Source organism: Sceloporus undulatus, chromosome 2, assembly GCF_019175285.1.
Source record: "Sceloporus undulatus isolate JIND9_A2432 ecotype Alabama chromosome 2, SceUnd_v1.1, whole genome shotgun sequence".
Lineage (NCBI taxonomy): Eukaryota > Metazoa > Chordata > Lepidosauria > Squamata > Phrynosomatidae > Sceloporus > Sceloporus undulatus.
Window position 1 is genome coordinate 186,817,497 of NC_056523.1, and position 71,406 is coordinate 186,888,902.

General features: G+C 42.3%; 3 protein-coding genes across 7 annotated transcripts; 2 read left to right on the forward strand and 1 right to left on the reverse strand.

Moving 5' to 3' along the window:
- Nucleotides 1-28,269: 28,269 nt before the first annotated feature.
- LOC121920703 (sperm acrosome membrane-associated protein 3-like) lies at nucleotides 28,270-51,373 on the reverse strand. 5 transcript variants are annotated; one of them, XM_042447853.1, is made up of 6 exons: nucleotides 51,267-51,283; nucleotides 44,376-44,497; nucleotides 40,880-41,102; nucleotides 37,226-37,384; nucleotides 34,554-34,632; nucleotides 28,270-28,943 (listed from the first exon to the last, which is right to left on the reverse strand). In XM_042447853.1, exons 3-6 carry the CDS (start codon nucleotides 41,016-41,018, stop codon nucleotides 28,877-28,879), a joined length of 444 nt encoding a protein of 147 aa, XP_042303787.1. In that variant the 5' UTR covers nucleotides 41,019-41,102; nucleotides 44,376-44,497; nucleotides 51,267-51,283; the 3' UTR covers nucleotides 28,270-28,876. The 5 variants fall into 5 exon arrangements, with proteins under 5 accessions (XP_042303787.1, XP_042303786.1, XP_042303788.1 ...); XM_042447852.1 differs by lacking the exon at nucleotides 51,267-51,283 and adding an exon at nucleotides 46,948-47,054; XM_042447854.1 differs by lacking the exon at nucleotides 44,376-44,497 and having other exon boundaries at nucleotides 51,267-51,373.
- A 212-nt stretch (nucleotides 51,374-51,585) lies between these two features.
- Nucleotides 51,586-55,880, forward strand: LOC121920702 (lysozyme C, milk isozyme-like). The gene is made up of 4 exons (XM_042447851.1): nucleotides 51,586-51,771; nucleotides 53,560-53,718; nucleotides 54,329-54,410; nucleotides 55,714-55,880. Exons 1-4 carry the CDS (start codon nucleotides 51,630-51,632, stop codon nucleotides 55,778-55,780), a joined length of 450 nt encoding a protein of 149 aa, XP_042303785.1. The 5' UTR covers nucleotides 51,586-51,629; the 3' UTR covers nucleotides 55,781-55,880.
- Nucleotides 55,881-62,616: 6,736 nt separating this feature from the next.
- On the forward strand, nucleotides 62,617-70,837 carry LOC121920701 (immunoglobulin kappa light chain-like). The gene is made up of 3 exons (XM_042447849.1): nucleotides 62,617-62,747; nucleotides 66,143-66,505; nucleotides 70,432-70,837. The coding sequence occupies exons 1-3, from the start codon at nucleotides 62,666-62,668 to the stop codon at nucleotides 70,749-70,751; spliced, it is 765 nt and encodes a 254-aa protein (XP_042303783.1). The 5' UTR covers nucleotides 62,617-62,665; the 3' UTR covers nucleotides 70,752-70,837.
- Nucleotides 70,838-71,406: the final 569 nt, after the last annotated feature.

The following is a 71,406-nucleotide window of genomic DNA, read 5'->3' on the forward strand; positions in this document are numbered from 1 at the left end:
AAGATATTGCCCATCCTTATGGGTGTATGGGGGGAAATGTGGTCCAAAGATATAAAATTTACTTTGTGCAGTAATTCAGAAGTCACTTAAAGCCTATATTAAGATGCTATATAGACATATCTAAACTCAAATAAGTTGCTGAAAATGACCCAGAATGTTTCAGATCAATGTTGGGGATGTCAAGATAAGGAAAGCTTCTTTTTTCATGTGTGGTGAACTTGTAAGAAGGCAAAAAGTTACTGGTTTAGGATGTATATGTTAATTTAAAAAATTAAAGCTAAATTTTGTAATATTACCAATTTTTATTGGGCATTATGAATAAAGAATTGGATTGTAAATATGACTCATTTCCTCAGTAAATGACAGTGACAGTAAGAATGTTGTTTGCTTAAACCTGGAAACTGAAGCATCAGTGATGGAAGCATAGATTGTTAAAACTGCTGAGTTAAGCCTGCTAAAGTCTTTTTTGAAAGACTGGAAAGTGTTAATGGACTTTTTGAGCTATAAAAGAGTTAAATATGTAAAAATACCACACTGTGTATTAGTTGTATGTTTTTTTCTCCTTTTTCTTTTCTTCTTTCCCATCCCCTCTAGCTTCTTTAGCATTGATTGTATATTATTTTGATTGTAAATCAGATTCTTGTTAAAAAATTAATATTTAAAAATAATCTTGATTAAGAAAAAATAGGTACTGCCCAACTGTAAGTCTCTCTCTCTCCCTACAGCATGGCTACTTTCTTCTTATTATTAAAACTGCAGTGGTGCATACTTCTGAATAAATACAATGAAGATTGAACTATCCCAAAATAAGGCACTGTCCTTATTTATTCCTTTTGCAGATGGTTATTTGGAATTGTTATCTACTGGGTGACAAGAAACTTGTTGTTTCCCCAGGTTCAGCATGTGAGTTTAGTTGATTGAGTTTACACTACGGCTTTCATAAGAGTTACTAAAGAGTAAACAAGCCAAAACTCCAGCTGTAAATCATTTGCCACCCAGCCCTTTGCTTGTGCCACCCTCCCCCTACAAGCTACCCCTTCCCTATCTGACTAGTGGGGTGATTTCACTTTTCCTACAAGGAGGTGCTTTGTAGGAATCTGCACCCCTTAAAGTGCAGGGTGGGGAGCAAAGAGGTATGCTTATGGGCAGCCATTGGAGCCAAGAGGTGGCTCAGCTTTTGGGTACAGAGCCCCATCTCATCCTTCCTTATTACTCCCCCCCAACAGCCCCTTTGTCTCTGTTTGCTTCCCTCCTTCCCATCCTTCCTCAATTTGCAAATGAATTTCAGCCTTGAAGGCCAAATTCCTGCATATCAGATGGGAGAGGCTGAGGGATGTGAGAAAGAAAATATCTCCTTGCATGCAGACAACATCCTATTCTCACCCACTCCCTGCTGTACTCACCAGTCAGTTTCTGGGGGGATGGAATATGAGAAAGGGGTGAAGGTATCTAGGTTGAAAGCTGCAGTCCCACTCTCATCAACCTGGGAGTGAGCCACAAGGGTCTTCCTAGGATAAATCTAGGAGTAGGCTTTTTAAAAAGTACTGTGGGAACCAGCATAGTGTAGTGGTTTGAATGCTAAGGTAGGACTCTGGAGACCTATGGTTCAGCCACGGAAACCCATTGGGTGATCTTGAGCAAGTCATACTGTACATTTACAGTGCTTTAGAAATAAACAATAATAATAATAATAATACTCTCTCAGCCTCAGAAGATGGCAATGGCAACTCCCCCTCTAAAGAAATTTGCCAAGAAAACCGCACAATAGGGTTGCCTTAGGGTTGCCATATGTCAGAAGTGACATGAAGGCACCCTACAGCAATGACAATTTCACTTCTATTCCTGCTCTACTCCCCCGTAAACTGAGAAAGTACAGTAGTCGCATCTGAGCAAGTAGACTGAAGTCTTCAAAAGCTTATGCTACCAACTTCTCAAAGGTGCTACAAGATCCCTTTGCATACTGAGAAAGTAGTTTTACTGGATATTTACAAAAACCAGCATGATGTGATAGTTTGAATTTTGGGCTAAGACTGGTACCAAAGTTCCAATCTCTGCTCAGCCCTGGAAACCCACTGGGAGACCTTCAAATCATGCTGTGTCTGCCACAAAAGAAGGCAAACTCTTTTTAAACATAGTTTTTGTGGGTTTTTCGGGCTATGTGGCCAAGTTCTTTTTGAACAAATCATGCCAAGAAAAACTCATGACAGGTTTGCTTTAAAGTTGCCACAAGTCGGAAATGATTTGAAGGAACACAAGACCACAGGTCCCACACCTCTGAAGCAGAGTATCTGCTGGCCTTTCAGTTTTAATCTTTAGTGTATGAAAATGGAATCTTGTGGCACCTTTGAGACTAACTGACAGAGAAGTTGGCAGCATGAACTTTCACAGGCTTGAGTCTACATCCTTAGATGCATGAGTATTTGGCCAAAAGTGATTACAATGTGGTAGACACACTCATTAAAACAGAATAAAATGAAATGTAGTCTCCTCTTGAATCACTTTAGAATATTGTCCATAGGATGGGTTACATTAATGGTCCTTTAAAATGAACAATTAAGACCATTTTGAATCACTAACAAAACAATGTCCTGATAACTACAGCAATTGGTGCTTCCTTTTAAATGATACAATGTGGGTTTTCTCATCATTCACACCCCTATTGTTTTGTGGAATTTCCTTGGAGTACCTCTCCTTGAGCCTCCATACAAGGAAGAGGAAACTAAGGAAAGTACAATATCAGGCCAAAGATCTTTTTATTGTCAAGGCCTATCCTTTGCTTAATGGTTGTATCCATTCTGTGAAACCTGCTGAAATATCTCCCTTCAAGGTATGCATCATCTCCTGAAACACAGAATTCCATGAAAGGCTCTCCAAATCTGGGGAAGGGTCAAGGTCTGAGTGCAAGGTGCCCTAGATTCATTTCCCCCCTTAATTCTTAGCATACCAAATTGTAAAACTGGTTTCATTTGCAATTACTCCGTCTTCACTGGCTTCCTGGTCAAAGATCCGGTGCCTCAGGACACATCATCAAATATGCACATATCTTTGTGGATTTGGGGTTTTATTAGATCTTTCCATGGATAAATGATAGCTCCTCAGCTTGTTTCTGTAGTGCTCCAGCTAAGAGATAGTTTAGTGTTTGGGTCAGTCGCAGTCAAGAAAGGTTAGCTTTTACTTTGCGCTGTAAAATGGCTATGCTCTTTGCTTTCATGAATCCTTCTGCGTAATCTAAACGCTACCAGTGGCGTCCAAGTGTCCCTAGTAGGTGCTGGTACAGCCCGGGCCAAAACACACTGCAGAAATAATCCAGTTTGAGACCGCTTTAATTGCCTGGCTCAATGCTAGGGCATTATGGAAACTGTACTTTTGTGAGGCATTGAGCCTTCTCTGTCAGAGCTCTGCAGCCACAATATAAACTACAATTCCCAGGATTCTTTAGCACTCAGCCAGGACAGTTAAAGTGGTTTCAAGATGGATTATTTCTGCAGTGTGTTTTGGACCCCTGTGTCCATGGAACAGTAATTCTGCTGTGGGTTCTAATCTGAATTTAAAGGTGCAGAATCTGTTCTAGGGGTAGGTATCAACACCTTGGTTCATTCATTTAAAGTTCATACTAAAACCCAAATGGGAACCACTGCTCCCACTGGTCCCCAAATCCACTCGGCATGTCTACCCTGTTCCCAAAAGGCTTCTTGTTCTACACATTGAAGTGAGAGGTAACTGTTGTTGCTTGTGGTGGTGTGCCTTCAAGTCATTTCTGATTTATGGAAACCCTAAGGCGAACCTGTCATGGGGTTTTCTTGGAAATATTTGTTCAGTTTTGCTTGAATTATATATTTCTTCTATAGTTTTTTGTGCCCGAAAAAACCCACAAAAAACTATGGATGCCAGCCATGAAAGCCTTCGACTTCACAATATTTCTTCTGATTACTTCAGTCCAGGAAATGCATAGATTATTACTGACTAATTTGTTTTAGTGCCCTCAAGACTGCTGTCACACTGCAGGTTTAGTGCAGTATGACATCACTTTAACTATCAACGCTCAATCCTCTGGAATCCTGGAATTTGTAGTTTGTTGTGGTACCAAGGCACTCCGACAGAGAAGGCTAAATATCTCACAAAACTACAGATCTCAGAATTCTTTAATATTGAGCCATGGCAGTTAAAGCAGTGTCATACTGCATTAATTCTGCAGTGTAGATGCAGTCCAAGTCAACTTTGACTTATGGTAACCATGTCTTAGGGTTTTCTTGGCAAAATGTCTCCAGGGAGGTTTGCCATTCATTCATTCATTCATTCATTTATTGATTCTGAGTTTCTGTACCCTGCCCTTCTGCTAGAGCAGCTTACAAATTATTAATTAGACAGTTCCCTGTCCTCAGGTTTACAATTTTAGAAAAACAGGACACAAAAGGAGAACAAAATGGCAGTGGGGAAAGGGATCAAGTCCAGTGGTTCTTCTCTTCCTCTGAGGCTTAGGCCATGGCAGGAGAACTGGAAGGAGAACCTTTCTTCTTTCTCTGGCTAGAATTGAGGGAACATAGCCAGAGCCAGCCTCCATTGGAACCAGCCTCCATTATCTTTCTCTGAGGCTGGGACAGTGGTGCTTTCCCAAAGTCACCTAATGGGTTTCCATAGCTGAGCAGGGATTTGAACCCTGGCCTCTCTGAGTCCTGGTGCAGGAGTCAAACATTTACACCATGCTAAGCTTCACTTTATTTTATTTCACACTTTTGGGGTGCTTTCTATTCCTGGAGAGAATGTCATTTACAACTATTGTGTCATTCACAAATATCGAAAAAGCAATTAGAAAATGGCTGCTAACAGATGAAAAGCTGCAATACAAAAATACCACCATACAAAGAGATCCATGTACATCTTGAAGCCAGAAGCTGAGATCCCCAAAGCCTTCTCCAGATTGATTCAGTAGTTACATTGAAATCAGATGTCATAAAAGTTGCAATCCCAAACACAGCTAGCAGTAGGAAAGCTGGACTGAAGACAGAAGTGATGAAGGCTAACCAGAGATTCCACAACCAACAAAGGGCTGGAAGTGAGATTCTCCCATCCAAGTTCACAGTTGTGTCCAGCCTGCCCTGGTTCTCAACAGTAGCTATTTTTTAATTGTTGTGTATTTTCAAGTAATTTCTCATTTATGGCAATCCTAAAATGAACCTATCACAGAGTTTTCTTGGTAAAAAAAAATAAATCAGAAGTAGTTTGCCCTTGCCTTCATCTGAGGCTGAGAGAACATGACTTGCCCAAGGTCACCAAGTAGGTTTCCTTCCTGGCTGAGTGGGGAGTCAAACCCTGGTCTTCACAGTCATAGCCCAACACTCAAAGCATTATACCACACAGACTCTCTTAATAATAACATCGTTGTGATGGTTGTGTTGGTGTGGCTTCAAGTTGTTTCTGACTTATGGTGACCCTAAGACAAATCTAACACAAGACTTTCTGGATTTTCCTGAGTGTGTGACTCGCCTAAGGTCACCCATGGCTGAGTGGGGAAGAAAACCCTGGTCTCCGGAGTCATAGTCCAATGCTGAAACCACTACACCATGCTTTATCCAGATGCAATTGGGATCCTATGAGACTTTCTTTATAACTGACACACTCATAAAAAGATATACAGGAATCCTGTAGAACCTGTGAGACTAATTGAGAAAGATAGTTTTCTAGTATAAGCTTCGATGGGTTCCATTCCACTTCCTGATGGCATTTCCATAAGTAACCCTTCATAAACACCAAGAGGAGATCTGAGAATCCTGAGGCTTATCAGCATGGTGTAATGCTGATCTGGGGAAACCTATCAGCCTCCAGATCATTTTGGATTCTACGTCCTATCAGCTCTTTGCCAGTAAGATCCATGGTCAGGGATAATGGGAATAGTAGTAGAATTCTCCAAGTCCTGGTGTAGTAGTTACAGTATAAGATTAGGAACCAGTCTCATATTATTCCCTTTTAGCCCTAATTCCCACCTTGACCATGTACTGGCTTAACTTAACTCACAGTGTTGCTGTAAGGACAAAGCAGGAAAGGAGACAGATAACCATATATAGTGTACTGAGTTCCTTGGAAGAAAAGTAGAATAAAAATGCCACAAATTAACATAGATGTTGGCTTAAGGGAGATGGCAGAGCTTTTAGTATCATGAATAACTTGTATGGAAGGCTGACAACCATTTTCAGTGTGTGGAGGGACTTGGTACAGTCTCCTCAAGATGGAGCTCACACTTCTAGTAACTGCTAACAACTCAGCAGGTCATCTCCTTTTTCACTGTAGTAGTAGTAGTAGTAGTTGTTGCTGTGTGTCTTGCAGAGGACTCCAAGATATGGCAATCTATCCTAGGATGCTGGGTGGGAATGAGCCCACCTCAGGCAACAAAATCAGAAGAGGGAGAGGGAGGGGTACAAAAAGAGAGAGATAGGGAATCATTAATTACTTTTTTATTAGAGTAGTATTAGTGGCCCATAGGCCAAGTGAAGTGTGACATAGAGCACCTGATTTCCAGCACTGCAAAATGAGCCACATCCCTGCTCCTAGCATTGACCGCTGGTGGCAATGCTCAATAGATAGCAGCTCTGAGTCACCATAATGATATAAGCCAGTGATGGTGAACCTTTTCGAGACCGAGTGCCCAAACTGCAACCCAAAACCCACTTATTTATTGCAAAGTGCCATGTCCCTATAGCTTTCTAGTAACAAACTCTGGCAAACTCTGTCCTGGGACGATGGCACATGTGCCCACAGGGAGGGCCCTGAGTGCCACCTCTGGCACGCATGCCATAGGTTTGCCATCACTGATATAAGCTCCTCCTTTTTTGTAGGAGAGCTAGTTGTGGTGTAGTGGTTTGAGTGTGAGACTAGGTCACTGGGAGACCGGGGGCTGAATTCCCACTTGCCATGGATTTCCACTGGGTGACCTTGGGCAACTCACACTCTCTCAGCCTTAGAGGAAAGCAAGAGTGAGAACCCCCCCCCCCAACAAATTCTGCTAAGAAAGCCTTGTGATAGGTTTGCCTTAGTGTTGTTATAACTCAGAAATGATTTGAAGGTACACAACAACAAGCTGTTTTGTAGACTGGAGGCCACACAAAAATCAGTCCCCCAAACCCATCCCAACCTGGAAGCTTTCTCCAAGCACATTCCCCAAGGTTACCGCACACACAATGCACCATGGTAAGACAAGTGTGGCTGGGGTCATGTGCTTCTCCTGGAGTTTTCTGAAGTCACTTCACAAGCTGAGGGGGGGGGAACCAAAAGCCCCTCTGAAGATAATTTGATTGTGTGAGTCACCACCACCTTTGCCTGGGACTGTGATAGCATTTACACAAAGGATGGCTGATAAAAGATTGAGTCACTCCCTGGAGCTTCTCAGGTACCACCTTGGGCCAACAGTTTAAGTCATGTCCTATCTATCCAAAGACTGAGGAAATTCCATCTCTCAGGGAATCAGCCCATCCCACTCAGGCACTCAGAACAAAGAACTCTTCCCAAAGTTGAGGGATGAGGGAAGGCATCTAGGATAAATCTTTTTAAGCATTGAGTAAATAAATGGCAAAGCATTGACTATAGCCAGCCCTCCATATCCATGAATTTTTTTATCCACGGAGTCAAGTATCCACTGATGGAAAATATTCCCCCAAAATCTAAAAATTCCCAAAAAGCGAACCTTGATTTTGTTATTTTATAGAAGAGAACCAGTTTACTATGCCATTGTATTTAATGGGATGTCAGCATCCATGGATTTGGATATCCACAGGGATTCCTGGAACCAAACCTCAGCGGATACGAAAAGCTCACTGTACTGTGGTTTGATTGGTGCAAAGTACATGGCTACCAACTTTCTGAGAACCAGCATGGTGTGGTGGATTGAGCATTGGACTGTGTCTCTGGAGATCAGAGTCTAAACCTCTGCTCAGCCATGAAAACCCACTGTGTGACCCTAGACAAATCACACTCTCTCAGCCACAGAGGAAGGCAAAGGTAAACCCACTCTGAAGAAAACCTTGTAAATAAGCATGCTATAAATAAAAAATGACTTGGAGGCACATGATAATAACTACTACAAAATAATTGGCAGTTGAAAATACAGAATATCCCCAGGCCCTTTCAAATGATTCTCAAAGAGCATAATTCAAAATCCCCAAACCACTGATACCTTTATCAGACCAGCCAAAATGCACATTATACATGTTTGTAGTGGATGATACTGTACTCTGCTATATGACCAACATGGCTATCCCTGGATATGTCTCAGAGAGTATTTTCCAACATTTTAAAACTATTTGTTTCCTTCATATGCTGCCCTCTAGCAGCCAACTGTCGTCCATGTGGGAGGCAGGGGGAAACCACTCATTCCACCACATCAGGGTGAAGGGCACCTCTGCTCTTCCATTATGGACCACTGGTGATCTTCCCTTTCCCCTGTGTGGGATCATGTGCATCTCCCAGACGGCCAGGTTGTTGAGTTATGTTGTTGTTGCTAAATGGTTGTTGCTAAATGGAGCCCATGGCCTAAGCCCTGCCTTCTACAACAGGCCCTTGGTATCTCCTGGGTTTTGGTTCCAGGACCCCCATGGATACCGAAATCTATATGGATGTTCAAATCGCATTGATATAATGGCACAGTAAAATGATGTCCCTTGTATAAAACGGCAAAATCAAGGTTAGCTTTTTGAAAGTCATATATTTTAAAGATTTTCAAGCCATGGATGCTTGAATAAAAAAATCCATGTATTTTATATGCCCGAACTGTCCTGGTTTTGTACAGGTAGTGCCAATTAATCCTCTGACATCCCATTTTTTCCACTGCCTTTAAAATATTTCAGTTTCTCACCACTTTCTCATCCCACTTTCCTCCCTTTGTCCTCAGCTTCCTTCAATTGCAAACTGTATTCAAAGTGCAAAAGTAATTTGCATTCTCAGCTGGGGAGGGAGGAAAGGAGAAGGTGGAATCTTGACCTTCCCAGGAGGCTCAGTCAAAAAGAAACTGCTGCAGCCTCTCCTACCTTCTCTGTTCTTCCTCATTAATAATTTTTTTGCCATCTTAACCACACCCTAATGTTTGTTTGGCCACACATATCCTGGTTTTCATCTGTGAAATGCTGAGGGGTATGCTAAACTCTACCTTGTGCCATCAGCTTTATCTTCTGGGGTGATGGCAAACAAGTCAGACTACATTTAAAAGAAGTTTGACAGATTCATGCAGGCGGAGGCTATGAATACCTACTAGTCCTCATTGTATTAGTGTTGTTGTTACTGGTGTTTTTAAAAGAGCCATATTGGTGTGTTTTACAATAAAGAGATGTAAAGGAATCCAGTGGCATCTTTGAGACTTCAGTCAGCCCTCCTTATCCACGGACTTTTTAATCCATGGATTCAAGCATCCACTACTTGAACATATTACAAAACAAGTATAAATACCAAATATAAAACCTTGATTTTTCCATCTTATTATGCCATTGCATTGAATGGGACTTGAACATCCACACATTTTGTTATCCACTGGGGTCTTGGAACCAAACCCAGCAGATAACAAGGGCCCACTGTTTCTGGGGGAAAGAAACCCAGTGAGTCTCAAAGGTGCCACTGGATTCCTTTATGTCCTTCTATATCTTCAGGATAACAACATACAGCATGGTGTAGTGCTTTGAGTTTTGGACTATGACTCTGGAGACCAGGATTCAAATCTTGGCTTGACCATGTAAACCCATTCAAGTGACCTTGGACAAGTCACACACTCTCAGCCTAAGAGCATGGCAATAACAAATCACCTCTGAAGAAACTTGCCAAGAAAATGCCATGATAGGTTTGCCATAAGGTCTACATAAATCAGAAATGACTTGAAGGCACACAACAACAACAACAACAACAACAACAACAACAACAACCTCCAGAATGTAGTAAAAGTTGCTGGGGAACATGAGTGGGAGGATGTGATTTTGCTCATGTCCTGTGGCTTGCTCTCCAACTCAGGCAACTGGTCAACCACTGAGGAAGAAAGCACTCAGCTGGACCAGTCAGACTTTGGTCTCACCCAGCATGGCAATAGTTATGTTTTTATTACTGTAACACCATCTCAGCCTTTTACACTGGCTGGATCTGTTTGGTTTGTCCTAACTGGAGTAGACCCATTGAACCCCACATTGAATTATGAGTCAAAGCACAGGTACATCCTGTTTATTCAGTGGCTCTACGCTAGTCAGGATAACCAATAGAATTTAGGCCACTATCAGTGTCCTACTCCTCCAGAAAAGAAAGAATGAAGAGCAAGAATAAAGAAGATTTTTGTGTCTGTGTGTCCCCTTTTCTCTGTTCTCCTCACCTTTCTTATGCAGGGGATCTCTGAGAGAATGCCAGCAAGTTGCAATTCTCCTCCTCCTCCACCACCACTGTTACACAGACACATATGCATACACACCCCACACATAAGATATTTCATTGAAGATCATGAAAGAAATAGCTGTTTTAGACTACAACTCCCAGAATACCCTACCCACCCTGACCTTTGGCTGCTGGCAGATTCTAGGAGCAGTTATTGAAAAAATAAGCTTTTTTTCCAAGTTTGATTGTCAATCCACAGTTCCAAAATATACCTACTGGCTTTGAAAGATGGTGGCATAACTTTGATGGATCAGGGCTTCCCTTCCGCTACTGATATTATCTCTCTCTCTCTCTCTCTCTCTCCCTGTCTCCCTCCTTCCCATCCATACACCGAAAAGCATATCTGATGTTTTATCTTTTGTGTTGTGCATTTTGTTGTGCATTGCTTCAAAAGCCCTGGTCGCTATAGATAAACAAATAGCTTTAAATCAGGGGTGGCAGGTTTAAAGGCTACTTTTGTGCCCCTCTGGAACCACTTTTATTCCTTGGGGGTCTCCATGTGGCCCCAGAGGTGCACTGTCCTAACTCTTCTTTAAATGATGTTGTTGATGATGATGACAATAGCAGTGATGATAAATCCTGTTTCTATACTTCCTCCACAAATCCCAGTGGGTAACCGCAGGGCTATCCAATACTCATCAGACAATCAGCCATCAGACACCCAGATCTAGCCTTTCCTGAAAGCAGTGAAGGCCACATGCAAGGTTCTCACCACACAACCCATTTTATCTTTCCAAAATCCTTTGGGATAGGTTTGATGGAGAAATTGTGATTGCCCAAGATCACCCTGCGACCTACATGCTTGAGCAGCAATTTAAATGAGGTCTACCAAGCCCTAGTCTACCCACATCATCTCACTTGAAATTTATTCTGTAGTATCACAGATGTGAGAGGAGGGAGGTGATGTTGTCTGAGTAGTGAGACATTCCTTGAAAGGGGGAGTACTGGTTTCATCCCCTGGTTGACTCAAGGTACTGTATATCCACACTGCAGAATTAAAGCAGTTTGAGAACACTATAATTGCTATTACTCTATCCTCTGGAATCCTGAGATTTGGATTTAGTGAGATGGTTAGCTTGGTCTGGCAGAGAGTTTGGGTGGCTCCATAGAATTCTAGAATTCTATAGGTTAAAAGTTTAAAGTGGTGCCAAACTGCTTTGATTTTTCAGTGTGAATGCACTATTAGTTGGTAAATTTCTCCATTTGAGTAGCATTGCTTCTCCAAGAATGCCCAATTCAAGAGGGAAGCCCTCATCGGTATTTGGTTCATAAATCAAATCATAAATTCAGCAGCTGTCCAAAAACATGGACCATCCATATGTGTTAGATAACAATGGCAAGAAAGGTACTAGGAACAAAGGACAGAAAGGTGGATCTGTGTTTGAAGTTTTAAAATGAAACATCCATTTGCCACTGTAATCTTGTAGACAGAGAGACCTGCCCCCCATAAATGGGTTTACCTATTTCAAATATCAGAAAACAAGACAAGAAGAGTTGCACAACACTAGAGTAAAGGTCTGTTGAGTCCGGCATTCTGGACCGTGATCCTCATTGCCCATGGAAGGATGATGGAAGACATGCTGACAACGGGCTTCACAGATCTGAAGCTGTCCTCTGGTCTGGTAGACACAGGGGCAGGTTGCATTCCTGAAACATCTCCTCTAACCAGCACTTAGAAATGTTTCTTTTGAAGAGAACTACAACTACCACTGTTTGAGTGTTAAGCCAGTAACTTGGGCGATCAAATCCCCACTCAGGTATGGAAACCCACCAAGTAACCTTGGGCAAATCACACTCTCTCAGCCTCAGAGGAAGTAAAAGGAAAAACCCCTCTGAATAAATCTTGCAAACAAACAAACAAACAAACAAAAAACCCCATAGTAGGCTCTCCTTGGGGTTGCTATACGTTGGAAACAACTTGAAGGCACCCTTTCCCTTTGGTGTCTTTGGATCCCTTTCCCATTCCAATGGAAGGCTGAGGGTCAAAATGTCTTTGCAAGTCAACCTCATCTCCAGGTTTCTGAAAAGAAGCCAAGAAGATGCTTTGGACTGGGCCAGAGAAGAGAGATCTGGTGAGGGAAAGGGTTTTTTTGGTTTTGTTTTGTTTTTGAGAACCTTGGTGGCAAGGCGCTTAATCTTCCCATCACAAAGCCCCTCTGTCTATTCAACTGGCATTCAAATGCAAGCCATTCCCAACACTCACACCAACACACACATGCACCAACCCCCTATGGGCCACAGATTTCCTGCCTCATCCCTCCTCCAGAGACTCTTCCCTAAAACTATTGATATGCAGGAATCTTCACTAAGGGAGGGTCAAATGGTCTTTCCCTAGCCCCAGACCCACCCCCCCCCCCACTCTTTTCTTCAAGCCATCATCAACCATCAGAAGTGGAAGCCGGATCCCAAAAGTCACTCTCACACACACACACACCAACAATGTCCTACTGATAACAGTTAACTGCTTCACTACTGGAGTGAAGATGCTGATCACCTTTTGAAATGCCCTCCTTCCTCATCCCCAGGAAACACCTCTCATTTTTTGGATTCAATAAAAAGAAGGGAGTGCCTCCTCTTGCAGTTGTTCTCCATTAACTTATTTTATTAACTTTGTCCAGTAAATGAAGACACCTCTTCCAAAATAATAATAATAATAATAATAATAATAATAATAACAAGGTGAACCCTGTTTTTAATCATTTGCTTCTCTAAATCCAGCTGAGAGTCCCATTTGGAACAGACTAAATAAATCAGTTGGTTTTCCATAGCCCTTGACTTGCTGTTCTACAACCAATTCAAAGGCTGTACTCTGGTTTGTGCTTAGAAATTGGATTTAGGCCTTGAAAGGAGGTAATCACCGTCAGTCTAAAGCTCCCAATGAGTTCAATGCAGTTTACTCACAGGTAGAAAGATATCAGATTGCAGGGCTCCATGTGCTTAACTGTTGACTAAAATTATGGCCTCCACTTCCAGTGCAAGGTTCATAGTGAATATAAGTCACCAAACGATACAGTTAGTTCAGCCCCAGACAAGGAAAGGACTCTGAATTTAATAAACATGACCTCTTTTTCCTTTTAAAACTTTTTAAAATTTGTTTAATCTGTATAACCTTTGTAAACTTGAGCAGTTTGGTCTTTCCATCCAGGTTGAGGCAGGGAGTCCCATAAATACCCATAAAATTGCAACGAACAATTTTGCAGACAGGAAAAGCACATTCTCCACTAATTTTCTATTTTCACACCTATTTTCACACTTAGTTCCTCTTTCCATATATTTTCCCTCCCCCTGCACAACCTAAAAGGATTGAAGCATCACAGTAAGAGATGTTTGAAAATTTTGTATGTTGTTTCAGCTTTGCAAGGAACTCCAGAATGGGTGAATCAAATCAAACTAAATTGAACTGAACGAAACTGAATGAATAAGTTTGCAGAGAAAAATGTCCCTTTCCCACACCTTCACAGCACATTTGTTGCATTTGTGCCTTCAGGTCATTTCTGACTTAAAGTGACCTTAAGGTGACCCTATCATGGGGTTTTCTTGGCAAGTTTCTTCAGAGGGGGTTTGCCATTGCCATCCTCTGAGGCTGAGAGAGTGTGACTTGCCCAAAATTCCCCAATGGTTTTCAGGCCAAGCTGGGAATTGAAACCTGGTCTCCAGAGTTGGAGCATGAATTCCTGGCTTGGGGAAGAGAGCAGTTTATTCTGAATCCTAGGTTTTCTTTTTAATACTTTAATGCTGTTTCCCAGTGGTTTGAAAACACAGGAATGGCCTGAATGCAACTAAAACTGCTGCCCCACTGCAGAATTCATGCAGTTTGACACTATCTTAAATGTTAAGGCTCCATCCTATGGAATCATTGGATTTGTAGTTTGTTGTTGCACCAGAGTCTTTGACAGAAAGGGCTAAATCTCTCACAAAACTGCAAATCCAAGAATCCCATAGCACTGAGCCATGGCAGTTAAAGTGGTGTCAAACTGCATTAATTCTGCTGTGTAGATGGAATCTACAATTTCTAGTAATGGCAGGTTTGCTTACACAGATAACACCAGCAGTAAATCAACAGGAATATATTTTCGGGGTGTATGTGTGTGTGTGTGTGTGTGTGTGTGTGTGTGTGCATGTGTTAAAAGAAAGCTGTTTAGCATTTTGAATAGTTTATTGCAGTTCAAAAAAACATTATCATATAATTCTTTACAGCCTCTCTGTAATGGAGATCAGTGTTGTTATCTGCATATTTTGGATGATAAACCATTCTGTTTTCTTTTGAAAAGGAATGGTGTGTGTGTGTGTGTGTGTGTGTGTGTACAGCAACATAGTTTCAACTCATTGATTGAAAGTAGACTTCAACTTTGTTACTTTCAAAAGGGAAAGGAATGAAATGCAACACAAAGGTTGAATGTACATGAGAGAATTCTTCCATTCTTGAACATCATATGTATGTTTGTAGTTAAGGATCTAAACATTTAATAATGTGATGGTGGACATGGTGCAGCCTTTGGATGCAGGGCTAAGATTGCGGAGCCCAGGGTTTTGTGTCCTCATTCAGCTATGAAGCTCACTAGCTGACCCTGTCTCTCAGCTTAACCAGCCTCACAGGGTTTGCATAAAGGATAAAATGGGAAGAGGAAGGGATCTAATCCATATACTTAACCAGAATTAGTTTTTTGTGGGTTTTTCAGGGTATGTGACCATGTTCTAGAAGAGTTTATTCCTGATGTTTCGCCAGCATCTGTGGCTGGCAACTTCAGAGAATGTTTGCCTGGAAAGGACTTGAGTATAGTATATTGTGTGACATTTCCAGGCAAAAATTTTCTGAGGATGCCAGCCACAGATGCTGATGAAACGTCAGGAAGAAACTCTTCTAGAACATGGCCACATAGCCTGAAAAACCCACAAAAAACTGTGGACGCCGGCCATGAAAGCCTTCAACTTCACACTGAACCAGAATTGCTTGAAGAGAGCATGGGATAAAAATGTAATAAGTAAAATTAAACATGCCTAACTCCTCCACTATGTTCAGCATGCACTCATTGATGTGGATCAACTTTGTGTACCAATGGCTGGGTCGTGTCTTGTGGGTACTTCCCTTTCCACATGGTCTGAAACTACAGGAAATCTGGGGGAAAACCAAAGAGAAATCGCATATACCTGTATTCATTTTCTAGCTGCCTTTCTATATAATATACATATATTCCATCTGAATTAGATGAGATTCAAGCAGGTCCCCAATTCTGCCTCAGACACCACAGTACCAGGCACACTAAACTTAGTGCTGGTTCTATTATTATTATTAATATTATTATTATTAAGCTTTATTTACATACTGCTGTAAATTTACATATTTACACATACAATCAATTAAAATAGATAAAATTATCCTGCCTGTGGCATACATTCTACAAAAATAATTAAATATAATACATATTAGTACATGTTAACATTCAATACATTCCTTCCAAGAAGCCTTGCAAAATGAGCAGCATGGAGTAGTGGTTTAAGTGTAGGACACTGCAAAATCAGAAAGAAGTTGGTAGCAAGAGCTTTGGTAGACTTGAGTCTGAGAAAGTAGGCTGAAGTCTATGAAAGCTTATACTGCAAGGTTCTTTCTTTCATTTGGTCTGAAAGCTGCTTGCTACAAGATCCCTTTACACAGTGATGTTCCAGACTAACATTGCTATATCTTTGATTATCTTGTTGTCAGCCAGCCTCCACTTTGGAGGGGGGCCTTCTATCTCATTCAGCTGCCCTTGCACATGTATGTGAGAGTGTGCATGTGTGCATGAGAGAAAAAGAGAGATGAGTGACGGGCCCTTCATTTCTTTTAATGTCCTGTTCTGAAAATGCCAGTCTAGGGCACTGGAAAAGCCAGGTGTGGTTGCTCACATTGCCACAGTCATTCCCAGCCTTCAGGCCATGCCAGTTTAGAGGACAATAGCAGTTGTAGAAACACATCTGGAGAATGTTGAGTTGAAGGTGGCTGTTATCTTTAGTCTGATTCTTTGCAAGATTCAAAGATATAGTATCAGTATGTAGAGAGATCTAGTAGTACCTTTGTGACTAACTGAAAGAAAGAAGTTGGCAGCATGAGGTTTCATAGACTTCGATCTACTTCCTCAGACACATTTAGTGGAGTGGAAACCAGGGACAGACATATATATGCCATTGGTATGTGAGAATGTCAATTCAAATTCAGAACCCTTTGTGTATGGAAATGCAAAAGCAAGTCCAGTTTCAACAATGCCCAGTTTCTTTGCAATGTTGTTGTTGCTTGAGCTTCATGCATCTTTTGTAAGTTTGAGCTTTGCAAGGAACTCCAGAATGGGTGAACCAAATCAAGCTGAACTGAACTGAATGAAACTGAATGAATAAGTTTGCAGATAAAAATGTCCCTTTCCCACCCCTTCACAGCACATTTGTTGCAGTTGTGCCTTCATGTCATTGCCATCCTCTGAGGCTGAGAGAGTGTGACTCCCCCAAAGTCACCCAGTAGTTTTCATGGCCAAGTTCCCCCCCCTCCGCTAGATCTAGGACCCAAAATGGCACATTGTAACAATGTGGAAGGAAATCTCTCTTCCAATGTCAAGTTTACATTCAAACAATAGGAAACGCAAAATGAAAGAAATAAACTCTCTCTCTCTCTCTCTCTCTTTCTGACACACACACACACTGAAGTGTGTATCAGTGTGCCAACACAGGCTAGTATAGCCTAGCCTTGTTTTCCTACCCAATATGGAAGCAGACAAAAAGGGGACCAAATCCACTAGGAAGTAACTCCTGTGGAAGACTAACTGAGACCATGAGGATCTGTGAAACAAATTCTTTCCAAGGTAAAAGGACCTCAAGAGAACCTCAGTGGAATGGATTTCAAAGTTTATTATGTTTTGTATAATGTCGATAGACACTTCAGTTCTCCCATTAATGTTCGGAGTCCAGTTTGGGGAGCCAGCAGAAGTGGGGCTATTTGGAAGAGTCGCTAACATGAACCATAAAATCACTGGCTGAGATCACCCAAGTAACCCTCAATTGCATCCTCAAACCATGAATTGGAATAAACTGGTCCACTTCACAGGGCAGTCACCAGGACACTGATGTCACAATTATTTGTACACCTACAAAGATACCAAGCATATAAGGAGTTATGAAATATCCAAATATGCAACACAGGTTAAAAAAAGCACGCCAAGGTTGGTTCCAGTCTAACTTGCCCTTGGCTGTCATTTAAGTCAATGTGAAGAGCCAGTCTCCCATCGGTCACTAACTTGAATTCAGCTTAGAACTTAACTGCAGATTGGTTAGATGAGAAATAGTCTATTACATCTATGGGGGAAATCACACTGGCTTCTGTACTTTCAATACTTGTCCCCTTGTTTAGCCAAGGTTTTGGTTCTATAAAAAAAACCTGGATGGTATTTCACCTGGAACATTGGAGGGCTCAAGTGCTTCCTACAGACCTCAACTTTATTGATCTGAGCTGTGGAAGCTGTAGTTGGGAGTGTATGTGGAGGGAGAGGTACTCTTCACAAACTCAGAGACACTCTTCTCTCCAGACAGTCTGCATAGTATGGAAGAAACACAGGCACAACATGCTGCCTATTAAATCAGAAGGTTGTATGTAGCCATCTGGACTAGTAGCCATACAGCTAGACTCCTGCCCCATGAATTTGGCTACCCCCCTCCCCGTAAAACCATTCCTCAACACACTGTCCCCTAGAAGTTTTGGCAACTCCCTTTGTCCCCAGTCACAGGCCATTGGCAGATGATGTTGTGTTGTTCCAACCATTTGGAGGACACCACATTGAGGAAGTCTGTGCCACATTTTCTAAAAGCAAATTCCATATTTTAATTATGCATTAATTAGTCCTTTCTTCCCACATTAATGCACAACATTATTATTATTTGGGGGGGGGGGGTTGGAGAGGCAGCTGTCCTGAATCTATCGCCAATCAATTGCTGTGTTGTTGTTGGATCCCTTCAAGTCATTTCCAACTTATGGCAACCCTAGGGCCTTTATCATGGTGTTTTCTTTGCAAAATGTGTTCGGAGGAGGCTTGCCATTGCCTTGCTCTGAGGCTGAGAGAGTGTGATTTGTCCACAGAGTGGGCCAAGCAGGGAATCAGATGTTGGTTTCCAGAGTCATAATCCAACACTCAAACCACTACACCTTGCTAGCTCTAGCCAAAAGTATTATCCTGAGTGATCACTGTTGAGCATGCTGTCTAGGGTTAGGCAGATGAGAATTTTGGTGTAATAACATTTGAGGGGTCAAATATACTCTGTCTTGGTCAAAGTGAGGATCACCAGAAGAATATGATGCCAGCTGTTATCACTGCCAGTTTTAAACAATGCTATCAGTTTGGCCCATTGGCACAGTAGTGAGACTGAGAGTACAGGGCTAAGACTGACTGGGGAGACCCAGGTTCAAATCTCCATTCATCCATGATGATCACTGGATGACTCTGATTGATAAATATACCAAAGGAGAGTAAATGGGGTAGAAGAAACTATTTGGGAGTAGAATCCATTCTATCCCTTGGAATGATCCTGGAGTAAAGCTGCCTGGTTGTTTGGGCAGGCTCACTTGGCTACTTTTGATGCATCAATGTGGCAAACAGGTCTCCGCATGGTAGAATTCAAAGATATAGTCATGTCATTCTGTAGAATCAGTATGTGGAGAGATCTTGTAGCACATTTGAGACTAACTGAAAGAATGCTATCTTTCTCAAATTGCTTGAAATTCAGTGGAAATATCTAGCAGATAATTTCTGTGTGCGTGGATGATTTATTCAGATAGACAGACAGACAGACAGAGATAAAATCTGAGTGTGTGTGTATGATTTATGTAGAAGATTAGATAGATAGATAGATAGATAGATAGATAGATAGATAGATAGATAGATAGATAGACAGACAGACAGATAGACAGAACTATTTGCTGTAAACTTGAGAGACAAAGTCTGGAATATCAGTATGCAAACCTTAGCATAGATACAGTTTCATCCATTGTGTTATAGTTACTCACTGTTGTCATTTTCAAATGGATTCCACACTTTAAGCATTTCTAAAACTGCTTTGGTAAGAAAGAAGCTTTTGTTATGTGGGAAACCAATAAAACAATCCCTTAGTGCAATTGAAGAAATATAAAGGGTCTACTAGGAGACTGGGGAGTATGGGGTGGGAGAGAAAACAGTTTTGCACAGGAAAAGTTAAAATAAAGATTGTTAGTCCATCGTTTTTTATTTTTTGCAAAAATAAAATTCAAGTAAAAAGACCATGAATGAGCCCTTCAATCGGAATAGGTCAAAACCATGGGAGAAGTCTGATTTCACAACTTTCTCAAGGACTTTATCCCCGACTGATAAGAAATGACTGGATTTCTTGGATTTAAATGATGGGATCAAAATCACGGGAGAAGTCTTATTCAACACTTTTGTGAGTAGGGGATGGGAGACAAAACAGTTTTGCCCAGAGAAAGTTAAAACAAAGATTGTTGGTTTATTTATTTATTTCAAAAAATAAAATTAAATAAATGAACAGTCTGACCAGGTCAAAATCATGGGAAAAGTCTGATCCCACAACTTTGTTGGGGATTTTCCCCCCCAGCTGATAAATAATTGGATTTCTTGGATCCAAATTATTGATTCAAAATCATGGGTGAAGTCTTATTCCACAACTTTGTGAGTATGAGGGGGGAGACAAAACAATTTTGCAGAGGGAAGGTGAAAATGAAGATTGTTGGTGCATTTTCTTGTTTGCAAGAATATCTTTTTAAAAATGAACATAGATCAGCCCTTCAATCTGAATAGGTCAAAATAATAGAAGTCTTATCCCACAACTTTGCAAGTATAGGGTGGGAGATAAAGCAGGTTTTGCCCAGGGAAGATGAAGATGAAGATTGCCAGTCCATTTTTTTTTTTACAATAATAATAATAATAATAGAACAGCCTTTCAGTCTGAAGTCTCACAACTGCATCGGGGATTTTGGATCCAAATGATTGAGTCAAAATAATGGGAAAAGTTTGATCCCACAACTTTATTGGAGATTTTCCTTCCTCGGCTGATAACAAAAGTTATTGGATTTCTTGGATCCAAATTGTTGAATCAAAATAATGGGAGAAATCTTATTCCACAACTTTATGAGTGTGGGGTGGGAGACAAAAACAGTTCTGCTCAAGGAAGGTTAAAACGACGATGGTTGCTTCAGGGTTGTTGTTTTTTTACAATATATATATATGTGTGTGTGTGTGTGTGTGTGTGTGTGTGTGAAATGATTGGATTTCTTGGATCCAAACGACTGAGTCAAAATCACAGAAGTCGTCTTCTTCCACGACTTTTAGCAGAAGTAGACCGAAGTCTAGGAAAGCTCCTGCTTCCAATTTCTTTCTTTCGGTTAATCCCAAAGATCTGTGTATGCACTTCATCAGAATGGGATGGGTAGGCAAGGCACAGTTTGGCACAGGGAAGGTTAACGTCAAGATTGGTTGCTCCATGCTCTTACAAAAAATTTTTTTAAAAATCGTTTAATTTAAAAAAAGAAGAAGCTGGACCAACCTTTCCATGTGAATAAGAGGCTGGATGGCCCTCTGATGGGGATGCTTTGACTCTGATTTCCTGCATGGCAGAATGGGGTTGGACTGGATGGCCCTTGGGGTCTCTTCCAACTCTATGATTCTATGAAATAGGTCAAAGTTATGATTCCACATCTTTGGTGGAGGAAGATTCCCCTTGCCTGATAATGGTTGGATTTGGCCTGATGGCCATCTCTCCATGCCTCTACAACAAAGGGCTGGCCCTCTAGACCTTCCTGGGCGGGGGTGGGTTGGGGGCCATGGACCTATTGTCTCCAGCCCAGGCCTTGAGGAGCTCCCTGCTCTTCCTCAGCCTCCTGGCTTGACCCACCTTCCTCCCATCTTTGCCCACCTCTTTGAGCCTCTCACCAAGACCAGGGCCAGGGGAGGGGAGGGGGCCAAGAGTGGGTGGGGAAAAAGCCCCCAGCTCTTGAACTTGATTGGAGGAGCTGAGCCAATGGGCGAGCCAATGACACCCAGAGGCCACTGGCTTTATAAAGGGGCGGCCCAGCGTGGGGACAGGCAGCAGAGCCTCTCCAGAGGTAGAGCATGGAAGACCACCACCAAGACCACCGAGAAGACCAGCACCAGCTGGTGAGCACTGCTGAGAGGACGGGGCTCCCTTTGCCAAAGTAAGAAACGAGGATGAGCCTCTTTTTGGGGTGGATGGGAGGAAGAGGGGCTGGCTCTGGGGAAGCCCACGTGGAGGGTCTCTCTTCCTTGGCTCCCGGGAGGTTCAAATGCTTGGCATTCTTGGAGGTTTCTGGGGAGCTCTTGGAGGAGATCTCGACTCTGGGGAAGTTGTTGGGATTCCCCCTCCCCCCCCCATTTTAACCCCCTCCTCTTCCTCCTTCCTTTCCCAAAGCCCCGATCTCCCAAGGCACGTGAGACCTTCCAGGTTGGCCTCTTTCTCTCTATCTCCTGACCTTCCAAAACTATTTATGGGTTTGTCTTTTTGGAGGCGGGCATTGGTCCTCGGGAGGAGGAATTGGTGGCCTTGCCTTGCCTGGCCTTTCCTTTTCTGGGGAGAAAAGGGGCCTGCAACTTGGAAGACACTTGGCTGACACTTGGGGCTTCCAGAGATCCTCCATTCAAGATGGTAGTGGGGGAGGACTTTTGGGGGTTTCAAAATGGTTTTAGATGTGTCTGGTGCTGGAGGGAAGGGATGGGGGTCTTCGGCTGGTGGAGGGTTCTCTGGTCCCAATGGTTGCTGTTTTGGAAATTTGGGAGGAAGCCTAGAAAGCACCACGTGGCTAGGACCCAGTTTTAAGGACTTGGAAAGAGTAAGGGGTTTGGTGGGTGGTTGGGATTTTTTTGGGGGGGGTCCAGCATCCCCAGAGCATCTGCAGGTGGGGAGATGAGGTGATCTTTGTCCTGTATCCTCTCCCTGGAAGGGGGGATCCCCAAATTATTGCCCTGGCACCCTGGAAGAAGGGGCCCCCCACTGCTGCCTTGAGGCCACCAATACGTTGGCACTGCCTTGTGGATATGAAACAGTGAGAAAGTGCTTCCTTGTATTGGCGACGTCTTGGTCAGGATTTTTGGAGGGCAGGAAAAAGGGCATCCTGATGAACCCAAGCTGCCTTGATCTGATCTCTTGCCTAGTCCTGGGAAAGGAAGGGAGGGAGGAAGGGAGGTCTTTTCATTTCACAGGCTGAAAAAGTTTCCTTACTCTTCCTCTTTCGTCCAAAAAAATGCCTGACCAGGTGAAGGGATGGGCATCTGTTTCCAGGATGGACGCTAGGGGGCGCTGCGCCGAGCGGGCCTCTTTCCACGCAGCGCCTCTAGCGGCGGAGACCAGTACTACAGGCCTTTTAAATTTTATTTCCTAATTTTTCTCACTAATATAATATTTTTCTCATTAGGTTTTTAACACAGCCGTATTCTGACAAGCTACTGTTTGAGCTAGTAATAGATTTTTTTAAAGATTGCATTTTCACCCCTATTTCCCGCCCTGCCACCCTTTCCTACAAAGTTTGCAAAGAGTTCAGTGCAGGATCAGAACAGGCTGAACATTTGCCCATTGCGACGCTTTCACGGCATTGGAAAGGACAAGGAAATGCCTTGCTTTGCTTCCTAGGGTTTTTTCTGTGTTCTTCTAACTTTTGCAAGTTTAGCACTGGTGTCTAGTTTGGGGGGGGCAACATTGCCTACGTAGCTTCATACAGATGTGCCTAAATCTGCTTGGATCTCTTCATTTTGTCCCTTACTTTTGGCTGGTTTTTAAGAAATGTTTATATACTTTGTAGAATGTAAATCCTTCCTTCCACAGGTTTGGAAAACTGCCTCTTGAAGCCCACACAGACAGTGGCACTTTCTTGTTAGAATGGATTCAATTAAGTGCTATATTGTTTGTGTGGGGTTCAGGTCTGGCTGAGCAACAGGAAAAGAAGATCTTGGACTATGGTTCCCAGAATCCCCTGGCTCGCATGGCCAGTGACTATGCTGGCTAGGTGGAGTTTGGGCACTGTAGTCTCCAAAAATAAACTTCTCAGCTCTTAAAGAGAACATGTTGAGTGAGTCTTAATGCTGCATCATTTTCATTTTGAATCCAAACTGATGGCGAGAAACACTACTGTACTACAAAATCCTCTTAACTTGGGTTTCTCTTTGTCTCGTGTCTTTGCCAGGTAAAGCGGGCAAATGTTCCAGATTCACCTGGAAATGAAGCCATCCACTAACTGAAAACTACTACAGCTTTTGACCAGACCTGAGAAATCTTCACTTTGCATGGGGGGAAAATCTTTTGCCTTTGGTTTGTCATATGTGCTGCAAGGCATTGGGAGCCTGCCCCATAATGCTTAACAATGTACATTTATGCCACTGTATTGTGCACAAAAGACTGCAGTGTGGATTTTTTATTTCACCCTGACTGAATGTTGCCCAGAACTTGGCACTTTCTGCTTTGTATGTCTAACCAAGAAAGTGCTTCGTTGTTTTGGGTGATATCTGGCTCAGATAATCAGCTCACATTTTTGGGAAATGGGTCTTGAAAATGCATGCGAACGTATTGTACTGATCCTTTGTATTTTCCAAGCATGTAGCCTTCCTTCTGGAGGCGACTTCACCACAAGAGCCCTTCTGTTTCTGTAATGATCCCAAGTGCTCTGTGATGAAGTGACTTCTGGGAGGGCTCCTCAACTCTTCTCCAGTCCAAAAGCTTAGGTTTGGGTTTTTTCTCCTGGCTTGATGCTGCTCAAACACTAGCATTCTCCTCTTATGGTACTTTGGGAAAGTGCTACATTGTTTGGGTACTTTCCAGCCAGAATTTCTCTGCACCCCTGCCAGTTTCCCCATTTCAGTGTTTCTTGGTTACTTGTAATAACTATCCTTTTTAAGTTTCTGTATACATGTAACAAATATATATACATATAGCTTTACTGTATAATGATTAAACATGTAAAAGAAACATGTATTGCTTTTTGGATGTTGCATTTGACCTTGTGTGTATTTTTGCAAAATGAAAATCAGCTGCTACTAATTCATGTTTGTAGTCACTGCATGAAAGAACCAGTTGCTATTCCACAAAGGGGATTTAATTTGCAAGGGGAAAATAAATTTTTGTGTGCTCACTCCATCTATCCTCAAATTAGGGAGTTTGGAAGTGTCTGTAGCATAACATCCCAACACAGATGGCTACCTAGCCCCACTTTGGTTCCATTAGCTATAATGGCTAAGACTAAAGGGTCTTGCAGTCCAATATAACTATTCCCCACCTATAGTAAATGTAAGACTGGGAAAAGGCTCTAGCTTAACTTCTTTCAGATGTGCTGGGAGATTGGGAAACTACACTATATGCAACAAATAATTCAATTGTCAAAATTTATTGGACATTTTTTGGGAAATAGTGATGCCATGGATTAACATTAGACCAATTGCATTTGATCAACTGCACAAATCTTGGAGTCTTGTAAGATGTGGGCAGAGAGATTTAAATCCATTCTTTCCACTTGCTAGTAAAGCTGGCATTGAAGTTTCCAATCTCACAACTGGATGCTCATGGAATGCAACCAAGTTCTATTGAACTTCTTTGCCTTTCCCTTTCTTTGAAGCTGTAGAGTGAGACTTGCCCAAGGGCACCCAGTAGGTTTCCATAGCGGAGTGGAGTGACCTACAGATGCTCAAACCATTGGGTCATATATACTGGTGTTCTGCAGTGGCTGGAAATGTTTTACCAGTTTGCCATTGCCTTCCTCTTGCATCCAAGGTCACCAACTGGGTTTGTTGTTTGCCTTGAAGTTGCTTTTAAGGTGAGGTATATATAGTAAGCACCTTAAAAGCAACTTCAAGGCATACAACAAACCCAGTTGGTGACCTTGGATGCAAGAGGAAGGCAGTGGCAAACTGGTAAAACATTTCCAGCCACTGCAGAACGCCAGTCTGGATGCTTGCTGCTATTGATCCCAACAGTTTATTGATGAGACTGGGACAGATTCTCCACCCATGTTTTCCCCTCTCACCCAGTCTGGCACCTTCCAGCCTCTAGATGTTGATTCCAACTCTCATCAGCCCCCAACAGCACAGCCAATATTGGTGGGAGTTGTAATCTGATGAGCAGCACAACTCTCAGTCTTGGACTACAGCTTCTCTCCCCAAAGCAGCACAGGCAGGTGGTCAAAGATACAATCAAACTGGGGGAAGCTGTGTCATGTTCTCAGTTTGGGGGAAGAGGAGACAAGGTTCAAGGCTTGCCTATTTTCTCATGTTAGGCAGGCATGAGATACCTTGGCAGGTATCTCTGGTAGATAGCTGGGACTTCCTTCAACTGATTGGTCTCCTTTGAAATGGAGGAAGTTCGGAGCTTCTCTCAGCTGATTCTCTTGTGTGGTAACAGCTGTCCAAGGTCTCTTCCAGGCAAGTCCCAGAATCACTTCCCCTTTTCTAGCTTCGAAATGCCAAGAATTGGGCCAGGGGTGTGTCCAGCTGTATATCAGTGCCTCCCCACTTATGATCCATGAAAAGAGCTTGAATCACAAGAGGCAGGGATAGATGTAAAGGTTTAAAAAATTCATTCCCCTAAAAATAAATATAATGACAGCAACAGACGCTCAACCAATTTAGACTAACTTCCCAAAAGCCCCAGTCCTTATAGTAAGGGGTCAAGGGACTTGGAGTCCAAGGGTGCATCAAAACTAGACAAATATGGTAGTTTGATACATTAACTGCCATGTCTGTGTCCTATGAAATCAAATCCTCTCGTCTGGTGCAGGACTTAGAATTCTCTGTTAAACAGCTCTGGTCCAGTCCCTCAAACTACAGTTCCCAAGCTATACTGAAAAGAGAGGCATCAAGGATTATTGTTGTGTGCCTTCAAGTCATTTCTAACTTAAGGTGAACCTGTCATGGAGTTTTTTGGCAAGATTTATTCAGGGGGGTTGCCTTTGAGGCTGAGAGTGTGCTTTGCCCAAGGTCAGTCAGTGGCTTTCCATGGTGAAGCAGGGATTTGAACACTGGTCTCCAGTGCTGCAGCCCAGTGCTCAAGCCATTACATCACACCTCCCTGCTAGGATTACAAGGAGGAAAGTAGTTCATGGGATAGTGGACCACAGCTCTCTAGCACAAAATTCTAAGTACTTAAACAAAACATTCCAGGATTGCAATAGTGTGGATACACACCAAGACAATCTGGGGTTTTCTGCACTGCTTATTGAATGATAAGATTGTGGCAGGATTCAGGACAAGCAATGCTCTATTTAACCACTGGAGGGAGTGTTCAACTACTGTATATCCCCCTCCTTTTGATAATAGCAGATCTTGATTCCATGGACTGATAGTGGCTGTGAGACAGAAAGATAACTGAAGGAGGATCTCCATCACACGACATGCCATTGGCTTATGGGATTTGCCATTGGTGGTGACAACCACCGGCTGAGAACAGGTCTTAAAGGAGCCTGAGCAAAATCCACAGATGACTTACAATATTGTATGCACAGAAACATCCAGAATCCACAAAACAGTGATATCTCTATTAAACCAGCCTTCAAATCGCATGTCAACTTGTGGCGACCCCATGAATTTCATAGGGTTTTCTTAGGCAAGGAATCCTCAGAGGTGGGTTTGTCCATTCCCAAACAAAATGCCACCAAAGTGTCAAGTTTTCTAGTTCTACGTAATTTTTCATTGTTTGGCTTGGTCAAAGTCAGGTGGGGTTACCTCTGTAAGCCCACGTGAGCTATGAGAAGTTACTTTTTAAGACTACAGTTTTCCCATTGCCTATGTTGGTAGGGGATTCCAGGGAGTCATACTTCAAAAAAGTAACTTCTCCATGATCTGTACCTGGTTGGTTAGTTGAGCACAGGATTCTGAATGATATGGGCTTTTAGTCCCGTAGGAGTCAAATAAACAGACTGGAAACCCCTTCAGAGTCCATCTGCAGTAACTCCCTGAAAGCCAGCACACCAGTTTTCACTAAAACCATGTCCCTCTCTATATTTTCTATATTTCCTTTCTATAGTTCCTTTCTTTCTATATTTCCTTTCTATATTTCCTTACCTGATGTGGGCCACTGGATCTTATGATGGAACTCAAGAGGTTTCTGGGACATGGTTTAGCTGCAGACTGCCAAAATAAAGCTGCTTCAGGTCTCTTTGGAGGTTTGCTATTTAAATGATGCATGGGTCCTAAGAGTCTGGAGGTCGCACCAAAGCCACGCTCCATTCCTAAGCACTGGAGGGCAGCTTTGGTGCAGCTTCCGGATTCTTAGGACCCATGCATCACTTAAATAGCATATCTCCAAAGAGACCCGAAGCAGCTTTATTTTGGCAGTCTGTAACAGGCCATAGAATCTTTAAAAAAAGCTCTGAACAGATCTTAAACAACACATTTCTCCTAATGTTTAAGTGTAATCTCCTTTCTTGCAATTGGAGTCCATTGCTTTGTGTTCCAGTCTCTGGAGCAGCAAGAAACAAGCTGACTCCATCTTCTATATGATACTCCTTCAGATATTTACAGATAGCCAACATGTCACCTCTCAAGCTTAAACGTATACAGCTCTCTCAGGTGTTCCTCATAATGCATGGTTCCTGACCTTTGATCCTTTTGGCCACCCTTCTCTGGACACACTAAAGCTTGTTGATATCCTTCAACTGCGTTGCCCAGAACAGGACACAATATTCCCGGTGAGGTCTGACTAAAGAACAGACTTCCCTTGATCTGGACACTATGGCCCTGTGGATACAGCCTAGAATTACATTGGCTTTTTTGGATGCCACATCACACTGTTGATTCATGTTTAGTCTGTGGTCTACTAAGATCCCAAGATCCTTTTTCACATGCACTGCTTTCAAGCCGACAAATATATCCTATATTTATGCATTTTATTTAATTCATGCAGAGCAGAGGCTTGGCTCACAAGGCTTCACTGTTGCCCTGGTTTGAATGGAGAGTAACCCCAGGAGACACAGCTTGGAAAAGTGTGGACCACTACTCCCAAACTCCTAAACCAGTATGTCCATAGCTTAGAGTAATCCCACTCTCCATTCCCCCATCCCCAAGCTGCACATTATCTTAAAAAGTTGTCTTTCAAGAAAGTTTTTGTGCCAGGGCAATACTGACCTTCACATGGAGGAAGCTCTGACATCTCTCTGAGAGACATCATAGAATATAACCATTCGAACACTGCAGGCATCATAGATCAGCACACACATGAGTTGGATTTGTGACGTACACAGTATATCAGTGACAAAATCTGAACAAATGTTTTTATACCACAAAATAATAATAATAATGGGTCTCAGGTCCAAGTTACAGTCTCTCTTCTAGCTCCCAGGGCCATCGCAAGAGCAGCAAAGGGATTTATTCAGCTAGTGCTGCTTTGCTCCAGAAAAAGCAACAGTCCTGGGCACTCTCTGTGTTATTGGTGTCAAGCATTTCAACAGCCTTCTTTTTCCTTCTTTTTTGGTGTTTGGGGTTTCTTTTTCTTCTTACAGCTGACATCCTTTCAACCAGATAGACAAGTCACGGCCTTCACAATTCCTCTTCCAACCCATCCTGAAAGAGAAGAGTCAAAGCGAAAGAAAGAGATTTCCTGAAGACACATATTCAAAGGATGCAATCCATCTTAACACTGCAGTCCCCCACTGAAACAGATAAAAGAGGGATGAGAATTCAGCCAGAGCTGGCCTAAGGCATTTAGTTAACAGAAGCAATGAGCAAAATTTTGACACATCTCCTTCTGTTGTTCTATATGGAAAAACCAACTGGATTGGGAGTTGAATTGCTCTTCAACGCTAATGTAGGGAGCAGAAAACAAGCCATATGGCACACAGCTCTTCCAAAACCTCTTGCTGCTGCCTCCAACAATCTGCTGTCCAAGGCAATGGCTTAATTTTATCTAAAGGTAGGTCTGGTTCAGAGTACAACTAAAGCTTTGGTATTGCAAGAATCACCAAGCTTCCAGGAGAAGAGGCTCCACAGCCTCAGAGTCATAAAGGTTTTCCAGTTGCACTGAATATAAGGTTTGCCAGGTCAGGAGCATGCTAGACCCTGAGACTTCATGGCCAAAACCTGAGACTTAGGGACAGTACATACCTTCAAACTGCCCTGATTTGGCAGAGACACTCCCCAATTAGTCCCACTTTTCAGTTGCTTTTAAAATGTCTCAGTTTCTCTCTCGGCCTCCCACTTTCCTTTTTTGTCCTCAGCTTGCTTCAATTCTTTCATACTTTTGCAAAGTGCAAAAGTAGCCTGCACTCAGATAACTCAGATGAGCAGAGAGGAAAGGAGTGCCCAGAATTTTGCCTTTCCCAGTAGACTCAAGCAAAAGCAAACAGCCACAGTCTCTCCTAGTTGTTTTTCCTCATTAACAGTTTTTGCCAATTTAACCACATTGATGTTGCTTGCTAACATGTCCCAGTTTTCATCTAAGAACTGTTGGTGGGTAACTGGCAAAACCACCTGTGAGTACTCTTTACTTAAGAAAACCCTATGGAATTCACCCTATACATCAATAGGCAAATTGAGGGTACTCTCTCTCATTCTCTCTCTCAAACAGAAGCACACACACTATACATAAGGGCCTAAGACACCGGATCCTATCTGATCTTTGAAGCTAAGCATAGTCAGCCCTGGCTAGTATTTGGATGGGAGACCACTAATGAATATTATGTGCTGTAGGCTACATTTCAGAGGGAGTGCCTGGCAAAACTCAACTCTGGATGTTCCTTGCCTAAGAAAACTCTATGAAATTCATGAAGTCACCAAAAATCAAAAGGCAACATTATTATTATTATTAACCTTTATTTATGAAGCGCTGTATATTTACACAGCACTGTACATACAATCTTTTTAATTAGATGGTTCCCTGCCCTCGGGCTTACAATCTAAAAAGACATGACACAAAAGGAGAAGGGAGTGGTGGAGGGAAAGGGGATGAGGTCCAGCAGTTACTCTCTACCTCTGAGGCCTGGACCAAGGCAGATGGGCTGGAGGGAGGGCTTGGCAACTTGAAAGCATGTATACAGACAGACAGACACATACATTCTATACTCACTGTAGACTCTTTCCTGTCGTGTGCTTTCAAGTAGTTTCTGACTTATGGTGACCCTAAGGTGAACTTATGGGGTTTTCTTGGCAAAGTTTGTTCAGAGAAGGGTTGCGATTGCCTTCCCCTGAGGCTGAGAGCATGCAACTTGCCCAAGGTGACCCAGAGGGTTTCATGGCTGAGCTAGGAATTGAACCCTGGTCTCCTGAACCATAGTCCAACACTATATCAAATCACTATGCCACACTAGCTCTCAGACTCTTCTTATGATCTGATTATTATTGTTTATCAATTGCCATTTCAATCCCATGACATCCTCCATTGACCATTGAGCTTAAGGGGGCATATAGAGCCCTCTTCCCCACTGTACTGTCACAACCATCATACTGGCTTCACTGGAGATGTGTAATTCTGATTTCAGGAGGGTCCATATAAAGCAGAGGCCCTAAACATGGAAAGTAGATGCCCATACACACACACACACTCTTTACACATACCTACCCATGCGGATAGCATGAGGCCTAGGATGTGACAATAAAGCCAGTGATTGTAGCCTTGCTTTCTTCCTCCAGACAACCATAATCATACAAACTGAACGCTCCCAATTAACCGTGACATTGGCTAGGAGACTTTGGGCCAGACATTCCCTTTGAACCTAGCCTGTTCTCCATGATGCTCATGGGGATAAAATGGGATTGGAAAAACATTCATACCGCCCCAAGCTCTTTAGTGGGAGGGAGGATCAGCCAAAATTCTAACATTATTAGAATCAGTAATTTGCATTACATGATGAGAGGAGGAATAAAGGCTGAGAACTTTGTAGCAACTTGGTACCTGTTTTTACCATTCAAGAACTGAATGGTAAACTCTCCAACTAACCAATTGGCTCTTTGACACCGAAGACATTAATATGTTAATCAAAAAAAGTAACTAATGATACACATTATATATGTGTAGGCACATATTTATTTAGAAGCATTTTGATCTGATTATTACTCTGTTTGACATATTGCTATGATAATAATTGATCATGATGATAATGATGGCATTAATTTGGGGAAAATAATAAACAATTAGGAAAAACAACAGAGTTATTTGAACCATGGCTATTGGAACCATTAGGTTTCAATGATAAAATTCAAATTCTCTCTGTTGTGTGAGTATAAGCTATACAGGATAAGTCTCCCTTATTCAAAATGCTTGGGACCAGAAGTGTTTTGGATTTCAGATTTTATGGATTTTGGAATATTTGCATACACACAACAAGGTATCTTGGGGAGGGGCCTCAAGTCCATACATTAAATTCATTCAAGTTTCGTATACATCTTACATGCATAGGCTGAAGGTAATTTTATATTTTAAATAATGTTATGCACGAAACAAAGTTTTTGTACACTGAACTATCAGAAAGCAAAGCTGTCACTATCTCTGCCACCCATGTGGATTTTGGAGTATTTGGGATTTTGGAATTCCAAATCAGGAGACTCGGCCTGTACTAAGTTTTCAAAATGACCACTAAGTGGCAGCACATATGAGAGATGGAGAGAAGTATTGGTAGAAGAATAGGGATTTTCCAGACAGGATAAGACTAAAATAAGAGCCATCACCATCTGATGGAGCTGAATCAGCTATATCATTTTTGGAATTGACTTGGGAAGTCAAAATATTGTGCTAGATTATTCTGTGTAAAGAAACTGTGTGAATGTTACTATATTTGCTACACAATTGAGAATAAATATACAAAGAATTTCTCTAGGATGCTCAGGATGAATTTAACATGATAGCTTTAGGGGAAATGGTTCCAGTGACTACTATCAAGCCAGGATGGATTTATATCTCCACTGATTCATGCTGACTATTGGATCTATCTTGCTATTTTGAAATGTATCAAGGTAACTAATGATTTTCATTTGGTGATTTTTATGACTTTGAAAAACAATCAAAGTCTCTGAAGTCACTCTGAACTCTTAGGAGGAATAGTACAGCATGCCCTCCAAAATTTCAGAGATGGAAGCTGGGACATGTGTGCCACCACCAAGCAATATAAGAATGTGGTCTAGATGGCAAAAGGTATTAATGAGGAAGAATATACAAACTAGGAGAGGCTGCAGCAGTTTACTTTTGCCTAAGGCTCCTGGGAAGGGCAAGATTCCACCCCTTCCTCTCCTTCCCTCCCCTGCAGAATGAATAGAGTACAAACTACTCTTGCACTTTGAACTCATTTTGCTGAAGTATACTAAGGGCAAAGGGAGAAAGTGGAAGGAGGAGGAGAGAAACAGAGACATTTTAAAATCAGCTGGGGGGGAAACAAGACAACATATGATTAACTGGGCTGTCCCTGCCAGATTGAGAGAGCTGGAAGGTATGTTACAATAAAGTAAATCAATCAATCATTTATCCTGCACCTGAATTCCATTAATTTTTCCCTGGATTGATGTTTTTCACCTTTTGGATCATTATGTAGTGTAGCGGCTAAGAATGTTGAACTGTGAATTATGGAAGATCCAGGTTCCAGTCCTCACAGGGCAATTCACAGGATGAACTTCAGCCAGTTCTTTTCCCTCTTTGATTGCAGAAATAATACATTTTGACACCACTTTAATTGATATGGCTCAATGCTATGGAAATTCTGGGAACTGTAGTCTGTTGTGGCACCAAAACTCTCTGACAGAGAAGACTGAATGTCTCTCCAAACTACAGTTCCCAGAATGCCACAGCATTGAGCCATGGTCATTAAAGTACTATCAACCTGGATTGTTTCTGCAGTGTGGATGCAGCCTACATCTGACCTTCCTCTCACCGTTCTTGTTGTGAAGAGGAAGAAAGTAAAAGAAGGAACAGTAGAGTCAAATATAGGGTTGCCAGATAGCAGAGCCTTGATTCTTCAGTTTTCATAGGAGAGAGATGAAGGTTTTGGGGTTGTTCAGCTCCAGGAGAAAGGAAAGGATTGTATGTAAACCTCCAGCTCAGCTAGTACTACAATTTTGCAACACTTACTAATTGACTGGTTGCTGCAATTTGCAAAGACTCTTCAGGAGGTCTATGTACTGTATTTATTTCCTCCTTCCCTCCTAGCCATGGTGCCAGGGGTCACCCTCCACTCTGTTTTGCCTCCATCTACTGATATTCTTTATTCTGACTTCCAAATTAAGTGAGGAGAAATAATTACCTCATTCCACTTTGATCTGGGAACTGTGCCTTTAGCTAAGATTTCTGTCTTAATTTCCAAAGAGAAAAAATGTGTGTTCTCTCTCTGTGTGTGTGTGTGTGTGTGCGCGTGTGCACATGCATGTGTGTTTTGATGACTAGCTGCAAGCAAATGTGATCAGTTCTTTAATGCATAATGTTTAATGACTTCACCAGAGGCCATTCACGGGTCTCAGATTTTGGCCCAGAAACCTCAGGGCCTGATACAATCCTGATCTGGCAAGCCTAATCATGTACTCTCTCCAGTACAGGGGTAGGCAACCTGCGGCCCGCGGGCCGGATGCGGCCCAGCAAGGCCTTGGGACCGGCCCCCGACCGGTCCTGCCGCCGATTGCCGCCGGAGCCTTTGGCCTCTCGCGTGAGGGTGTGGGGCCTTTGGCCTATCAGGAGGAGGCGGGCAAGGGGGGCAATTGTCTATAGAAGCCTCAGAAATATGCATTTATATTAATATTTTTTAAAAAAATCAGCAAATTTTTTCGCGTGTCCTCCATTTTTTAAAAAAAGTACCCTCGATTTGAAAATTTTGTCCTACATTTGTCCCGGTTTATTTATTTATTTCAATTTTTTAAAAAATTATTTAATTATTTATTTTTTTTGCTTCGGCCCCCCAGTTGTCTGAGGGACAGCAACCCGGCCCCCGGCTCAAAAAGGTTGCCTACCCCTGCTCCAGTACATAGGAGAAAATTTTAATGGGAAATAAATATAATAAATAAATAAAATATGCTTTTGTCTTACAGAAGTTCAGAGGATAGAAGCTAACAGCACTGGTTATGTATCACTCCTTCTCCTTCCAGCAAAATTCCTTATGGTGTCTGAGCTTTGCTGGAATGGGCAAATTCAAGGGGCATAGATTACATCCCTGCCTTCCACACCCGCATCCAGGCCCCATACCCCTTACAGATTTTTTTTACCAGGCCCCAAGGCTTCTGGGTCCTCGCGCAATTTTCATGGCACAGACAATGTCATCATTGATGTTACTGGTCAGGAGATCTGTCAGGAAAGAGGAAGAAGGGCATGAGGGGTGAGCCAACACTCTGTATTCCTGCTGCTGTGGAAGTAACCCACATATTACACCACCCCTGCTGAACTTTTTCAATCTCGGGCCTTTTACATCAATCCCTCAGAGCCATTTCTTTTTTTTCTTCTTCTTTTTTTGAACATCAGCTCCCAGAATCCCTGACTGTTGGCTAAGGTGGCTGGACCTTCTCGGAGTTGAAGCTCAAAACACCTGGAGGACCAATGTTTGGGAACCACTGTTATTGCATTGTCCCCTTCAACCTCAGAGGCTTTACTTCATCTTTTCTGGCCAAATGACCACTGCTTCTCAAGCCCTCTCACCTGGTCCCTGTGCATCAGCATGTCCATCCCTCCTCCCAGCATGATAGATTCCCAAACTGTGACATTGCTCCAGAAACTACTTCTTCAAACTCCAGTTCCTCCAGCCAACATGGTCCCTGACCATGCTGTCTGGAGGAATCCTGCCAGCTCTAGTCCAATAAATAACATTTCCATGTTCCAAATAGGAGTTCTTGTTGTCTCCCCAGCCACTGGAGTAGCCATGGGTGATGACAAGTTGATCACCAAGCTGGTCACTTCTGGCCACTGAATGGATACATCAAAACCAGCCATTACCACCACCCTTTTCTTGGCCTCCAGAAAAGAACAAGATCATTTGATGAGTAAGAGATTCTGGAATCTGTAGTGCAAAAAACATTCTTCTATGCTCTGTCTAGAACATTCTAGCACGCCATGCAAGACCTGTATGAGTCAAACCTCTCAAAGTGCCAAATTATATAGGAAGCTGATATGTTTCCCTGCATGATTTACAGTGCCTCCTTCCATCAGCTTCTGATAGCAGCAGAAGCAAGGAGTGGTAATGCTACTAGGGTCTCTTTCACTTGATACATTTATAACCTATGATCGCTCCTTCATGGTTCCTGTCTATGTAATCCTGAGGGACATTTATTTAGAATTGTCAGATGGGGAGCTATAGTGTTTTGGCCAAACTACACCTCCCAAGAGTCCATAGGATGGAGCTACATCACTTGAAGTGGTATCAAAGTGCTATGTCAAAGAGATCTGTATCTCTACATAGAGTGTGCTTGAACCATTTCATCAAAAGTTGAGTCCAACCAGGGAGTGGGGAGAGGAGGAAACTGCTGCTATGTCATGTTCTTGTCGTTGTTGGGTGCCTCAAGTCATTTCCAATTTATGGTTATCCTGAGGGGACCATATCATGAGATTTTCTGGATCAGAGAGTGTGTTACTCACTCAAGGCCAGCCAGTGGATTTCCATGGCTGAGCAGAGAATCAAACCTTGTTATCCAGAGTTATAATCCAGCACACCAACCACTATACCATGTGGGCTTTCTGCTATGTCATACCCTCCAACATTTCGTAGATGAAAACGGGGACAATGTGATGAAGCACCATCAGAGTGTGATCAAGAGGGTAAGAGTTATAAATGAGAAAGAACTGACAAGATCACACAGGCTGCTGCAGTTTGCATTTGCTTGAGCTTCCTGGGAAGGACAAGATTCTGCCTTCTCCTATCCTGTCCCCTTCACACCCTCAGATGAATCATTAACTGAGTGCAAACTCCTTTTGCACTTTGAACTCTGTTTCCAGCAACTGAAGTAAACTTAGGACAAAGGGGGAAAGTGGGAGGAGGAGAGGCAAACTGAAAGTTTTTACAAGCAGATAGGAAAAATGAGACAACGGAACATTAACAGCAACTGTATTGGCCAAATCAGGCTTTTTGGAGGACAGATTATGTCTAACCTATGGCGAGAGCTTCACTTCCTTCCAATCAGAAGATAGTATGTCCAGATCAATAATACAGAGTGTAGGAACAGAAGCGAGCTCCAAACAGAGGATAATTTGTATCCTTACATTTGCATTCTTAGTGCTAAGGTAAGAGCTACATTGCACAACACCAGCAAAAGTCTACCCTCTTCATCTTCATCCCATCCACCCACTGTTACCTTTTCTCATCCAAGTACAATAACATCCAAAATCCACAAAACAGCAATACCTTCATTAGGCCAACTAAAACACACAAAATACATGATACAAGCTTTTGAAGCTCCACTGGCCAAGATGTTAAAAATCAACAGGAGAAAGAGAGAAAAATGACAATGTTGGAGTCATATGCCTACATTTTATGAAGATATTGTAATAGTTGTTCTCAGTTAAGATCTACAGCGGGCTATCCAAGTAGGCAAAGGCTATATCTCCTTCTTGATCATGCAGACTCTGGGAGACAAAGAGTTATAAAGTCCAGGAAATAAAATTTAAGATCCATTAGCAACAAAAAAAGAAGGCTCCTTTGAGATTCAGGTTTGATTTTTAACACCTTTGCCTGATGAAGAAGCAAGTGGAGCTTCAAAAGCTTGTGTTATTTATTTTGTGCATTTTGGTTGTCCCCATAAAGGCATTGTTGCTTTGTGGATTTTGGATCCTATTGTAGTTTGCTATAGGGCCAACTCATCTACCCTGGACATCTTTTCTCATCCAGTTGCAATGCAGTGCCCCCTAAGTGTCACAGTGTAGAAGAGAAGCCAACCCACTTCAGAGCGCTCACCGCTGCAGTGCATACGGCACACGTTGGGCTTAAAGTGCTTGTAATCTTCACACCAGAGGTGGCTGTTGATCTGGAAGATACCGTTGCTGGTGCTGCCATCAGCTTCATGGTCCACCATGGCTGTGTCAAAGCGGCTCTCGTAGAAAGCCATGCAGATCCCTGTGAATGAGAAGATGGAATTCAACTGTGCTCTACAGCAGGCTTTGCCACTGCCCTTGTCTGAGTGATGCATATCAAGCACATAGGAAAACAAGTCCTTGGAGGGGTTTCCTAACTTGCTTTGTTTCTTCTATTCACAAGGGACACAGGGATGAGTAAGGAGCAGGCCTGTCCCTATCCTTTGTTTTGCTGGTTTTGTTGTGTCCTTTCTGACTTATGGCAACTCTAAGGCAAACGTAAGAAACTTGACAAGTTTCTTCTGATTGGATTTTGCCATGGCCATCCTCTGAGGCTGAGAGTGTGTGACTTGCCCAAGGCCACCCATGTGGGTTTACACTGCTGAGCTGGGATTTGAACCCTGATTTCTAGAGTCATAGCCCAACACTCAAACCACTACACCATGCTGGCTCTCTGTCCCTATCCTTAGGCAGAGTAAATGACCACTTTAGGCAGCAACGTCTGGAGGGTAGCAATAGCAACCTCCTGGCTGTTTTTCCTGGGCCTCCCAGCACCTTTCCTCTGTGAAAAGATGGCACTTAATAGGGCAGGCAACACAACCTCATTCTCCCTTAAACTGGTGGGCTTGAGGATGATGGATTGTGCCAGCTATACATGGAGGAGAGCATATCCCATCACCAGTGTCAGCGTACAGCTCAAGGAATCAACAGGCAGTCAGGAATTTCTATATGTGGAATGGAGGAGGGGAGACCATTCTGCCCTTGGCTTCTGGCAGCAAAATATCTCAGGCTGCAGGGAGCTAGGCTGTGCTTGTGTATGTATATGTGTGCATGCATGCACACACACACACACACACACACACAGAAGCACAGCCACACCAGTGTTGCCAGATATTTATTTTAATAAAAGGAGGGACAGCAGCAGGGTTGTCAAGCAGGAGACATCTAAGTACCAACTGAAAGTATTCAATTCATTTGCCACACATTTCTTTGTGAAATTACTGTTATTATCCACATTGAGAAACTACATGATGCTCAGATTCCTGCCTTTATAAGGAGCCCTCACCCCAAATTTCAGAAATTTTTGCCATCTTGTTCAGTTTATATAAAAGGAAAAGTAATTTAACCTTCAAATAGGGTTATAACAAGGAATACCTGGCAACCACACACACACACACACACTTACACACAAGTTCTATAAATGGCACTGGACATGCTGCTGCTGTTCTTGTTTTTACAACAATATCCCACCTTTTCCCAATACAGGTTGAGTCTTCCTTATCTGAAATATTTAGACCCAGAAATGTTTTGGCTTTGGGATTATTTATTTATTTATTTTGGATTCTGGAACATTTGCACATACATTCAGTATCTTGAAGATGAGACCCAAGCCTAAACATGAAATTCATTTATGTTTCATATACATCTTATACACATATCCTGAAGGTAATTTTATACAGAACATATTTAAATAATGTTGTGCAATAAACAACGTTTATTCACAGAGAAACATTAGAAAGCAAAGGTGTTACTCAGCCACCAATGTGGACAATTTTGGATTTTTGAGTATTTTGGAATTTGGTATTCCAAATAAGGGAGACTCAATCAGTAATACATTTCCAAAATGATAATGATGGTATTAATTTGGGGAAAATAATAAACAGTTAGGAAAAACAATTGAGTTATTTGAACTATAGCTATTAAAATCATTAGGTTTAAATACTGAAATTCAAATTCTCTCTCCATTGTGTGGGTAGAAGCTCTACAAGTTGAGTCTCCCTTATCCAAAATGTTTGGGACCAGAAGTGTTTGGGATTTCAGATTTTTTGGATTTTGGAATATTTACATATTCCAAACAAGTCCTTGGAGGGGTTTCCTAACTTGCTTTGTTTCTTCTATTCACAAGGGACAGTACATAACAAGGCAGTACATAACAAGATATCTTGGGGAGGGGACTCAAGTCCATACATGAAGTTCATTCATCTTTCATATATATCTTATATGGATAGCCTGAAGCTAATTTTATACATAATATTTTTAAAATGTTGTGCATGAAACAAAGTTTGTGCACACTGAACTATCAGAAAGCAAAGGTGGCACTATTTCAGCCAGCTATATCGACAATTCCGGATTTTGGAGTATTTTGGATTTTGGAATTCCAAATAAGGAGACTCAACGTACTAAGCTTTCCAAATGGCCACTAAGAGGCAGCACATAAGAGAGGAGAAGGAGTATCTGCAAAAGAATAGGGACTTTCCAGGTAGGACAGGACTTTAAAATGAGTTTCACCATCTGATGGAGCTGAATCAAGTGTAACATTTTTGCAACTGAATTGAAAAGTAAAAAATGTGCTGAATTATTCTTTATTCTTTTCTTTTTGAACCAGCAGAAAGGCAAGGTATCACTTTCTCAGCCACCCACCCATCTGAACAATTTTAGATTTTATAAGATTTTTAATTCAGAATTCCAGGTAAGGGAGACTCAATCTGCAGTGGAACTCAAGGTGGCTTAGGGGCTCTACAGACTGCCCTTTTCCACACCAAATTGGGGCCGCAGCTCTCTGTTCCAAAGCCTGGGAGCTGTGTAAAACATGTCACACTGTGCTGCCCAGCACAGTGGCCATGGCAGCAAGTCAATCCCTCTGAGGTAAGACACCCAGCCATGTGATCAATGCTGGGTGCCTATTTTGACCTCGGAGCCAGTGACTTGCCACCAGATGAAATAGTGGCTGTGTGAACAGTGTGAATTCACCTGGCTTTGGAACAGTAACAGAGGGGAGTTTGAGGCAGCTCTGGGGCTAGGATACTCCAAGCTGCTCCCAGAGAATCCTGGCCCAATCAGAGACTACCTATATTAAACAATATCTAGGATTAAAACCATTATCTAAAAAAACCCCATTAAAATACAAAGATATAAATCATCAAAACAATGCACCATTAAAAGCCCATTTCAGTCAGTTGCTAAAAACTGCTAGATCGGGTTTGGAAATTTACAGTACTCCCCATGTTGTTGGACTACAACCTCTTTGAACACACACCAACCATGCTTGCTGGCAGAGGCAGCACTAAGTGCAGAGGGTTTGGGCTGCACTGAGCGACACCCAAAAGAGGGGTGACACCTGGCTGCCTGACCCCCTCCACCTCCCTGCCATGCACTGCTTTACTTGTGAGTAAAGCAGTGTGTGGCAAGAAGATGAGAGTGTGCCTTTTTGGCCCCACCAACAATGCCCTCCCCTGCACCAGGTGACACCCTGCTTGCTGGGGCTGATGGAAGATAAAATCCAACAACATCCAAAGAGCTGCAGACTCCCCACTGAGACCTGGACACTATCTTTCTTCAAACACAGAAAAAAACACTTGTTTTCCCAGCATTTGGATTTATATATTTCATGTGATTTTTTTTCTCAGTTTATATAAAACTGCAGTACAGTTCTGCCTCAAATGGGATCACCACAGCTCCACAGAGCCAGCTCCTTATAGAAAGACTGGCCTCACTCAGGGTAGGAGAATAGGGAGGAGGAGGGTCAGAGAAGACTCACAGTCAGGTATGGTGTGTCCGCGATATCCCTCCAAGCCAGCTCGCTTCAATACCTGGGCCAGCTCACAGCGTCCAAAGATCTTTCCCCCAACTCTGGATGCAAGGCACACGAGGAGCTGCAGCAGAAGAAGAAACTTCATCCCTAAAAGGGTGATGGGAGAAGGTGGGGAACACTATCCCAGGTGAACCACAGCTGGGGTGGAGACAGGAAGCGACGAAGTGACCTTCATAGAAAGAGAAAAACATTGGGAGATACTTTCATCCTCTATTTATTTATTAGCTGTATATCCCACTTTTTCTCCAGTGAGTTTGTGGTATACTTGCATACCCTCCAACTGCCCCAATTTGACAGGGACAGTCTCAGTTAATCATCTATTGTCCCAGATTTCCAGCTGCTTTTAAAAGGCCCAAGTTTCTCTCTTCCACTCCGACTTTGACTCAGTTAACTCAGGAGAAAGGAGAGCTAGTAAGGTCCAGAATCTCACCCTTCCCTATAGGCTCAGGCAAAAGCAAACTGCTGCATCCCCTCCTAGCCTGTGTGTCTTCCTCAATATCTCACCCATCTTGAACATGCTTTGATGTTACTTGGTCATATATACCTTGTTTTTCATTTGTGAAATGTTGTAGGGTAAGCTATAGCAATCATCTCCCTACTTTATCTAGACAACAACCCTGTGGGGAAGGTCAGGGTAAGAAAGAGAGATTGAGGGCCTCTACAGACTGGCATAAAGAGCTGGCATAGGGGCAGAGTGGGGGTGCAGTGACCACACACCGGCTGGCCGGACTCTGCCCCCACACCGCCTGCCTGACCAGATGACGGGTGGTACCATGACGCATGTTCGACACAGCATTTACACACACTGCATTGAAGGAGCATAGAATAGCCACCACCGCTGTTTTACCAACCTACAAAAAGATGGGAGTCTTTATACCAACCTATAAAAAGATAGAAGTCTGAGTCAACCTTGAAACCCTGGGATTGAACTCCCAACCTTATGGCTGCAGTACTGGCATGTCTGTCTGTCTGTCTGTCTGTCTGTCATACCCTCTAACCTTTCACAAATGAAAACTGGGACACATGTGGCCACACAACACAAGAACATGATCAAAATGATAGTCCTTTTGGATTGCTGCCTCTCATAATTCTTTCCATTGTGACTCATAATCTTTGTTTCTTTTCTTTAAGTAACATTTTGTAGTTATATCATAATTAGGCTGTGATCAAAATGACAAAAGTAATTAATGAGGAAGAATGCACATGCTAGGAGAGCCTGGGAAGGGCAAGATTCTCCTTCCTCCTCTTCTCTAGTCCCTGATAATTTGTTGCTGTTGTGTGCCTCCAAGTAGTTTCCAATTTATTGCAATGCTAAAGTAACCTACATATCCAAGAATTCTGTAGGAAAGAGTCATGGCAGTTAAAGTGGTGTAAAACTGCTTTAATTTGGCAGTGTGGCAACTCCCCAAGCCATACAGTTCAGGGCCAGTCCCTGAGACCTGGCTACCCTACTCAAATTGCCTCCCATCCAAGCAATGGTCCTATCCATGCCCACCTTAACTTTGTTGGTGATACAGGATCACAACTCCAGGTTAGCCATTAAAGGGGCAACTTGAAGGCTTGGTCTCAGCCATACTGCCAACTCAATTTAAAAAGACACCAGATGTTATCTCTCCCACTCCAGTGCTTGGAAAGGGTAATATAAGACACAGCAATCCAAATTTCTCAAATTCTTCAGTTGTGACCCAACTGCTGTCACTCCACAGTGCAATGAAAGTGAAGGGTGCCTCTAATTTTAGTTCAAACAACAAAGGAATTATGTCTGAGTTTGTCATAAGTCCATGGAACACTGTACTAGACTCAGCTTTCCTTGTAAGGTTTGAGAAAGAACCTCAGTGCTCCGGCAACCAGGATGGTTGGGCAGTTTGTGGAAGTATTGTCCAAAAAAAAAAAGTAGCTTTTCAAAGCTCTGCCTCATACATAGGACAAAACAGATAGGGCCCACATCCCTCCCAGACTAACCAGAACTCAGGAATCTAGCCTTAAGCACCTGTTTTCTCTTTATCTCAGAAGACCAAATTTCCATCCCAAAGCCGTGGGTGAGTTCTGTCTCTCACTCAGCCTGGCTTCTCTGTTCCCACCCTCCTGAAGGCTCACTTACGGAACAGGCATGGGATACATTAGAGGAGCACTAGGATCCCTCCGGGATTAGAGACAGAGGCTCATGAGACAAAGGGGCTTCTGGAATCCAGCAAAGTTCCTGTGACATCATGGCAACATGACTTCTAGAACAGTCCCTGTTTCTATCCTGGCCTTCATCCTCTGGATGCATACAGCATGCCAACCTCATTCACCCTCCTCCAAGCAGTGCTGCTGTAGATCCCCTTAGTCCTTGGAGGGCAGAGATGTGCTGCCATGGACATTGTGCCATTCCATCCTCTCTAACTTCCAACTTCTCTAACTTGGTGTCCCTTCCCAGGGATGGGAGGACTGGTCATGTGTTATCACTTGTGCAAATAGTTCAATAGGCTCCATAGCTGATAAGATCAGCTAGGGCATCTTGAAGGGCATTCTCTCTTGGCTTGGATATTGTGTAGATCAGTGATTCCCAAACTTTTTTGGGCTACCCTCCCTTTTCCTCTTGGGCAACAACCCTATTGTCCTCCAATGCCTATTCTTGACATTAGGTTTACTGTTTATGCAGCAGCCAGACAGCAAAGGGGCAAGAGGCTTCTCGGTTGCTGCTTGACCAGCTGCTCAGTTGCTGCTCCCGAGGTGACTGGGTGCAAAGGTGGAAACTTCTTCCTGTTGAGAAAGGACTCTCAATCTTTCTTCACTGAGTCAGAAAGAGGCACAGCCAGCTTTCCACTTTTCTCTCCATCAAGGAAGGACTCTCAATCCAAGAGAGGCGAAGGATTTTTTACTGTTTCTTCTGCTACCTCTTCTCTGGCCTGCCTGATGAAAATAGGAGCAGCAGTGCAGCTCCAACCTGCCAGCCAAGTCCTGGCAAAATTCACAAAGCTTAAGCTGGGTCCCAAATGTAAAAGCTCCCTTTTGCCACTGCTTCTTGCCCACTGTCACCTGCGCTAACTCCTCATCCCCACCGTGGTCCTAAAGGCCTCTGGTTCCCTTTTTCTTTCTTATATTTATTTATATCCTGCTCTCTTCCCAAAACTGGGACTCAGGGCAGCTTACAATATTAAAAAAACAATGTGGTTAAAAGCATACTAAAATGGTACATCAAAGGTCCTTCTTATGAAATATTGCCAATAGCACCTGGTATTAATTGGCGGTCTCCAGTCCAGACACTAACCAGGGCTGACCTTGCTTTGCTTAATGCTCATTATTTGGTAGGCCTTTTGCTTTTGTTTGAGGCATTAAAGAGTCTTGCACCATCTAAATTTTCCTACTTTCCTTTGATAAAGCCTTCTATACTGAGTTCATCTTAAATATAATCTGAAAATAAGGGTGTGTTGTGATATGAGAGGTTTCCATTACCAACCCCATTAAGTTGTAGCTGCAACCTGGACTGGGTCTATGTATGCTCCGGTGTCCAGTTGAGAGGACAGGTTCACCAGAGTAATTTCCAGATTGTTGTAAGGATAGAGGTGGTTGACTCCTCACCTGTTTGTGCCAAAAAAGAAGAAGCTTTTATTTCAGGATGCCCTCTGGGGGAATATGGAGGGATTTTTCACCATTTTAGAGGGAGCTTCCTGAATCATTTTAGGTCCTAGAAAGGCCCTTTTAACAAAAGAAAGTGAGCAGAAGTCATTTCCTGTCCACTTCCTATTTGGCCCAGGGAGGCCATAAAATGTGGTGGTAACATGCTCCTCACTTCCTCAAGTGGACATTTTCAGGCATTTCGAGACTTATCAAGTTTATGGGGAAATTTTGCAAAAATTGTCTTTGAACCCTGGGGGTCCAGGCAGCCTCCAGATGTGATGGCAATGCCCTCAAAACCCTCTAGAGTGCATCTGGAGGCATTATGGAGTACATCAATCAATCAATCAATCAATCAATCAATCATCCTCTTGCTCCAGTGGAGGATGTAGAAAAAAAAGCCTTGAAAAATCATTGTTAATAATTTGTCAGAATGTTAATGTTAATCTGACAGTAAGGAAAAGGAAGATTTGGCACAGTACTCTGTGGTTCCCCATGGGTTAAATGGAAAGCCAAAGAGGTGAAATTCTGGTCTCAAATACTCTCCGGTCTGACCCTGACACAGCATGTCCAAAAGAGAAGGCAAAGGAGGAGACACATTTACATAAAATTAATATCAATAGATATTAATTGCAATAGATATATTTCCCTAAAGGTGTATATCATATGTAAGACATGTGGTATAATTATATACAGGTTGACTATCAAGAAATTCCTGTTCCTTTTGAAGAAAACTCCAAATGAAATCCATAAGTATATGATGCAAATATTGAGTGACAAGTGCTTGTCATACTCAACTGTAAAGAAGTAGTGTGCCAACTTTCAGCATGGAAGATTTTGAGATCAAATATGGAAGGTCCAGGAGGTCTTCAAAGTGTCAACTCCTGAAATGGTTGAGCATGTTTATGACCTGATTTTGGCAGACTGCACATCTCAGATAAAATAATTGCTGAGACACTAGAGATATCCCTGGAACACAGTGGATTTATAATTCATGGCTATGCAGAAGCTGTTACCCAAGTGGGTGCCAACCAGAAATGAAACTGAGTAGATACCTCCAAGCTGATTTTGGTGCATTTTGAGTGATCCAGTGATATTTTTTTAGACTGACTTCTCACTGTTGATGGAACATGGACACATCACCATGATTCAGATACCAAGCCACAGTCTTTGCAGTGGTGGCACTCAGGTTCTCCACAGTTGAAGAAATTCTCAAAGGATAGCAGGAAAAGTCATGGCTGCAGGTTTTTGGGAGAAGGAAGGTATTTTGATGACTGACTATCTTCAGAAGGGCCAAACAGTTGATGCAAAACACTATTCTAACTGGCTGTGCTGATTAAAGGAAGCATTGAAAGAAAATGAGAAAGGAAGATGTAGAAATGTGTTCTCTTTTTGCAGGACAATGCATCTGTCCACATGGCTGGTAAGACGATGGATGTTTTGAAGAATTTGGGGCTTGAGTGCATAGATCACCCATCCTACTCACCAGATCTTTCTCCATCTGACAATTTTGTTTCCAAACTTAAGAAAGCGTTTGAAAGGAAGGAATTTTTAATTTAAATGACTCAGAGGTGATAGCACCAACAGAGCAACATTTCAATGAGCAGACATCAGAATTATTTAAAAAGATTTTTTTGGAAGAGTTAAAGAAACTTGAGAAATGATGTGCCAAGTGCATCAAACTCTGCAGTCAATATGTGGAATAGCATATAAGTTTCATAGCTGGTCACTGCCTTCTTGCTTGGGCCAAGAACTTTTCAGCACCCCTTTGTACATGCACTGATTAATATATATAAATGTGAATTTAAAAGCAATGGCTATAATTTATATAGGAATAGAATAGTCTCACCATGGTGGGAAGCCTGAGATCAAGTGATAGCAATAGGAAGCCACTGGATTGGCCAAGCCTGGCCTATAAAGATAAGGCACAAGACTCTACTCTTGTCTAATCCACACCTCCTTCTGACTGCTTGCTGTTCTTACTCAAGTAAAGGACATAGGAAACCTGGCCTTCAAAAATAACTGTGTTGGTAATATAGGTCAGAATGTTATGATAATCTGAAATTAATCTGATAGTGAAGAAAAGGGAGATATGGCACACTACTGTTTCACTTCCTTGTGGACTAAAGGGAAAACAGAAAGAAGACATTGGAATTCTACTTCTGCTTAGGTGCTGGCCTTTACTTTTCTTTACTGTTGCAATATTTCCAAAGGAGAAGGTGAAAGAGGGCATTTGTTGCACTATGAAAATGCAGACGCCGATGAATATGTTATAGTATTCATATGGTAATTTATATGTGTGTGTAGTATCTTATAATGTGGTATATATTATAACATACACCTGCTAATTAAAAGGTGGATGCAAATTTTCAAAGCAATGACTATAATTTATAAGAGGAATATAACAGTTTCACCTGGATGCTTGCAGAGTTCAACTTTCCCAGGGTCTTCTGTCAACAAGCAGCTTTAGATTTCCAGCTCTCTTCTTGGTTGGACGGCCCTTCAAAGAGGGGGCACCTTCACTTAGGGAACTGTCCTCTTCTGTAATTTAGGACTCTTGACCACCTAGCTTGGACAGAGCCTGAAAATGTTACTTTTTGGACTGGAGTGTGGGTGTGCTCTTATTGAAAGATATCCTTTTTCCTAATTCTGACTTGGGGCTGCCCTTCCAAAATCTGACTCTCTTTCCTTCCTCTCCTGGACTCCATGGCTGCCACCTTCTGTGACAGGGATGGGGCTCATGCAGCCCTCCAGATGTTGTTGGACTACATCTCACATCAGTTCTAGCCAGCATAGGCTATGGTGAGGAACTCTGGGAGTTGCAGTCCAACAACAACTGGAGGGCCACACAATGCCTGTCTTGCTCTGTGAGAAAAATTTTGGCTTTGACCCTGACTCATTTCTCCAAATTTGATTTGGAATTCCTCTTCTGCTGTTTGGTTCCTCCCAGACTCAGCCAGCTGCACTATTGGCCTGGTCCAACTGTGGCTCCACTAGGATCAATGGAAGGGTCATTCACATGCTTGTTTTTGTTGTGAGAAGATGCGCATCACTGCACTGATGTATATCGGGTTTGTTGCCTCCATTTATTTTTGTGATTTCAGATGTGTTTGAGTCATTTTAATGCAACATTATTCACACACACCATTGTTTCAGATTAAAATGGAAGTGATGGTGCAAATGTGATCAACGCAGCTTGGGTTGATTTTAGCTAGTTTAGGCAATGGATTCCTTCCCTGTGATAAATTCCTCTTCTTGCCACATGAGGGCAGACACAAACTAAGCATTCATCTAACAGTAACAGAAACAATAGCAATTAATTTTATTTCTTACCTTCTCAAGGTACAGTGCAAGATTAAAACACATAAAATCATTTAAACACATAGGATAAAACACATAGGACATATTAAAACCACCCAATATAAAATTAAAAATATACCAATTTAAAATTTATAGTTTAAAATCAACTGGCTAGCCCTGCAAGTTGGATGCAATACACAGAAGAGTTATATAAAAGAGATGACACTATGAAGGACACACAGAATGAAGAGCCACATGAAGATGAACTTCAAATTCTAAAAAGCGAGGTGGAATCTGCAATAAGAAAATGGCAAAAAACAAGTCTCCAGAAACAGATGATATTCCAATCGAACTATTGCAATCCACACTGACATAGTCAACTCTAGTGCTAAGCTGCAGCAACAACAAGACCATAGCACTAATCTCCCACACAAGCAAAATCATGCTCACAATTTCGCAACATACACTCCAGCCATAAATGGAAAGAGAAATCTCAGAGGTCCAAGCAGGGTTCAGGAAAAGAAGAGGTACTAGGGACCACATTGCAAACATACAATGGCTAATGGAGCGCATCGAGCAACTGAAAGATTTTATTTGTCTGGTTATGGATAGGCCCAGAAACAAGGAAAATGAATCAAGCAAAGCTCAGCACATTCCACTCCCTTTCAGTGGGAGAGCTAAATTTCAGTGGGAGAGCTAAATCAACAAGAAATAGGGATCCTGTAGACACAATCAGCCCCAAAGCATTGTACACCTATTCCCTTTCCCCCCTCCGTAATGTAATTTTTTTCCTGTTAAGATAATTGATGGAAGACGTGGTGACAAAGTACAGCAATGAAAGACAATCTCATTTGGACATCCCTTTCACCCACAAAATCTGTGTTTGAGACAAGAGATTTGAAAATAAAAACCTGTCAAGAAGCATCCTTTCAATGCCATCTAGTATGGGGCTCTACAGACCGCCCCTAAAGGGTGGCTTGCAGCTGCCCCTTTTTGTCCTGGATTGGGGCTGTGGCAACTGCATTTCTAGCGTGCAAAAAGGAGCCACGAAAAGTGGCTCCTTTTTGCGCCCTAGAAAGGGTGCAATAGCCACAGCCCCACAGCTATACAGCACTCCTTCAGCACTGCATTGTATGGACGCAGCACCAGAGAAACACCATAACACCATGCACCATGTGGAACAACACGTGGCATCATGACACCCTGGGATGGGGATGGGGTGTGCACCAAGTGGACATGACGCCCTGACTCCACCTCCCAGCCGGCCTTTCAGGCAGATAGGGCCTAGCTTACTATTTTGTTGTTGTATACCGTCAAGTCATTTCTGAGATATGGTGACACTAGTACAGGGTTTTCTTGACAACCTTCAGAGGGGGTTGCCATTCCTCCCCCTCTGAGGCTGAGAGAGTGTTATGACTCAGTCTTGTAGAATCCTGGGGTTTGTAGTTTGGTGAGGTACTCAACCAGGTCTGCCAGAGAGTGCCTCACCAAAGTACAAACCCCAGGATTCTCCAGGACAGAGTGATGGCAGTTAAAGTGCTGTCAAACTGCTTTATTTCTGCAATGTGAATACACCCTTAGTAAATAAATCCCACAAAGTTCAACCAGAATTACTTCCAGGAAATTTAGGCCCGGTACAGACCTCCCAAATAGGGAGGCCTGCTGGTGCCTTTTTTTCCCTCGCAGGGAAGCTGCAGTCGTCAAACAACGCGGCTTCCCTGCAGAGAAAAAAGAACCCACAAAAATCGGGTTCTTTTTGTGCCGTGCCAGTTATGCCCGAGTGCACCAATGGCGCACTCGTGATGTAACTGGTACGGTGCAATGTGCAGATGCTATACATCCGTCATGTCACAATGGCGGCGCCCGTATACATGTACTAGGGTTAGGGACCGTGCAGTTGCTGCACGGTCCCTTAACCCTAGTATGCCGCCAGCATGGCGCATTTGGCCCGTCTGGACCGGGCCTTAGTATCAGATTGCAGCTTTAAAACTTGGGAGTTGTCTGACTTGGGATAAAATAACTTTGGGAAGTTGAGGTTTTTGTATTTGAAGGATGCATTTACAGCAACACATTGGTGCAAAACAAATTGGTGCCCTTCTCAGTAATGAAGGTGGACCTTGAACCAAGTGTACGTGAGCCACAGAAAGCTCAGTGAATGCCTTAAGAAATAACCCTATGCTCCATTTTCCATTGGTTTGGGAATAACAAGCAGGGACGTGTGGGCACCACATATCCCACTGTTTATTCTTGGTAGATTAGATTAAATTAGATAAAATGGTGAAAGTCAGGCAGCAAGACATATTAGAGTCCTTCAGATTTGGCAGTGAAAGTTATAGAGGGGAAATCCCGAGTTTGCAAAGATCAACTACATGCTACCTTGAATACACACAACTCTTGGCTTAGGATCTCTTTCTTTGTTAATATTCAAATAAGGCAGGCAGTCCACTTGGGACCACTGTGTGCAGCTGGGCTAAAGAGTAAATCTCCCCCACCAAACTGGTTTTCTTTCCAAATTTACCCATGCTTCCAATCTCATACCCCCCCCCCCCCAATTGCCCTGATTTGGCAGGGACCACCCTTATTTATCTTCTGTCATCCCACATTTTGGACTGCTTTTAAAATGTTCCAGTTGCTCTCTCCTCTTCCTAGTTTCTCCCTTTGTCTTCAATTTACTTCATTTGCTGCAAACTGACTTCAAAGTGCAAAAGTAGTTTCTGCTCAGCTAACTCAGCAGGTGGAAGAGAAAAGGAGATGGGAAAATCTCCCCTGTAGGCTCAGGAAAAAGCAAACAGCTGCAGCCTTTCCTAGCTTGCATGTTTTACCCCATTAATAACTAGCCATCTTGAGAACACTCTGATGTTACTTGACCACACATATCTGTGAAATGCTGGCCAATATGAAGTGTAAAAAACTATCTCCCTATATAGTTTTGCCTGAGTTTAGAGATCTTGAAAAATGATGTCCTCTCAACCCCACCACCCTCCTAGACATGTCTGATGAAAGAGAGACTTCTGAGTAGCTGAGGAACTCCCTTCCATGGGAGACTAGGGCTGCATCCACACTGCAGAAATAATCTGGTTTGACACCACTTTAACTGCCATGGGTTAGTGCTATGGAATTCTGGGAAGTGTTGTTTGTTGTGGTACCATCTGCTCAACAATCTACACTTCCCAGACTTCCATAGCATTGAGCCAAGGCAGTTAAAGTGGTGTCAAACTGGATTATTTCTGCAGTGTGTATGCAGACTAGGTTGACCCTCATTCTCCTCTCCTTTTAACTTGCATGGAAAAGCCATTTTATATTGGCCCGGTACATACCGCCAATAAGTGGCATACCAGGACCGATTCTAGAGTTAGGCTCACAGATTCCTGGGTGCAAGACTGTATCCTACTCCCTCACACTGACATTCCCAACAATAGCATTGTAATTATACCTTCAATCCTGTGGTTCCATCCTGTGGAAGCCTGGGATTTGCAGTTTGAGGAGTGTTACGTAGACTTCTCAGCCAGGGAAATCATCTGGTGCCTCTGACAAAACTATAACCCCAGGAGCCAACAGGATGCAGACTTGGCAGCTCAAGTGGGATCATAGTGCTACATAGTGTGTAGTTTGAAACCGCCCTCAGTCCTTTCTTTGTGTTGGCTTTGACTCCATGTTCTGTTGACACACTAGGCAAGGAGAGGTCCTCTCAAAGTCATGTCTATCATGGAGTGACCTTTCCAGAGGTGTGCCAAAAATTCTGTTATAAAAACCAGCCACTGCACTCTCTTCCCAACTTGACTTCGCTTGAACAGCCATGATGAAGACTCTCTGCTCACTCGTCCTCCTCGCCTGCATCCTGGCCACAGGACAGGCAGAGTACCTCTCACAATGTGATGTGGCCCAGCAGCTCCAGCAGTTGGGACTGGATGGATACGCTGGCTACAGTCTGGCCAATTGTAAGTGAAATTGCATTGGTCGGCAAGCATATATGGAAATGGCAGACTGCTTGGGAATGGGCAAGACTGTGTATTATGTTAAGTGGCATAATGTTGATCTTCCATATCTATCTGCCCAAGTATCCAGCCAAAGTTATGGAGGATGGTGGGCTCTGCCATTCTAGTTATATTGAATTGGGAGCAGAGTGAATCTAAGGGCATATTAATGTTTGTCTATTAGTTAGCTTATAACCAATCTTTCCTCCAACAAAGGCAGTATATCTAGCTTTCCTTCTCTTCCTCACCAGTGGAGGGTTAGTGTCACTGTTTTGTCCCAAGAGCAATACTATGGACTTTGGGTGTAGTAAGGCCTCTGGCTCTTGGGAACACAGCCAGCACAAAAGACTTGTCCACAAATTTCTTAAGTTTTTAAAAGCTTTACTGGTTATAACACAAAAACATGAAACTGATCTCCTTTTTCTCAATAGTCCTTCCTAAATACCTTGCTCTCTTCTTGATGGATTCTATCTTTTTCTTCTGAGGACTATCTTTCTTCTTTTGTGGACTTATCTTTTTGTCAAAGGAAAATACTCTCTCCAGGTCTGACTTGGCTGAAATCTTACTGAAACTGAAACTAACTAGAGGGAGACAGCATAAGACCCTGGGATTTCCCACAATCCTTGTCTTTCTTAAAGCTGTAGATCTCTATTTTCCCTTCTAAACTAATACATAAAAAGCTAATATAATCTTAACTAAATATATGTCTCAAGAGCATCAAAGATGCTTTGGAGGCATGACAGTCACCAACCCCCCATTGACCTCCCACACCACATCATACAGAATCCTTAGTCATGTTTTTGTACTAATGTTACTCATAAATCGTAATTCCCTTATATAACTGAATGTAATGGCCATAGTTGTGACATAAACAACTAGCAAAATTAAAATGTATTCCTTTCAATTCCAATATCATATGCACAGCCTTGAAGTATTTACATGTGCATTGTTTCAAGTGGTTAAAGTGAAAATTTGATAAGGTGAGATGTTTTTCAAGAAAATTTTAAAAGAAATTAGTCCCTCACCATCAACTATGGAGTTTATCACACAAGGGAAATTGGAAGTATAATCCAATGGCAATCCAAATGCAATCATGGGGTTTAACGTTATTGCGTGATAGACTACAACACTCAATTTCAGGCAATGGGAAGTCAGTCCGAATGCAATCATGCGGTTTCACGTTACTGTGTGAGAGGTGATCCCACGTAATTTTGGGCAATGGCAAGCTATTTTGGGGCAATGGGAAGTCAGTTCGAACTAGCAAATTCACGTGAATGCGTTCTGGCCCCACTTTCTTTTCATTCCAAATTAAGAGAAATTCCTCCTGTGTGATAAACTGTTATGCTAGCTTGGACTGACAGTAGGTTGCAATCCAGCAACATCTGGAGGGACACACATTTCCCACACCTGTCCCAGGTCAAGGACCTGAGGACATGCTAGAAAGGGCTGGGGCATTATAAAGCTGCTCCACTGGGGCCTGGTTTGTGCTGAGACAACACCTCATTTCGTTGTACAATGGCTGCTCCTTTGCTGGACAGCACCCTAGTTCTCCCCGTATCTTCTGATCTATTTGAAAACCCATGTTAATATAATATGCATATAAATCCAGCTAAAAGGGCCTAATAGTGTCTTCACACTGGGCAAATCCTAGGAAGGCAAGCAGGTTGGACCCCTCATATGGTTTTAACAGGATGAATTCACCACTGAGAGCCTATCATGTTTACCTCCAACCTCCCATGTTTCCTGTCTCAGGGGTCTGCATGGCGTACCACGAGAGCAGCTTCAACACTGATGCCATAAACTATGACAGCAATGGTAGTGCTGACTTCGGCATCTTCCAGATCAACAGTCGTTACTGGTGCCAGAACGGTGATGAGTATAGCTCCAACATCTGTGGAATTCAATGCTCTCGTAAGAATTGCCTTCTCATGGAGGATACTTTGTCTAAATCAGGGAGGAGGGACTACATGGCTCTCCAGAGATTCCTGCAGCTCCCACCATCCAAGGCAATCACTCACACTGCCAAGGGCTGATGGGAGTTGCAGTCCAACAACATCTATAGAGTTAGTCTAAACTTTATGCTCACCTTTTCTGGGGAGGCTCTTCTCATGCTGGAAGACTCTTGCCAGTGCTCTTTGGAGGCACAATGGTTACTCTCCCAAAAGTTAAACTGTGGGAAACTCACAAGTTTCCTTCATCACCCTGAAACTGTTCCAGCCAGTGGTGTCACTAAGGATGGCATCATCTAGTGCAGTAACTCATTGATCTCCTCCCACACCACACCATACAGAATCCTTAGTAATGTTTTTGTACTAAGGTTACTCATAAACTGTAATTCCCATATATCACTGAATGTAACGGTAATAGCTGTGCGTAAACAACTAGCAAAATTAAAATTATACCTTTAAAATTAAAATACTGTACACTCCCCCATACCTCCTTTATGACGCCCCTGATTCCAACCCTAAAACATTTCGACAAGGAACTTTTCTGCTTAACATTTTACCTTCTTCCCTTGCAGAACTGCTGACAAATAACATCGCTGTAGATGTGGCTTGTGCTAAGACCATAGTCACAGATTCATGGAATGGAATGGGTGCCTGGTAAGGGAGCATTGACTGTTGTGGGTTTGGGGTTCGGTTTCAAGCTGTCAAGCGTCTACTTGACTCATTCCCTTGCAATAAACAGAAGACTGCAGAGAGCACCTCATGCAGGTGCTGAAAAAGCAGAATAACTTTTAACGAGAATGATTTCTAAGCTGTTTACTCAGGTGTCAGAAAAGAGAATTGCCAGTGTGTCACAAGAAATACTTCAACCATTATTCAAAACAAACCCAAGATAGCTACACCCCAGATTAAATGCATGGGCCTGAATCCTATTGTTAATGACAACTAGAGAAGACCTTTAGATTTACCTACATGTTGACTCAACATTCAACAACTGGTTCTGTGGGATTTACCATAGCAAAACCTCCAACATTTTGTGGGTTGGCTTCAAGTTATAGTGACTCTATAAATGAGGGACCTTCAAGAAAAGCCCAGTCACCAGCATCCTTGGTCAAATCTTGCAGAATCAGAATTGTGGCTTACTTTGAATTGTGCTTCTGCCCCACTGCAGAAATTAAACCATTTGATACCACTTTAACTGCCAAGATTAAGTGCTATGGAGTTCTGGGATCTGTAGTTTTGTGAGATATTTAGCCTTCCTTGTCAGAGTTCTGGTGCCCCACCAAACAACAAATCCCAAAATTTCATAGCACCGAGCTGTGGAGGTGAATTACTTTAATTCTGCAGCATGGCAGCACCTATAATATTGTCTTCCTCTTTTCCTGCTGCAGTTAATTTAACCATACATTATTGCTTTCCTAATGAATCAAATCATCTTATCAAAAGCATCAAAAGTAGAATAGCTTCCCTTTAGTTATGTTGGCTTCTAGTGAGAGTTTGGAATTGATTTGCTCTTTGCTTCTACTGCTATATGCCTTTAGGTCAACCCTAATTTATGGCAACCCTCTTCTAGTGTTTCCTTTGCAAGATTTGTTAGAAGTTTTTTGATTGCTTACATCTCAGGTCAAAAAAAAATGTGATGTGCCTATAGTCAGCCAGTAGTTTTCGGTGGCTGAGCAGAGATTCAAACCTTAGTCTCCCAGAGTAATAATTCAACACTCAAACCACTACACCACGCTAACTCTCACCACAGAAAGCAATACATTGTTCATACCATATTCAACTCTCTTTAAAACAATGGTCTCCCCCCCCCCCCCAGACAATTACAGCTGTTAATATTTTTTAGGCAGCCCATAGCTTAATTCCGGCAATTTTTATCATCTGATTTTTATCATCTAAATCCACGCAGTTCATTAAGAAAACAATAAGCAAGACATTCTCATCTGTTTTCTTTTCCCAGGGTGGCATGGAGCACATATTGCCAAGGCCAGGATCTCTCTGGTTATATTGCGGGATGCAATCTGTAGAGAAACCATCCTCTGAAGATTGTGGAAACATGGCTCTCTCATCATTATCATCTGTAAGAAACAGCTCTACTTAAACTCATAATAAATGCATTAAATAAAACGGTTTGTCTGACAATGTTATTTCAGTTCCTACATTTGCACTGGAGGCCATGCAGGCTGAAGGATTCTGAAAGCAATAGTGTTTTTCTAAACTCTAGACAGGAACATGTTTGTGGTATTTACAGCAAATGCTCTGGCTTTGTCCTCTTGTACAGAACAGATGTGAAGCCTAACTTTCGAAGTAACCTAGTACTACACAGCCTCCAGCATTTCACAAAGAAAACATTGGACACGTATGGTCAAGCAACATCAGAGCATGGCCAAGAGGGCAAAAGTTATTAATGAGCAAAAAAACTCAAACCAGGAGAGGCTGCAGCATTTTGCTCTTGCCTGGGCCTTGTAGCAAGAACAAGATTCTGCCCCCTTTCTCCCTTGCCACATACTGAACGGAACAGTGTGGGAAGAAGCTAGAGGCAAAAGGGAATGGTGGGAGGAAAGATAAACTGGAACATTTTAAAAGCCGCTGGGAACAAGGGACAGAAGAGGAATAATTGGGACCGTTTCTGCCAAATCAGGACAGTTGGAGGATATGGAACTGACATTGGTTAGCCTGACAACAATGGTGTCAAGATGGGGGGCTCTCAACTCTTCCTTATCTTTCCAAATAATGGAGAATAGCAGGTTTGTGTGACACTGAAGGAAGAAACACAATCCCATTAACCCAATCCCATTAGCAAACTGATACTGTGTGTATGAAGTCATGCCCATTTTATTTAATCTGAAGGAATTGTTTCCTTTTCTGCAGAGTTCACATGATGTCCCACTCCCAATTGCTTCTCCCATAGTCTCATGAAAAGGCAATACATTACAGTGGATCCTTGGTATCTGCTAGGGTTTGGTTCCCGGATTCATGCACACACACATACACACATGGATACCAGCATCCATGAATAGCATAGTAAAATGGTGTCCCTTATATAAAATGGCAAAACCAAGGTTTGCTTTTGGGAATATTTAAAATATATATTTTCATACCATGGATGGGTCAATCTGTGGATGAAGAATCTATGGCTACAAAGGGCCAATTGCATTCATTATTTCCTTTGTTATTGTTGTATTTTTAATATCAGGGATGGGGAGAGGTGTTTGTAGGATTATCATTTTTTTACTTTGTATGCCAAATAATTTGGCTGCTAATGAGTACCACCACACCTTGACTTAAGTGAGTGTTGGAACTAGGGAACTGGAAGCATTTGCTGCTCTGCCCCAGGCAGCAAAACTTTTAGACCTGGCCATGCTTGCACATAAACCTCCTCAATGAGCAATAAGGACCCCTCATTGAGAAGAATTTGTAGTCAAGAATTTGTGGCCTTTAATCACATTCACCCAAACGCCCATGGAAGCCTTCTTCCAACCTTGACCCTAAAAAGGTCACCCTAAAGCGGTCAGAATACAGCAGGCCTGAATGTTGGAGGATGTTTTCATCTTGTGAAGTGCTGGATTAGGCCCATTGTAATAAGGTTGACTTAAAACAAGGTATTAATTGAAGATCTCCAGGTTGCAGCCCTGAGATTCTTTCAATTTACTCCTGAATTGGTGAAGAGGGCAGGTATGACTTCTCCCTCATGTCTCCTTTACTTCTTTCTTCAGTTTTTTCAGCATGCTAAGCTAAGGTAAGTATGGGGCAAAGGCAAACATGAGAGAGGGGAGAAGACCAAAGAAGCCTAATCTCCTAGGTCTTAAAGGTCAGTTGAGGTATGGCCTGCAACACTAACTGGGAATCTATCCTCATTAATTCCAGTTGAGTAGAAGCCATATATTTGTTGTTGTTGTTGTTGTATGCCTTCAAGTCATTTACAATCTATGACAACTCTAAGGCGAATCTATAATGGAGTTTTGTTGGCAAGATTAGTTCAGACGAGGTTTGCCATTGCCGTTCTCTGTGGCTGAGAGCATGTGATTTGCCCAAGATCACCCAGTGCATTTCATGGCCAAGCTGGGGGGGGGGGTCAAACCTTGATCTCCAGAGTTGTAGTCCAAGACTCAAACCACTACACCACATACTTGCATACATACCAGCTCCATGTTTCGGAACAGCAAAGCATTTAGTACCTTACCACTGGCAGCCTTACTGTTCCTGGAAGCCATAAGGACAGGCCCACAAGTGTACCAGTGGTTTGCGGTTAGGTGTTTTTAAGCTGTTGAGCAAAACAAGTTGAGAAAAACAGTGACCAGGTGTGTAAGAATCACCCATCTCTGGCCTATAATTAGCTCAGATGCCTTCCAGAGTGATCTCGATTCATTGGGTTAGAGGAACCGAAAAGCAGCTAAGGTTCCAAAATGAGGCTCATCTCCATCACCTGCTCAGCTGTTATGTTGTTTGTCAGTTTGGAGAAACTAGGGTAGTAGGTGACGTGTCACTAGACCAGAGGTCCTGCTATAGCTCCATCTTGCCATATAGGCTAAACAAGATCCTCATTTCATAAAAGATCTGCTCTGTCAGACTCCATTTTGACATCTGCTAGCCCTAGAGTTGGCTCGCCAATTGTGACCGCAAGGAAGGCCTCCTGCACATATTTTGATTCATTTCTATTACACACCTTCTTTTAAAGCTAATGTGGTGGAACTTTCACAGCTAAGTAACTCATCATAAGCAGCTCAATGGTGTGAGGTATAAAAGCATCAACCTTTGAAGCCAAGGAGTGTGTCTTCAAATCCCCAAAGTGTTTCCTCCGTCAGTATTGCTCTACAGTTTCAACCAGGAAGAAAAACCTGGCCTTTGATTTCTGCACGTGAGACACCCTCTGTAGAATTTTGCTAAATCTTGTTTTAAGTGTGCAGGGCTGACTCTAACACTAGACAGAGTGAGGTGGTCGCCTTTAGTAACAAATTCCAAGGGACAGTATTGTGTGCCATAGAGGGTTGTTGGACCTCAGGGCACCAGCTGTAGTCTCATGGAACTCTGAGTCTCCAGGCAGGGAAATAAATCTCAACACAAGAAGCACCAGAAGAGGAGGACAGTCTGGTTTTAACAATGTGAGATGGCTTTAAAATCTCACTCACTCTCTTTCCATTCCCAAATGATGTCAAGACAAAGCAGTTAAGGGGCAAATTCAGGGCCAGACTACTCCAAGGACACTCCAGAGTATTCTGGAAGATGTAGACAAGCCCAAGATGTGTTTTAGTAATAGTTTCAGTCATCTTCTCAAGAGAGTGTTAGATAACTGCATCTATGAGACTTCAGGTAACAATGTAATGAATTAAGAGTGTTAATCCTACTGCGTTAAATGTATTCAGCACATCAAATGAGACAACATCAAAAAGCCCAATATTGTGGATTGCAAACTCACAGTCCACAGTAAAGTCTGGCACCATGTCCACGTGATCACTGAGTCATTTGTTACATGTCAGTTAGTGTTTGCAATTCATTGTTATGTGGAAAGCTTTTCCTCTAAAAAGCAATGTATCAACAATTTTTAGTGATACAGTATTGTTGTTTCCCTTCAAGTCGTACCCAGCTTATGGTGACTCAAAGGCAAACCTATCACAGGGTTTTCTTGGCAATGTGAGACTCTCTGGCAGAAGACACCCTGAATGCCTGACTGAAGGTGGATTCTGACAGGCAAGGTCTTTCAGAGGGGGTTTGCCATTGCCATCCTCTAAAGCTGAGAGAGTGTGATTTGCCTAAGGTCACCCAGTGGATTTCCATGACTGAACCAGGATTCAAATCCTGGTCTCCAGAGTCATAGTCCAACAATCAACCATGCTGACTCTTGATACAGTACCGGGGTTACTTGTTGTCCACTGTGGTTTGGTTCCAGAGAACAATAATTTAAAAATGCTCTTGAGTGATACATGCAGACATTATCTTGTATTGACCAAACAATCTTTGACCAATGTTTATGGACAAAATAAACACAAAAGCTGAAAATCACCTGTTCTTAAATTTGTCTTAATTCTAGTAATCCTATTAGCAGCAACTTCTAAATTCATTCATTTCCAAGGAAATGACAGCTTCTCAAGTTAGCACCTCTCTGGCAAGGACAACAGTGTTTCTGGACACTAGAAGATAACCTGAACAAACTGTATCTCCAATATCAAGGAAACTTTGTTTCTGCAGAAACAGCCTTCTTTCCAACACATACAAGACATAGCGGGGAAGCAGGCCCTAGTGAAGCCAGTGCCAATATGCCTATATCTCTGGAAATGTGAAAACAAACCTACTGAATCTTCTTGCCCAGCTTCTGTGATGAGTTTGTGAATGATGAGTGGAGAATGAGCTCTTAACCCCTGGTGTTGTTGCAGGGATTTTGTTATGTTCAGTGAATGGGATGGATGTGATAAGTTGCATTTTCCCTTCCCTGCTTGATGAACTTATTTAAAACTTAGTTAAATACTGCTTTGGAAATTGTCTCTTTGGAATATAAGACACAATGAGAAGATAAACAACCTGATTATATGTAGACAGACACGCACAGGAATGAGTAAGTTGTCTTGCCAGATCCCAGATGATGACACTGGCTGGGAGGTGTAGTTGAGCACCTCTAGAGGGAATCTCAGCAGGAAAAATAGTTTCAGACAATAAAATTGAAAAGCTACCATGTGTGTTATGATGTAAGGTTCTGTGATGTGATTACAGCCTACACAATCAGATGTGTTAAGTGTTATCCTGGATTGCACTATACACACATTTTCTCTTTTTATGTGTGTCTTCCTGTAAATAATGAGTCCAGAAGGAAATTAAAGGCTGAAAGTACAGACAGTGACACTTACCTTCTTAACAGCAGTCATTCACACAACATCTTCCAAGGAATGATAACAGAGAAATCCTTGCTTCAGAAAACAGATCATCACTGTAGTATTATCTCTGTGGGGCGGGGGACCCATTGTCCCATTCAATCCACAAGAGAGAGGCATTTTCAAGCAACCTTTTAGCAGTTCTCCTGACTCACTGGCGCAATTTTTCAGGGGTCCAGATGATATCAACTTTTGCTTGTAACAATCCTTCCCTCAACATTTCTATCTTCTTCTTTTTAAAAAACAGTTAAGGAGAAAAAGTCAGAACAGCTGCAAGATGTCTTTGGACTTCTGCTGTTTGACTCTGCAGGAGCCAGCGTGGTTTAATGGTTTCAATGTTGGACTAGGACCACAGTTTAAACCCATGCTCAGCCATGGAAGCCCACTGGGTAACCATGGGCAAATCACATTTTCTCAGGCTCAGAGGAAGGCAAAAGCAAATCCCCTCTGAAAAAATCTTGCTAGGAAAATTTGGTGATAAGGTCACCATCAGTGGCATCAGTAGGGTTGGGTATCTCATGGTGTGGCAACTCATGATATACCGTTAACATTGACTTCCCCCCATACCATACCCATATAGACTCCTTAGTAATTTTTTTTGTACTAATAGTATTCATAAATAGTAAATCCTGTATATCACTGAAAGTAGTGGTAATAGTTGTGACATAAACAACTAGCAAAATTAAAAGTATACCTTTAAAAGACAACATCATAAACACAGCCTAAATGTATGTACATGCATATAGTTTCATGTGGTTAAAGTCAACATTTGGTAAGATGTGATGTTTTAAAAAGAATATTTAAAAAGAATATTTTTAAAGGAATTGATTTTTAAAAAAACCTCTTAACATTTTACATTTAAAAAAAACCTAGAGCCTTGTCTTTCTCCTCTCATTGAGCCCCACTCACACTGTCTCTTCAGCATTTTAAAGGGACACAGACAAACACCAGAGCCCTTTTCTGCTCAAAAAGGCAGATGTTTGGGGAGCAGTGGTGCCTTCTGGTGTGGCCTGCAGTGATGCCCCTGGTCATCATAAGTCAGAAATTGCTTGATGGCACACAACAACAAACTATTAGGAGTCCTCCATTTGGAAGCATCCATGGAGCTCAACTTCCTGGTGAAATGTAATTCAATCATTTCGTTTTACCATCTGGCATAGGAGTTTATCACATTGGCTTTGCTCCCGCGATAGACATGGGATGTAACTTTAAGAAAGTGGATCTTATCACACTTCCCCATTGCTGGAGAGTATGCAGCCTGTTTGCAACCTGGGCTGCTTCTGCTGCATCTTTTCAAGAATTGGGGGGGGGGGGACATTCTTGAAAAGATGCAGAAGGAGCTTGGAGAAGCCTGGGTTGCAAACGGGCTGCGTACTCCATGGTGATGGGGAAATGCAATAAGATCCGCCTTCACAAAGTTACATCCTGTGTCTATCATGGGAGTGAAGCCAATGCGATAAACTCCTTAGAGGTCTATTTGTGTAAGAACATTATCTGCAAGATTGATGGCTTAAATTCAATTGCTAGTTCAGTTAAAATAGACCCACTGAATATATAGCTGATCAAACCTATCACATTTCCCCATCCCCCAGAAATAAACTCTCAAAACAGAATAAAACAGATGATTACAGTTATATTATTACAGCCACACCCAGTTATCTAATCCCAGTATGTTTTGGGGTGATGGTGGTTTTTTTAAATTGATATATTAGCCTCAGCATTATTGACAAAATTCGCCCAGGGAGCTATAATCACCCTTGCGCAGTGTGTGTGTGTGTGTGTGTGTGTGTGTGTGTGTGTGTATATATATATATATATATATATATATATATATATAATATGCATAGTATGAAACTGCCTATCTTTTTCCAGATACCCAACTCTAGCCAATCATTGAGCTATTTTGCCAGAACTCCAAAACAGTAATGGGCCGGTAAGCAAATGCTTGCAAATGGCCACGGTAGTCATAAAGCAAGGTGTGCTCTGTGTGTGTGTGTGTGTGTGAAGGGTGCATGAAAAGTGCTCTCTGTTGAACTGCAACGCTGTTTCATGACATATCCCACACCGAAGCTGAGAAGGATGAGGTCCCGCATGATCTTGCTCTGCCTCTCATTGGCTTTATCCATCCATGGTGAGTACAGTACTATAATGCATAATTAGATGCCAAGCTAGGAAGACTAAGAATATGCCTTGGGCCACTAAAAATGACTGGGAAAAGAAGAGTTGATGTCCAAGAGCCCTATGCAACGGTAGACAACTATAACAGGTGTGGAGACTAATTTTCTGCCTCTGGCACCCTCAGTTGAATTCCTGTAGTGCCAAGAATGCCCACTCCATGGAAATGGTTGAGAAAGGTTGGTACAGTGGGGCCACATTTCCCAACCCTGCTATACACTTTTAGTGTTTGCTGTTATTGTTAATTGTCATCAAGCCAAGGTTGACTTATGGCAACCCTATGAATGGGAGACCTCCAGGAGTCTTGGTCATCTACAGTCTTTCAAACTCCTGATCACGGTTTCCTTGATCCACTCTATATCATGGCTGTCCTCTTTTCCTCTTTTCCTACTGCCATCCACATTACCCAGCATTAGCATCTTTTCCAGTGAGTCATGACATGCTCAAAGTACAATAGCCTCAATTTGTTCATTTTGACTTTTAATGAGAGTTCGGGCTTGATTTGTTCTCAGACCCATTTATTCATATTTTTGGCAGCCCATGACATATGCAGCATTTCTCTTCCTGTCAGCCTTCTTCACTGCCCAGTGGAGAGGAGTTCCTGCTCCCAGTAACTCCACTAAAAATTGACCAGCTTTGGAAAAATGGGGAAAAGTTTGGGGTCAGGATCTGAAGTTTATGCTTAGTATAGACATTAAAGAAAACTTTTAGAAGATGACCCATCATTGGTACCTAACTCCAAAAAACTAGCAAAACTATACAAGAAAGAGAAAGGTACATGTTGGAAATGTGGCCAAAATGATGGAACTTCTTACCATATTTGGTGGACATGTCCAATAACAAGAAAATTTTGGATAGAGGTTCATAAGCTTTTGCGAGTAATATTACAAATAACAATTAAAATGGACCTGGAATGTTTCCTCTTGAACATGGTAGAAGGAAGAGAGCAGAGAAAACATCTAAAATGCATTTTATATCTGATAACGGCCATAAGAATAGCATTGCCCAGAGATGGAAAGATAAAGAAATACCAGCAATGGATGACTGGTTAACAAAATGTTTAGACATGATGGAGATGGACAGACTAACTGCTTTTATCAATGGGAAATCTATTCAGACATGGAAAGAAGACTGACTCAAAATCATTAATAAAATTTTGTGAGAAGACATGGACCCATTAAATGGAAAATATACCTTGTAACAGATAGAGAAGCACGCCGTAGGTAACATATACAATAATATATTTTAGAGAACAAAGGAAGAATTTAAATAAGAATATCCTGATAATGAGATAGGACGGGGGAACTGTTTGATAAATACATTTTAGATTATATATGGATGTAATAATGGAATACGCTGAAAAGTTATGTTTATGAGATGGATAACTATTATGAAGGAAAATAATTATAACAATACTGAGTTATATAAAAAGCATAGCCTATATATGAATTTGCAGTTAAAAGGTTTGATATGAGAAGTGGAATGTACACCAAATACTATGCAATTACAGAGAAGAATATATGTTCTGTTAGTAGCTCTGTTGTAAAATGATGTCAACCTTGCAGGGAATACATATATTGGGGGAGAGACGGTGGGGGCTTTATTTGGAAATGGGAAGGGAAGAAGTATTGGACTATATTGGTTATGAAATATGTTAGCACGACTCTTTTCTTTGTTTCTTTGTTCCCTGTTTTTTAAGAAAACATTAAATTAAAATAAAGCTTTCGATACATACGATACATAGAAAATGTTTAATGTCTTATAAACATATGCCAGGACAGTAATGCTGGATTTTACAGCTGTTCAATTGATTGATTGACACTCGACAGACACTAAGGCAGGGGTCCCCAACCTGGGTGCCCACAACGTCACGGGGTGAGAGATGTAATTTTAGGGGTGTGTGACAAAGAGTCGCTTGTGTCCCTGAGTGACGAGTCACGAGTCATCACTCAATTTTCTCTGAATAAATTAGAATCAAATAGCTCAATTTAGATTTGCACTGAGTTGAAAGCTTTTTTACAATTCAGTTTGATCGCCCGCAGTCTTGTATATAGCTCAATTTGAGGTTCAAAAATTAGCAATTAAACTCCAATATGATGTTAGTTTGTATGGGGTTTATCTCCTAGGAATGTGGGGCATTGAAAAGGTTAGCAACCACTGCACTAAATGCTTGGACTCACCCATTGCTTGAGGGCCTAATAGCTCAAAAATGAGAGAGTGAGATGGATCTCTGTGTTTATAGAATGATTAGCTGATGTAGGATCTGCAGTTAAAGAGTCTCTAAAACAAGGGGGAAAACCCAGCCAAAACATTTTCCTAGGCTAGAGAGAACAAGGCTGTAAGGATGTTTTGTAGAATCTGGATGTTTCTAGTCTCTTTATTTGGAACGAGTCAACAAGAACATTTACAGTTTAGAAAGAGTAAGATGATATGAAGACCTGTCAAGGTTGGCATAAACTCAAAAGGGTAGAGGGAAAGACCCATCCATTCATTTCTCCATTCACACTCTTGCCTGTTCCATGCTTAATAATGACTTAGTCTAAATCATGCTACATAGCATTGAATAATAATAATTAATAATAGCAATAGCACTTACATTTCTATACCACTTTATAGTGCTAAGCACTCTCTAAGCGGTTTACAATGGGTTAGCCAGTTGCCCCCAACAAGCTGAGTACTCCTTTTGCCAACCTACAAATGGATGGAAGGCTGAGTCCTCCTGGAGCCTTGCAGGTTCGAACTCACAACGCTTTGGCCGCATTACCATTGAGCACTAGGGCTCCTTATTTATTTGTTTGTTTGTTCATTTATCACCTCCTAGCTCAAAGAAGCTTCCAAGGTGATGAACAAATAAAGGCGATTAAAACAATACAAAGACGGAAACATTTGGAAAAAAAACATTAAAATGCTCTCGAAAATCTTCCAAAAGCAATCTTTTAAAAAGCAGTCCTAAATGTTAAGTATTGTTTTGCTCAGAGTTTCATAATTAAGTATATCACAAGCCAACAAGGCAGTTTAACAAAGATATGTTCAGCAGAAAAATATGGTTGAGTACATGATAAAATATAGTATATGCAATATAGCTGTAAATAAACCATGTGACATGAATTTATACTTATGTTTGTGTTTTTAGCTTTTATTTGGTAATGTCCTACATTTTTCTTGAATGTTTTATATTTTGTCTTGTCCTCTTTTGTGGTTATGACATTTGGGTGCCCTACCTAAGCTGTTTTGGCTTTTGCAGATCACAACCAGCACCTTGAATTGAATTCAGAAGGAAATTGGGAGCCAGTGCAGTTCTTGTAAGACCTCTTGTATATGACCTCTAAATGCTGACATCTTTATCCCCAGGTGGAGTTTTCCAGCCTGTACCCACCCAGCTGCCACAGGCCTCATTTGCTGAGGGAGGCACTGCCATTCTGAAGTGTCCCCTGGAAAAGGGCAAGATCCAAGACTACCATGTCTTCTGGTTCCAGCAAAAGCCAGCTGCCCGGCCAGATTTTGTGCTGAAGCATTCCATCAATGGTCAGATAGAACGAAGCTCTCAGTTTGATGCTCGCTTTGTGCCCATCCGAGATGCCGGTGCCAATGCCTATGTGCTGCAGATCCAGGGGGTGCGCACAGAAGACAGTGCAACCTACTGGTGCATGGCAGAAGCAAACTATTTCAGCATTGCTGTCTCAGGGAGTGGGACGCAGCTCAGCATCAAAGGAGGTGAGTAACAATACCATGTAACAAAATAAGACAGCCTGGGTTTAACATTGGAGCATTGTGGCAAAGAAAACCAAATCCATTTGTGGAAGGAGTCAAGGAGCTCATGCAACATGGCATCCTAGTGCTGCTCCCAAAAAATTTCCAGTTTTACCTCTGCAATGGGTCAGCTTGGTAGCTTTAGAAAGATGCCATGCTCCAGCCTCACCCATGTCTACAGCATGGGGATGATGGCAGCAATCAACTGCGCTGCAACCATTTCAGGGTTATTGTCAAGATGACCTTGCTAAGAGAAGGGCTTTCCATGGAGAGGGATATTTCAGTTATCAAGGGTGATGCTAGCTTGCACTCTTGAAATAGCAGAATGCAGGAAGAACTACAATGGGCTATCCATATTTGCTAGGGCTATTGCAAAAACACTGTTATTTTCACCTCTCTAGGAATCTCTAGGTCCTTCAGCACAACTCTGTGGTCAACATCTGCCAGAAGCTGACCATAAAACTGTGCTAGAGAACCTACAAATGCCTTAACAAGTGTTCTCCCTAGGAATCTCTAGGCCCTCCAGGGCAAAGTCTAGTGAAAGTTGGCCATATAGTCACACTGGAGGACCTCAAGATTCCTAGGGAGAGCATATTAAATATGTGACGAATCAAAGCCGCAAAAGTCAAAGCCACAAATGTGGAGGGCCGACTGTACTGTATACCATGTTCTATTTATGCTTTGTCAAACTGGCTTTGGGAGCTCAGTTGAGGCTGAACATGAGATTGTACACAGGCAACATGTGTTTTTTCCCACCCTCTTTCCCAAAGGCACAATGAAATTTGAACTCAAAACTCATAAAAGCCTGAACACCCAGAAAAGGGGTGTTTAAATCTGTCTCATGGTTATCTCTTGAGCATTCATTGTTCGTTCTTTTCTAAGGCAGTTTTTACATGGCACAATTAGAGCACCTGTGGAATAATGGAAAAACAGCATAATTGGGAGCTTATTGACAGGTTTTCCCCATCAATGAAAAGGGATGCTCAAAAAACATTCGCTGGCACAGCAGTGATGAGACAGAGACAAAACCGTGCAATAATTATTTTGGGGGGAAAATGCTATTCTGCAACTTTAATTGCAGTTTTAAAGTCTTGTATGATAATGCTAACACTTTACTTGCATATTTAGAAATACAGTTTAGGTTTCCAGAAAGCAGGTAGGCAAAATTAGTAAGAGAATGTGAATAACAGCAAATGTAATAGGTATGAACCATATTGTATGTGTGTTTCACTATCTGCAATACTAGAAATTTGGGGAGTGAAGAAAACTTAATGGGGAGAGGATTCTTGTTTGGGAGGGACAATGGTTTCAGTTCCCCTCATAGCTTTAACCCTGCACAACTCCATCCTATCAAATCCTAGAGTTTATAGTTAATGGGGTATTTAGTTATCTGATGCAGGGGATCAGAAATTTTCAGCTCATATGATGCCAGGGACTGGTACTAGATTTATGACAATTGACTACATATGGTTCCTCATTTACTGGAAACTCTACAGAGACTAGCAGCTGAGGTCCTGGCATCTGGCATCCATCCATGGACCACCATTTTGAGTAGCAATGCCCCAGTAGATTTCCATGACTGAGCAGGAATTTGAACCCTGGTTTCCCAGAATCCAATGCTCAAACCACTATATCACACTGGCTGTCTGAGACATTTATTACTAGAGATTTATTAAACCAGTTACAATCATTAACAACAACAAAAATCTGAAGCTTGAACGGTGTAGACCTTTAGAAAATGTTGAAACTATGAAAGGTCCACTGGCTGCTTTCCAGTGATTTTTTCTTTTCCTGCCAGCAGAGGGTTCCTAACACAAGAACAGGAGGGAGCAGCGATACCTGCATCTAGAGATTTTTAGTTGGGGACAGCAGACATGGGAGCTGGAGAATCGTATGGGCATAGAGGGAGGCTGGATAGAGGACAGAGTTGGAGGGGGATAAGAAAGAGACTTGGGAACTAGAGAATAATCTGAGTGGTAAAAAGGTTTCTTTGATGTAGAGTAGGATTACCAGTTCCAGGGTCTGGCCCAAAATCTCCTGTTTTCCTGAGTCATTACCACATAAGTGATGAGGGTGGAAATTTCCTAATTTCAGCAAGAGGAAAAACCCATGTGCAAATCTCCAACTCAGTTTAGGAAAGCAGCAACTTGCTACATTTTGCACAACATAATTGATGTCTTACTCCTGTGTACAAAGCCTTTCCAGGGGTTCTATATATTTTCATTTTGATTTCATTTGTTATGGCAAATAGCCAGCATAATCTATATATTTGCTTAACTAGCTTCTTCCTTTCTCCTCAGTTATAGCGGCATCAGGGGTCACCCTCAGCTCACATCTACCTTCTGTCTAGAAGCAAAATCACACAGTTTAAAAAACCGATTTACTGCCGCCAAATTCAATTCGAATTCAGTATACATCTAAATTTTATCTTATGCATTTCTGCAGCCAGCACCGCCAGGTGGGTGCATCCTGGGTAACATCCGGCTAGAATCCAAGTTCAGCCGGCCTCTTTTCAAAGACGGGAGCCACCAGCAGAATCGGTGGCAAAAATATGTGCGATAAAATCCGGATATATCCCAAATTTGAATTGAATTCAGCAGCGGTAAATTGTTTTTTAAAACTGTGCAGTAATCTCCTAAAAAAAATCAAAGGTTACTTATTCCACCTCCTTACATAGGCGATAATCCCTTCACCTTAATCTGGAAACAGCCTCTTCAACTACAGACAAAATTCCTTCATTTCCCAACTGCTCTCTCTCTCTCTCTCTCTCTCTCTCTCTCTCTCTGTGTGTGTGTGTGTATTTTAATGACAAACTATGAGCAACTCTGGTTAGTACTGAATGCATATTAACTTCACCAGGGCTGTCCTTATGTCTCAGGTTTTGGCCCCAAAAAACTCCAGGTCTGGGGCAATACTGAACAAACAATCCTGGTGTAGAGGGATATTGGGTGTGGGACCCATTAGTGTTGCAGTTAAAGAGAAAGTGTGGAGATAAAAAAATTGTCTTGGAAATGGCAGTGTGTGTGTGTAGGTAAATGTCTAAGGACTAGAGGATAGTGGAACCTGCAAAAAGAGTATCGCAGGGTGTACAAAGATGGTGGGTTGGCTAGAGAGGATTGCTGGAGATGAGGAAAGAGGTGGGGAGATCTGAAGACTATCTTGGGGGATGGCTTTACACATATATATTTGCAAGGGTGGCTGTGGTCCTGTACAGACAGGCAAAAATAAAGCTGCTTTGGGTCATGTTGGAGGTATGCTGTTTAAATGATGCATGTGTCCTAAGAGGCCAGAAGCTGTGCCAAAGCTGTGGTCCAGTCCTTAGGTCTTTGGCCTGTCTGTACGGGCCCTGTGTTTCTATGAATAATGGGGAATCGAGTAAGTATTTGTACAGAGACAGCATGATATAGCCCTTATTGTTGTACCAGGATGCCAGGAGACTAGAATTAAAATACCTGATCAGCCATGGAAACCTACTGGGTAACCCTGGACACATCACATGCTCTCAGCGTCAGAGGAAAGCAATAGCAAAGCCCCTCTAAATGACTCTTGCCAAGAAAGTCCTAGGAGATGGTTGCCATAAATTGGAGTAGAGTCAAAGGAACATAACAACAATACTGTCTGTGTGTGTGTGTGTGTGTGTGATTGAGGGAGGGAGTCTTTGTCAAGAAGTATTGGCAGTGAGCCACTTATGAGTATTGGGGATAATCACCACACCAGTCAACTTTCCTCATTTGTCTCTCCCCATCTCAACACAAAAAGTCTGGTCCCAGCACTAAATCCTGGGAGTAGTACGACTCAGGAAGCCATCAAGTTATGGTCCCATGGAGAAAATGGCAAGATTCCTGGATCCTATCTGATCCACTCATTCTGAATTGCTTTCATTTCCCCAGGAAATTCAGTAAGGGCACCCTCATCAGTCACTCTCTTGTCTGACATTTCCCAAACAACCAGCACTTCTGCAGTCCATGCCTTGTGCATAGTTGAGCAATTCTACCCAGGGATTCTGGAGATCAAATGGAACATGGCTGGAAATGATGTAACCGAGGGAGTGACACCTGGCCAAGTGATTGTGAACAAGGATGGCTCCTACAGCACCAGCAGTGTCCTGAGCATCTCTAAAGACCTCCTCAGTTCCAAAATGCCTGTCAAGTGCTCCATACACCATGAGTCCTCAGGAGCTGTGGCTGAGCAGAGCCTGAACCCATGCTAAGGGGAGTAAAGGGAGCCTCTTCTGTACCTTTCTTTTTCGTATACAGAACTGTATACCCTCATATCTTTTTGGTAGTGCACAATAAAGTTGCCTTCATATCATTGCTGTGTTTGAACTCTGTTGTTTGTTGGGTGACAAATTCTGCACTGACATGAATGGAAGATAGCCAGTTTCTACCAATTAGAATCTATCTTGTCAGTGACTAATTACCATATTGGGGAATGGTGGGGAATCTTTGGCCCTCTAAATGCTGTTCAACCACAAGGCCCATAATCCCTGTGTCAGGAAGGGATTATAGCAGCTGATGTACAGATTTCTAGGAGGGGCAATTATTTCCCACCCCTGTGCTGCTTGAGCCCACCTAGTAGCTGTGATTACCCAGTATATGATCATGTTGCTCTAGTCCAAAGCCAGTATGGTGTACTCCTTTGGGTGTTGGACTAGGACTCTTGGAAATGAGGGATCAAATCTCCATTTGGCCATGGAAATCCACTGGGTCATGTTGGGTAAATCACACACTCTCAGCTCTAGAGGAGGGCAATGGCAACCCCCTTCTGAACAAATCTTGCCAAGAAAACACTAAGATAGGGTCACCTTGTTGTTTGTTATTGTGTGGCTTCAAGTCATTTCTGACTTATGGCGACCCTACAGTGTA

Excerpts from the sequence above, each read along its gene's own strand:
- LOC121920701 (XM_042447849.1), top strand. The coding sequence starts at position 62,666 with ATGACATATCCCACACCGAAGCTGAGAAGGATGAGGTCCCGCATGATC. Across the intron at positions 62,748-66,142 it reads ATTGGCTTTATCCATCCATG|GTGGAGTTTTCCAGCCTGTA; the intron begins GTGAGTACAGTA and ends CTTTATCCCCAG. Across the intron at positions 66,506-70,431 it reads GCAGCTCAGCATCAAAGGAG|GAAATTCAGTAAGGGCACCC; the intron begins GTGAGTAACAAT and ends TCATTTCCCCAG.
- LOC121920703 (XM_042447854.1), bottom strand. The coding sequence starts at position 41,018 with ATGAAGTTTCTTCTTCTGCTGCAGCTCCTCGTGTGCCTTGCATCCAGA. Across the intron at positions 37,385-40,879 it reads CGGACACACCATACCTGACT|GGATCTGCATGGCTTTCTAC; the intron begins GTGAGTCTTCTC and ends TCTCATTCACAG. Across the intron at positions 28,944-34,553 it reads CCCAGAAGCCTTGGGGCCTG|GATGGGTTGGAAGAGGAATT; the intron begins GTAAAAAAAATC and ends CTTCTCTTTCAG.
- LOC121920702 (XM_042447851.1), top strand. The coding sequence starts at position 51,630 with ATGATGAAGACTCTCTGCTCACTCGTCCTCCTCGCCTGCATCCTGGCC. Across the intron at positions 51,772-53,559 it reads TGGCTACAGTCTGGCCAATT|GGGTCTGCATGGCGTACCAC; the intron begins GTAAGTGAAATT and ends TTCCTGTCTCAG. Across the intron at positions 53,719-54,328 it reads CTGTGGAATTCAATGCTCTC|AACTGCTGACAAATAACATC; the intron begins GTAAGAATTGCC and ends CTTCCCTTGCAG.